This window comes from Gymnoscopelus braueri, assembly GCF_963280865.1.
Source record: "Gymnoscopelus braueri genome assembly, chromosome: 22".
Taxonomy (NCBI): Eukaryota; Metazoa; Chordata; class Actinopteri; order Myctophiformes; family Myctophidae; genus Gymnoscopelus; species Gymnoscopelus braueri.
The window spans coordinates 24483592-24550410 of NC_137624.1; the positions used below are offsets into that span (position 1 = coordinate 24483592).

The 66819-nt window shown below is 40.0% G+C and overlaps 4 protein-coding genes across 4 annotated transcripts in view; 2 read left to right on the forward strand and 2 right to left on the reverse strand.

Annotated features, from left to right (window-relative positions):
* The window catches only part of LOC308078262 (ADP-ribosylation factor-like protein 3), a 3351-nt gene extending 2956 nt beyond the window's left edge, over positions 1-395 (reverse strand). Inside the window, exons 1-2 of the mRNA XM_080419383.1 lie at positions 257-395; positions 1-10 (exon numbers count right to left, since the gene is read on the reverse strand). The exon at positions 1-10 is cut by the window's left edge and continues 107 nt beyond it. Coding sequence (XP_080275509.1) covers positions 1-10; positions 257-385 — 139 coding nt within the window. The 5' untranslated portion in view covers positions 386-395. The remainder of the gene's footprint in view (positions 11-256) is intronic.
* A 3770-nt stretch (positions 396-4165) lies between these two features.
* On the forward strand, positions 4166-15081 carry wbp1 (WW domain binding protein 1). The gene is made up of 4 exons (XM_080419041.1): positions 4166-4429; positions 5649-5751; positions 7114-7281; positions 7850-15081. Exons 1-4 carry the CDS (start codon positions 4367-4369, stop codon positions 8377-8379), a joined length of 864 nt encoding a protein of 287 aa, XP_080275167.1. The 5' UTR covers positions 4166-4366; the 3' UTR covers positions 8380-15081.
* Positions 15082-17917: 2836 nt separating this feature from the next.
* On the reverse strand, positions 17918-26224 carry lman2la (lectin, mannose-binding 2-like a). Its single transcript, XM_080418841.1, has 9 exons — positions 26017-26224; positions 24372-24490; positions 23178-23295; positions 23008-23090; positions 22433-22465; positions 21135-21296; positions 20176-20290; positions 19035-19157; positions 17918-18838 (listed from the first exon to the last, which is right to left on the reverse strand). Exons 1-9 carry the CDS (start codon positions 26138-26140, stop codon positions 18693-18695), a joined length of 1023 nt encoding a protein of 340 aa, XP_080274967.1. The 5' UTR covers positions 26141-26224; the 3' UTR covers positions 17918-18692.
* A 7647-nt stretch (positions 26225-33871) lies between these two features.
* Positions 33872-50461, forward strand: mtfp1 (mitochondrial fission process 1). Its single transcript, XM_080418762.1, has 4 exons — positions 33872-34008; positions 38879-39006; positions 40094-40326; positions 46585-50461. Exons 1-4 carry the CDS (start codon positions 33939-33941, stop codon positions 46649-46651), a joined length of 498 nt encoding a protein of 165 aa, XP_080274888.1. The 5' UTR covers positions 33872-33938; the 3' UTR covers positions 46652-50461.
* The last annotated feature ends 16358 nt before the right edge of the window (positions 50462-66819 follow it).

Consider the following 66819-nt stretch of genomic DNA (forward strand, 5'->3'; position numbering starts at 1 on the left):
TATGGAACCCCTGAGGAGAGGCGACATAGAGCCACAATTATGCAATATCTGGCCTGGAATATGAGTGAGTTATAGTATTCCAAACTATAGTGCCATATGTTGAAGAATAAGCATGAAATTGAAATCATAATTGAGTGTCTGTGTGTGTGTGTGTGTGTGTGTGTGTGTGTGTGTGTGTGTGTGTGTGTGTGTGTGTGTGTGTGTGTGTGTGTGTGTGTGTGTGTGTGTGTGTGTGTGTGTGTGTGTGGCTGTGTACTTGTGTGGGAGAGATATGGCTAATATCTTCGGCTGCCAACTGTTTCAACAGGGTGGTCTTGCCGGCGTTGTCCAGTCCCAGCAACAGTAACCTCACTTCCCGGTCTTTCCGATTCTTCATTCCCCGCATTATAGACAGCAAACCCTGCCAGTGGGACAATGCATAGACAGACATGCATGAACAGTTACAAATACATTTACATATCTGGCCAGGTGTAGATACATGTGGCATGAACACACGGATGATGATGATCAAGTACGTGGACGACGCGACAGTGATAGGTCGGATTGTCAACAATGACGAGACTGCCTATAGAGATGAGATCAACTCACTGGCACTCTGGTGCCGGGAGAACAACCTCAACTGGACTTCAGGAGGCCGCAGAGAGATCATTGATAGCAGTGGAAAGTGGAAAGGGTCAGCATGTTCAAGTTCCTCGGAGTACACATCGAGGAGGAGCTCAAATGGGAGACACACCACACACGTGAGGAAAAAGGCTCAGCAGCGACTGTACTGGCTTTGCCGCCTGAAGAAGTTCGGAGTAGGACCCTGCATCCTCAGGCTGTACTACAACAGCTCAGTTGAAGGCGTTCTATCAGGCAGTTTTACGGCCTGCTATGGAAACTACTGGCCGAGAAAAGAAAAACCTACAGCGAGTGGTGCGGTTGGCTGAGCGCATAATGGGAGGCGAGCTCCCCGCGCTCCAGGAACTGTACAACAAGCGGTGTAGTCAAAGCCCAGTGCGTCATCAAGGACAAGCACCACCCCAGCCACAAACTGTTCAAACCCCTACAGCGACCGTGGGCGGGCAGTATCAAGGGCATCAGGTTCATGAACAGCTTCCACCCGGCTACCGTCAAGACAAGGTGAAAAAGGCATGTCGTCAGGCTGGTCTTATACTTTTGCTCTTCCTCTCGGACCTACCTGAGGATTATACCAGGGACAGTGACTTGGACTCTTTTTTGCTCTTCCTCATGGACCTACCTGCGGATTATACCAGTTACCTTATGTGAACTATGTGGTCGACGTGCGCTGACACTTAGCACCTTAATCCCATTTGCGACTGTTTTTCTTTTCTCGCACCTTAACTAACGTCCATAGCATATCATGTTCACAGTATATATCTGGGGCTATGCTCACGCACCTTATGTCTTACCTCAGGTACTTACCGCACCGGATAGATATCCGGTACTATGTGTAGCTCATTTGTTTTGTTTTTAATTTATCTCTCTTCCCCCTTGCCCCCCCCTTCCCTTTCTCTTATGGAAATGACAAAAACTATGCATGTAGAGTCTACATGTAGAGCTTGCACAAAAACACATTTCACCCACTGTTTTACACCTGTAAACCTGTGATGTGACAAAAAAGCTGATTGTGATGATGATGATGATTATTATTACTACCGTGTTGCTCTCCAGACAACTATGCAGTATACTATGCAGTTAGAGAGAGAGAAAGAGAGAATCCAGTTGTGTAAGCATGCCGTCACCGTGTTTAAACCAAGCCCTAAGCTTTGCCAGCTATTGATTAAATAACCACCTGGAAAGGACCCAGGACAGCTTCCACCAATCACAAGAGACCAGTGTAGGTATTGTAGGGATTGGCAGCTGTGTGCAGGAGGCTAAATGCTTTCCGAGAGCAACAATCACTCAGAGCAGATTTAGCTGTTAGCTGCTTGTCATGGCCTACATACAAAAGGCAAGACCAGTTGCTTGTGTCCAGAGATCATTCATTAGCTTGAAGGGATGTGGTTGGTTGTTCAATTACTGTATTGTTATATACAATTGACTATAAGCTATAAATGTCTTCAAAGGACATTTTAAGTGCATTTTTTAAGGTAAATCTTAAAATGCTTGTGTTAATACAATATGTGCATATGTAATGAAATGGTGAGGTAGCCTACTCTTAAGCCCTTCCAGGGTCTCGCACCTCACCTGCACAATAGGCTACTTTTGTATTAATGCTTTCTTGTGAAAGATGTCATTGTATACAGTATGAACACATCTTATTAGGCAAACAAATCTAAAAAAAAAAAAAAAGATGGTCCATGTTATGATGGGTGAATTATTTCCTTATACTGGTAAATTGCATTGTTCAAACGTGTAATTACTTAACTACTTTAAAGTAGCTGACTGTAGTAAACTAGAAAATATCCACCCAGAGTTTGAATGAAAACAGGCCATGTAATTATCAGGTACATATATCACATATTGTCCTTTGCACAGTAATATAGTTATTTTGACAATTAGTAAACTATTTATGGATCAGTTACCTTACTATTCATTATTTCATCAACAAAGTTTCATCACAATTAGCTCTACTTACCATGTTTTCTTCAGCTAATGTTCTTGCTTTCAAATAGGTCCAGGTTCAAGTGGAATGAAAGGGATTAGCATCTTCCAATCCATGCTCAGGCACGCCCCAGGTCACAACCCCATGACGTCACCATTAGACATGAGGACATGACCACCTGGGCGTTCCTTACAGAGGTGTGTGTGTGTGTGTGTGTGTGTGTGTGTGTGTGTGTGTGTGTGTGTGTGTGTGTGTGTGTGTGTGTGTGTGTGTGTGTGTGTGTGTGTGTGTGTGTCGATAAAAATATATTTAAAAGTGATGAGAAACACTCTATTTGTGTTCATTTTGAAATGTTTTTGTGATGGATTTCAGGCCTTCAATATGTAGTTCTTGGAAATGCAACTATAGAGTAGCCTACACTACAATATTATGGAAAAAAGGAAAGCCATCTACAGTAGACTATATGAAGGTAAAAGCATGTTGCTCAAATCAAATCTACAAGCTAGAAGTCTTTTGAGACTACTACAGACCGTTACACATTTGATTTGACACCTAATTAATTTTGATACATATTTATTCACGTGCAGCATAGCGGTAAGTCGACACAAGGGGGCGCAGTGTGACTTCTCTTCTGGGCAGCAAGTAGTAAAGATACCATAAGATACACAATACTTTGTGCTGTGAATGAGAGAGACACAATCTGCTGTTGGCCTCTATCAGACAAAAAATAGCACATTATACGGTTAGTGCAAAGCATATAACAGTAATCATTAAATATTAAGTATAACAAACAAACACATTTTCTTCCACACCATCTTACTAATTAATAAATTTCAAACTATTTTTTTAAAAATATGTATGTATGTATGTATGTATGTATGTATGTATGTGTGTGTGTGTGTGTGTGTGTGTGTGTGTGTGTGTGTGTGTGTGTGTGTGTGTGTGTGTGTGTGTATGTGTGTGAGTGTGTGTGTGTGTGTGTGTGTAGCTCATTATACACAGAATAGGCCTACACTACATGAAAAAAATCTGATAACATCCAAAAGATAATCATGCTAGTATTTTGGTCTCTATGGTGTGTTACATATATCAATACTTTTATAGAAATAGCCCGTTATAGTGCCTGCTGTCCCTATCGTCTACTAGCTCTGTCGTCTAACAACTTTACAGTGGTTCTCAACCTTTTCAGGCCGTGACCCCCCAAAATAATCATAACTGGGGACTCGGCCCCACCCTGATAAGCACTTGGAAATGTAGGAGTTGAGGCATTCAATTTAGTTTGACTAGGTTCCACAGTTAAATATTGTGAAAATATGGTATAGTTTGTTGATTAGTTTTGATGCAGTAATGTTTTTTTTAGGTGTTAAATTTAAAAAGGTCTTAAAAGTAATTCAACTGTCACTTCACTGTCATCTGGGGACCCCCAAAATCATTGTGGGGACCTCAAAATCACAGCTTGAGAACCACTCTAACATACAAATTACAGTGGTTCTTCTGACTATCAAATTATTGTCTAATTTTACACCTCAATCGTTTTCCTGCCTGCCTGCCATTACCATTCTTACACAATTATAGCGCCCCCCTGCGACTGGTGCAACAACTGACAGACGAACCGAGTCAACCGGGGCTGGAGAGCGAAAACATCCGTGTCTTTAAGAAGATAGAGAGAGACAAAAAAACATGTCGAGGACGTCGCCTACTCTACTGTAACGGTTCAAACTACGAGAGAGGAAACACACCACAACCTGGAGCAAACTGTCATTTCGTCTGCTATATGTTTCCCGTCGTGCTAACGAGCCAAAACAACCCAGGAGGAAGATGCCACAGAAAACACTGGGATCCATTGTAGGGCTGCTGTGCACCGGGACGTGTCTGGTGCAGGTATGAGCGAGGGCCTGATTTATCCGGAAAAAATAGCCGATCTGCAAGCTCACAACGCGCCGCGTCCGCGGCGCCTCGTGCGCTTGTAGATCGGCTATTTTTTTTTTTACCGAGCGAGTGCCGAGCGTCCATGCTTTTAATAGAGCTCGTGGATATCAGTTCAGAAACAGGCCTTCTATTGTGTCCCCGACGAGTCGCTTTCCGACACAAAGGGGCTTCGTTCATAATCGCTTGTTTCATCGCGCGACAAGTGTCGCTCATCAAAAAACAACGCGTTATTCGACCGGTTAAAGTGTCGACGTGAATCACGTCGACACTTTTCAGGGTTGATAACGCGTTGTTTTTTGATGGGCGACACGTTGTCGCGCGACAGAAGTAAAAAATGGTCAAAGGCAAAGAAGGAAACTATAACTGCTGCCCATGATGGTTCACTACTAGCCAAACTTCGTGTGACGTCAATCTCGATTAGACTAAATCCCTATTGATATTATTATTGTATAAAAATATGTATAACTTCCATATTTATTTTTTTTACCTTCAATCAATTAAGGGGCTTTGAAATACTACATCATAACCGGTGTTTGTTATGTAGGCATAGTGAGTGACTAGGCAGGGCAGCTATAACGTTTATTTAGCTTGTTGTCTGACAGAATGAATCGTTAGGCTGATCACTTTTGCCCGGAGGATACTAACTTTATAACTGTGTTTAATGCCGCCATAATAACCACAATATGACTGGACGATGCTCGCCATTGACCTTGCGATCAAGTTAAAAACCCCATAATGCTGACTTGGATCAAATTGAATGGCAACGTTGTCCACATATAGCTATTGTTTATGGTTGTCTGTTCTAATCTAACGGTAACGTTAGTTTAACAATACCGAGGACAGCCGGGATTTGTGTTGCTAAATTCACCGTGAATTTGGAACACAAATAACACTCAAGATATATAGGCTACAATCCCCACAGCAAGTACAAACTAAAACTACAAACAGCACAGGTTGGTTGTCGATGCCATTTCCACTTTGTTCACCCGTGTCAGTGATTCACAACCTTTTTTTTTCTCTCCCAAGCATCCCCAGTTTGATTTGGCTCCATTCGTACACTCCGATCCATATGCTTCCATTTGGTTCCAATATCAATCATTTAGCTGGGGACCCCCTCAACCTGTGACCCATGTGATTGACTGTCAAATATTGTGCATTTTTGTGTGTCCAGGGAAAGGAGTTCTGTTTTGGGGTGAACAATGAGCAGAACCGCTGTGAGATGGGCTACTGTTGTGGGGAGACAGAGTGCTGCACCTACTACTATGAGCTCTGGTGTAAGTCCACTTGTATCTTCCATTTCCAAATACTTAACAGACTAACATTTATTTAAAGGCTGCTGTGCCCAGTATTGTTTTCTTTGACTTTGCTCTTATTAAGTTTATTAAGTTATTAGACACACAGCCCACATATATGACTATTATTTAATTGTCATTAACAGCCTCTGGCATTGCTTACTCAAGCAAACTCTTTAATCATTATAGGACATAAGCCAAACCTTAAAGGCAAAATACACCTGGCCCGGTGCCTGGCCTACAACATATCAGGGTGGACGGTGGTATGTTTTAGTACTGGGATTTAAAGCAATCTTCAAGGAAATTTTACCACTGAATTTCATTTCAGTGTTTCAGGACTGTAGTCACTGTGTTTCCACCGCAGTGGATGCACTGAATTTGGAACATATTCCCAAATTCAGTGGTTAAAGCTACACTATGTAATGATTCTTTTGTGAATGTGAAATGTTATTTTGACCACCTATATTATGAGTATGTTTCAGTTGAAAGACTAGTTGTAACATACGTGATTCATTGCAGGATGAGAAGACTATTTTCATTTCTTAAATACTGCAAACATTTTTAGGCTAAAGAACATAATTTATTACCACAGTGAAACTGACTACTTGAAAGTGTGGTGTAATGCAAAGCTGTGGAAAGTTTAAAGACATATTGCAAACTGCTACATAAAGTGCTAGTGTTGGGGGAAAAAATAAGCCAAGCAGTGGAGACTTTGGTTTATTCTATATGAAGGATTGCAATCCAAACAGGGTAAAGAAAAAAAGAAGTTGGAAAACGGACAGAATTTGACATCTTCTATTGTTTTTTTTCGTGTGTACACTTCCAAAATATGCCTATAGACAACTTGTCAGCCGTCACTGAGGCCATCTTTTGGGATTTTTTTTTCTCATGCAATGGTATGCTCGCATGTAATGCAAATGTATGTGAATGAGACAACCCCTCAGTGCAGTATGTGCACTTGGTGTGAGAATTGGATTTTTGTTCAGGGGATCACTGTGTGGACCAGTGCCACTTGGGACTCCCGCTGTTGTCAAACGGTCCTCAGCCAGGTGTATTTAAGACTTTATTTCAGCGTTTTCCTAACCCTGGGTCGGGACCCATTTGTGTGTTGTGGACCCATTTTTATGGGTTGCGATTAAATATCCTTTTTGTTAGTTTTTTTGTTTACTACATAAAAAAAAAAGAAGTTAGCTTGTAGATCGGCTTTTTTCACTAGTTTGGAGTGCCGGGCAGACATCAAATTTCTCCTTTTTATTTGGGTCCTGAGCTAAAAAGTTTGGGTTTTAATGTGTCAGTTTACAATGTTTGGGCTACAGTGACTTACAGTGACCCCCTTCCCAATAGGGTTCTGGCTGGTGTGGACCCTGATCATCATGTTGAGCTGCTGCTGTGCTTACCGCCACCGGAGGGTCAAGATGCGTCTCCAGCAGGAGCAGCGTCAGCGTGAGATCAGCTTAATGGCCTACCAGGGAGCTTCCAGTTCTTTCATTTCCCCTCCACCGCTCAACCTAAGTGAGTAGTGTCTGTGTATCATTGTATCATCATACTTATATGTACAGTATATATACACAGTATATATGTAACGTGATGCAACCTACAGTTTATATACAGTGGAATATATATGTTGCAGTACATTGTTCAGGATGTTTATTTTCGCCGATCAGTACACTATTAAGCTTGGCCAATCAAATGTTGGATGTTACATTTTGTGACATTGTTTTGTAATAGTGTGTGTATATATATATATATATATATATATATACACACACTATTACAAAACAATGTCACAAAATGTAACATGGAACATATATATGTTCATATATGAACATATATATATATATATATCAGTTTCCTGTCTCTTAACTGTACTATTACTTCAGGCAAAAAGGCAGAAAAAACTTTAAACAGAAAAAGAACTTTACAAATATTAAATCACCACAATCATCTAAAATAACGTGATAAAGATTTGTTAGATGTTAGATGAAGATTTGATGATGGATGTAGATTAGTCATAAAGTTAGCTTTATAGAGGTGATGATAAAAAAAAAAAGGCAAACCATCTGTATTTTCTGACTTGCAGGATTCTGGAATGACTGCAAGCTCCCCGACTATGAAGAGGTGGTTGGCCACCCCCCAACACCTCCTCCACCTTATTCTGAGATCCCGCCCGAGACCACCCCAGTTCTTCCAGCGTCTAGCCAGTCGCAAGTTGCCTTGGTGCTGGAAGCTTCGGTGGAAGAGGAGCCGACGGCAGAGCCTCAGCCGTCTGGATCATCGGCAGACCATGAAGCAATGTCAACACCAACACAGTGTCAGAGGGCAGAGGAGGACCTGAAGGCTTCACTGGCAGCAGCAGAGGAGGAGGAGCTTGTTACTCGTCGCCGGCATGTGACGGGCGACTCAGGGATCGAAGTGTGTGTCTGCACGCTGGATGTGGACGAGGGCTCAGGGCTTGAGGAGGAGAGCGATGAAGAGCAGCAGCAGGTGTGCCAGGGAGCTGGGAGGGACTGCTTTGCCGGACGCCAGCAGCATAACTTCAGGCACAAAGGGTGTACTCAGGAGCACCCCGGCCACACCCCTAACACCAGCACTGGAGACCACTTGGTCTGATCCCTTACCTAGGCTACCAACCCACTAACCAGCCAATTGATCTGGCTAATTGCTGATGCTACTGGCCTCATGCTTTATAGAGTGACATAGGAGAGCTGTTGTCATCATCCACACCACCGCAGCTATTGTCAGGATATTAGATGTCCTCCAAAGACTCCTCAAATTAAGTTGACTGTTTAGCTTCAGCTGTCCTGTAGAGATGAGTGACATTAAAGTGATGGATGATGATAACAAATCCAACAGTTCATATTAGAGGATGATGATCCGCTGTGTGGCTAAGCTGATTGTTAAATTCTTTCCTTTCTGTGGATAGTTCTGTGCTTTTTTGCAATGAGGGGAAACAAGCAAACATAGATTGACCATTTTAGAATGGGAATGGAGAAGTTTTAGGTGAGAGACACACTGGGTGTTTAGGTGAGAGACTAATAAGTGATTGTGACTGAATGCATAATTGACTGTTTCCCTACCTGCTGCTCTCCCTGAGCACTGCTTTTCTATTCACTCTTTGCTTGGTCCGAGCACCTCGGACCAACTGCCCCATCTGACGTTTCTCTTCTGGCTGGAGGGCCAGCTAATAGCATACCAGCACAGTCAACAACAACTCTCCCCTCCCCCGTTCGCTGTGTGTAATCCAGGACACAGCTGCATGGTGATGTCAGCTCTGAGGGTGTCTGGGACTGTTTGCATCCAGAGAGGGAAGAGAGCAGAGCAGTGGAGTGGGAAAGTGAAAGAGGAGATATGTCTTGGTCTCTCCTTTGCTCAGTTTCAGTACTCTCTTGGCCTCCTTCCCCGCTTACTGTTACTCCTTTCAATAGCTCTTATGTGTCCACCCCCAGCTCTGTGGTCAACACTTGGTGGTATTGAAAGACGGGACAGCAATTGTTGCATCCACTCTCTGTGGCAGCAACAAACTGAAGCCCAAAAGCCTGCCGTTACATTATCCCAGGGCTGTGCCTGCAAGTTGATGTCTATAAAAAGACTCCTGGTGGTCATGTGTGAGTGAATGTGTGTATGTATGATTTAATGGGGTAGACAATACTGTGTGGTGGGGTCAGCAGCATTTTGAAGAAATTTCTGCTTCTCATGCTACACATACCCTGTTTTTGGAATGTTCAAAACACGGTCAGAACAGAAGATTGTGTCATCTATTATGAATGATTACTGCTTTAGTGCTTTTCTGATTTAATGCTTTAATAACATTAAAGGACCATACCGGTGGTCTGGCATGTTTAGCCCATTGACTATGTCTCATGGTCTACTTGACATTACTGCCGACCATTTTCCAAAGCATACCGTGATTTGTTAAGATTTGTGAGGAAGCCATTGGATTCCATTCATTTCAGTACAGTATGAAAATCAACTTGCAGAAACTTGAAACTTGCTTGAGATAGGTAATTGAACACAGGGAAATTTATGGCACTGTTATTTTTTTGTCAAAGTTACGTTACCGTTGCATTTTAAAGCGTAGATTGTCTTGAAGTCTATGGCTGTGTCCGAATCATTCACTTTTCACCATAATAGTCCACTATATAATGAGTTTGGCATTTTGTAGAGCTGTCTAAATACATAGTGAGAATTATTATACCCTATTAGTGGACGCATCGTGAAAAGTACAACCGATAGTCTAACCAAGCACTATATACCATAATTAACAGCGACACATGTATTGTCCGGTATATATATATATATATTGAGTAGAGAGCAGTGAATATATAAGTGAATGATTTCGTACACAGCCTAGCAAAAAAATCTTCCCTGGAGAGAATAGTTCTTTACAAATTCAATTCAGATGTCCATGATTTATTTATCACACAACGTTGTTTAGTCAACATTGTAATCAGGCAAGTACAGTAACCTGTAATGACTTGAGAAAATATAAACAAAAAGGAAATCTAAAAATAAAGCCATTAATGGGAAAATGGTTTGTTTGTATGATATGTGACCGAAGCTGTTTATATTAGACATTTCTGTGTACTGGTATGGTCCTTTTTTGATAACAAAGTTCCTGACAAGGGGCGGCTGGAAAGTATACTGGTGTGAACTGATTTTACGACAATATGGAGGAGTATTATTGTCTTTAAAGTGACCTAACTCCTGAGGAATATATACAATCTTAACCAGGCTTTTGACCACTTAATAATGAAATAAAGCACTGACATCTTGCATGAGCATTTGGTAGAAATTGTGACGCGTTGAAATGATGGCAGATTGCTGTTTAATCATTTCCCAAACATGACACAAAGCTGCAGCAGCAACATAACTAAGTTCCTGGGTTTGAGGGCTGGGGGAATGGACTGAAAGATAAGTATAGATGCTGTGACTAGTAGTTTCATCTTATGACTCTGCAAGACATGCTGTGCTGTTAACAAACAGTAGTGTCAGGAAGTGAGCTAGCAGTGTTGTGGCTTGCTGTGGCCCCTGTTGCACTCAACAGTGCCAGAGATATGTGATGGTATTTTCCATTAGCAGTAGGGGGAAGGGTGTGTTTTGGAGTTGAGGTGGGTGGGGGTGGTGGTACTGTGCAGTGCAACACAGCTGCAGTGCAAACTGTTGTGATAACCACATGCTGCTGTGTGAGTGTGACCTGTATTGGTTGCCATTTGCCAAGCATGTGTTTTGTTGTGTGGTAGACAGTGTAGTGCGCGTAACATGTGCTAATCTATTGAACGAGGATAACCAGGACGAGGCCCAACAGCTTTCTGTATATATTGTAAGGTAAAAACATTTTTGTTTTGGAAAGATGTAATCAGACAAGAAGTAACTAAGTGATGAATAGATTGTCATTCAACAAAAAATGTCTTTCCTTAATCAGTTGTGGAGGTGTGTCAAGGTAAACATGGTGTGAAGACTTGGGTCAGGAGTTACTCTGTTAAACTAGTGCCATGACCGCTAGTGTAGACGTGTGCTTACCAATTGTGGACATATTGCAACAGTTGACCACAACACTTGATGGGTGACTTGCATTGGATATAAAATATAACTCTGCATGCCTACTAATTATGCTTGAAAATGAGAAAGCACTGCCAGGAATATTGCTTGGAATTCTGGGCCTCCATACAACACATGACCCTGTACTCGGTAGCCCTATGTTTACCTAGTACACATATCTGTATATGGCCTCACTCGGTGGCCACTGACTGCAATTACGTACATGGTGTGTGTTTCTTGTGGTTATCATCTTCGGCCCACTTTTTGAGCCAAACACATTATTGTGCTACAGGCTTTTGGGGGGAAAACTCCACAAAATATTCCAAGAGGGAAAAATGCTTATTCTGATTATTTAATATTCAACCTGTATATGTTAAATAAATAGGCTTAACCACATTAACCCTAAATATTTGTCATACGATGAAGTATGTAAGTAAAGTCAGTCAAATAGGTTGCTGGACAGCACAGTAGTTAATACACCATGTCCTTGCAATTAGTTCAAGACCTGAAATTATATACATAGGCTTTAAAAGTGACTAATATCCTATAATGTACTACTGTGTAATAATAAAATATCCTTTGTCTGCATGCTCTTGGCAACAATTGAAATTGTATTTGGGGTGATTTTGGACAGTAGGGGGAAAGCTTGGAATCTTGTACTGCACTGCAGGTATTTTATAAACTATTGATATACAAAATGGAGAAACACTTTTCTATGTGTTGTGGAGATCTGTTGCGCTGTGAACTTGATGTCATACCCACTAGAAAACATGAAACATGTTTTTGACAAACAACACAAGCTGCCTTGATAGGTCACTTGAGAACAGATGTGCTGTTGCGCTTCTGTGAGTAAAAAATACTCTGTTAATGCTACTTGTGTGTACGTGTGTAAATGCCTTACAGTAGATACTCTTTGGGTTTATTTGGGATAGGGTTAGCATGTTCTTTATCTCTACTGAATAGGGTTAGCTTGTTCTTTATCACTACTGAAGAGTAATAAGGGACTGTTTGATTTTTCTTTTCTTTTGTGAGCAATCAGTCAAATTTGAGAGACAACTGTCATGATTGCTTAAGTTTAGAGCAATGGAGCATGAGAGTGAGTGGGTTTGTCACGAGAAGTTTGGCTGAATTTGTTAGAAAATCTTGTGGACTTGGAGACAGTGTAAACCTACACAACGTAAACCAAAAGCGACTGACGTCTCCACAGATTCTGAAGTCTTTCTTGAGACTTCACTTTAAATGTTTTGTTGTGTGAGGGAGTGTTGTATGACATTTAAAATGTAGTGTGTGCTAGCAAGCTGTGGCACTGTTTGGATTTGTCCAGAGATTACATTTGTTTTGCACACATTTTCAAATGATTAAGATTTGTTTGAGATGTGAACAGAGTGGAAAACATAAAATTAGTTAGAAAGAAACTTTGCAATTAATTAGCTATTTTATTTAGTATGTGTTTTTTTTGTACTAGTTGTCTTGCGCTGAATGATTGGAGGAAGAAAGGGCACTCCAAAAGAAAATGTTTTATATCCTTTTTGCTAAGGTGCATTTAGGCATATTTGTATGCATATGTAGTCTAATAAAGTTGTTAAAGGGGAGGATAATGGGACATGAATTATTTTTTGAATGAGTGGATGGGAGGCCTGTATTTTTTCCATTGCCAAACAGCGTCTGTCTCTCTGGCTTTCACGCGTTTACCTAGATTAAGGGCTATCTCAGTCAGTTGTGGATAAACATCCATCCATTCATTCATTCATTCAGTGATTCATCTGCAGAGTTGCAGAGATCCTCTAACTGAACATTGTTTTTATTTGGATGTTTTATGTTCCTATCATACTAGTATTTGATAATAGCTGATTGTATATTTTAATAGGCTCATATCTTGACCTTTGTTTCTGTTTAATCTGTTCGATGTTGGCAGAGGTGCGTGATGATTTCCCCTTCGTAATTCCACCCTTAACCTCTACGTTCAAGTCCCCTTGGGAGTGGGATGCCTACAGTTGCTCCATTTGTGATAATTACAGAGCCTTTAGCTTTGCTCTGTTGAATCTCTGTGGACTATGTCTCCACCTCCCTCTTGGACACGAGCTTGGTTACAGAGTACTATCATTTGTTTTTCTAAGTCACATGGGTTATATGCTCATCCTCTGCAAGTGTCACTTTGGAAAGTGGCATGAAGCTGTATAGATGAAATGAAATGGACTTAGTCATCAAAACATTGATATATCGACTCCCAAGCCCATGCTTAGCTGATCATTTATAGGTGAATGGTTGTCAATTTGTTTTCATTTATATTTTGTACCCACTCTCAGGGCAATATTAAGCAAGCAGTGCTGTTATTTTCAATTCCATGTTTATTGTGATGTTTCCCATCTTTTGTCTTTCTTTCTTCATCACGCACTTCTGTAATATATTGTACTGTACCCAAATATGCTATGCAAAAACATAAACCCACTGATATATGCTGCAACCTCTTTCTCACTTTCTGTCATTTGTCTGTGGTCATCAGTACAAGCAATATTATTCTCAGTACTGGCTGTACTGTACTGTACTGTAACCGTCTCGATCGATCTGCATAAAATGCATTTGTTTAAGAAAATGTTTAAAAAGCAAACAAAATCTTCTATGTGTTGCGTATGTATTCAGAAGTATTGTGTCTTTTAACTCAGTAAATGTGAGGGGTCAGAGGAGGGACTTACATTCGGAGGTCGTTCAAGTTCATTTATTTTGTCTATTGTTTAATCCTGACAGTTGCATAGTAGGTGTGAATACAGTTTGCAGGCATTCTAATTTGCTAAGGGTTAATTGTTGACTGACTTATGGATAGATAAACCACACTGTAAGGTTGTTTATGCTGAAGGAGTGTTGAATATATTTCTTTTATTGGATAAATTCCTATTTAATCTGTTGTTTTGTTTTGTTTGCTTCCTGTGGATATGTGAACAGGTCATTTTTCCATCCTGTATTTGTTGCACTAAACTGGTATGTTAGGTGTCTGTATACAGCTCTTTTTTCCGGAGGCATTTTCACTGAGTGAATATTTAACTGTTGCCTTTTAAACCTCAGTAGTCATGAACATCAACTCATAAAAAAAGAGATGACATGAGAATCAAAACACCTGTATATCGAACCTAGTCAGCTTGTATTTAATTGGGCCATTTAGTGTATTTAATTGACAGGATTACTTTGGGTTCACCTCAACAAGCCATGCCCAGATGTTTAAAGATTTGTTGCACTCTGATCTTGAACATCCCTGTTTTGGGTCATAGGTGAAAAAAGAAAAATGGCAGATTTACAGATCTAGTTGCGAAAATGGTCCAGATAATAGTAGAGTTTTGAATTTGTAGATCGGCTATTTTTGAAATCCAACTTAAGTGGTTAACAAATATCCATCACTGATAACACAGTGATACTGCGTTTTCTGTCTTGCAACATGTAATCTACACTTCTCTTGCATTTCCTTTTCTCAGCTATAGATAATGTCAAGCAAATGTTGGTGCCATTGATGATTTGTGCATGGATACATTTTTGTGTTTGTTTGTTTTTTTGCCAAAATGAGATACCGGTATCCATGTTTCAGAAAGAAGCAGGCATCAGCAAATGCAGTCTTTCTATTGTTTTCTTATCACCCAGATCAAGCCAAAAACCGTAGAATGAAAGATCAGAATAATGCACGCAAGTGTGATAGATAAAATGCTTTGGTTTAGTGAAAGAGGTCTGTTGTATGCTCTTGGGTCATTTGTATTTTATTTTTTTAATAAAACAAACATTGGCACTCTGTGTTTCTAGTCGTCTTCCTTGCATTCATCATTCTTGAATTAAAAGCCTTTTTATTTAATCAATTTAACCAGCAGTCTTTCCAGGGAGTCATTGCATCTATCTTTAGATGTTTGTCGATCAGTAAAAGAACCACTACTACACCACTGACTGTGGCATGAGATATTGATCTAGAACAGTAATTCTCAACCCTTTTAACTGCCCAGCTTGATATGCATTAGGCCATGAACCTCTATTTGATACAATTTGTATCTGGGGCCGCAATCTACACTGTAACATTTTTAATTTAACTCAGAGGGTCCATTTGGATACCCTGAGTTACAGACCTGTAAGGGTCCATTTGGTTCCTAGCTATCAATCTGGGGACCCCCTCAAGGACCCCCAGACCCCACGTTGTGAACCAGTTAAACTACAGAATCACCACAAGCTTTAGGGTTAGCATTAAAAATGGCAAACATCTTATATTATGGAGGATATCTCTGATGGTTAGACAAAAGAATATGACCCGCACACCGTCTGGATCTTGCAAAAAAATGTATCTCTTTATTCTTAATCGACGTTTCGGTCGTTAAGACCTTCATCAGGACTCTCTGTCCTGATGAAGGTCTAACGACCGAAACGCAAGATCCATACAGTGTGCGGGTTCTATTCTTTGGTCTCCTCCATAATTTCTACATTTTTGACTTACGCACCTGTCGCCAACCCTTGAGGTGTGCATCGGCCTCCTTCACAAAAACATCCTATATTATTGGCTTAAGGGCGGACCGGCGGGTGGACCTCTGACGACACGCTCATGTCACCATGACTCAGCCGTGAACATATGGAGTTCAAGGAGTTCCCAATGCAGCTGGCCCAAATATGGAGTGTGTTGTCGAACCTCAATGTGTCGTCATGGCATCAGGCGCAAACAAAACTCCAGCTCCATATATGGGCACAAAAGGGGGAATGCCCATATATGGGCATATACTGATGACATCAGGGATATCCATGTATGGGCATAAAACGGGCAAGGACTGACAGATAGAGATCTTAATATATGGGCATATCAGTCGGATCGGCGGTGCCATGTAGGTGTCCGACCTCTAAAACTCTAGAACCTCTAGTTTGTAAAAAGTACATGGGCAAAATCCCGTCCTAAAGTATTGATGTCCTCACAAGTATAGTAATACAAACGTGAGAGAGAGATCAGAGAGTGCATACAAAGGTAGTCTTGGGAGGAAATTATAACCATGCGTAAATAGTTACCCTTTTCAACCTTCAAGTTCTAAAATCTGCACACAATCATATTATCTGCATTATTTGGCAGTAAACATGATAAAAGGAAGGTTTAACCTTTTCATGACTCAAGCAATGTCGATTTCTTTTATCCTAGTTCTTGAAATATTATCCGGAAAAGTGCAAAGGAAGCAATGATCCCAGTTTTGGATTTTTGCTCTTTAATGGGAGCAATGCAAATTCTCACAGGGCAAAATAAGAAATGGACCTGGTAAACAAACTGACATTATATGAGGGTCATTCAGTAGATAAAAGTATGAACACAACTGTATATGTAATGAAATAAAATGACACAATGACAAGGCAGCATATAATGTATGAACGTGATGCCATACAGGACGGAGGGTGTAAAAGTGACCAGCAAATAAATAAAAACAGCAAATACCCCATTTACTGTTGGGAGATAGATTCACCCCCCCCCCCCTAGCCGAGGGGGTAGAGAGGCCGTATGGGAATCTGAAGGGTACCCGTATTACCCCCTGGTTCGCCCCCCCGTTTACTGTATGTGACAAAGTGTCCCTGAGCACACATCCCATATTAATGGCAGCCACTACTCCTAAAAGTTAGGATGGGTAAATGCAGAGGACAAATTCTATGTATGTGCAAATGTACTGTAGCACATACCCCAACAACAGCTAAAAGGGGACACCATTTTTATCATGGAGTACATGATAGTTGAACAGTGGCTTGGAACTATTCCCAGAAGAGGTTGTGGAAAATATGATTGTAAAAACAATAGCAGTCTAGCCAAGATGGACATAAAATGGCAAGCTCACACAAGCTCACAATGCGTGAGCACCACCGTTTGTTGTGAGTTTGTAGACCTATTTTCACTGTTTTGTTAAATCAAATAAGATGTTTCTTTTTTTTAAATGTTTGACATGCCCAAAAGACGGACGCAAGGTTGAAAGGAGTTAAGACCCAAGTCTGAAAAGCTCTGGAAACATGACACAAAGCTAAAACAAAAATGAGGGTTTCTTATGGAATGGAGAAGAACGGTCAATGATGATCAATGGGGAGGTATGACACAATAATTTAAATCATTTCTCCCTCCTCCTCCCCTCAGTTTTCTGTACAAAGTGGCTACAATATATAAATGTATTATCTGTATGTTTCATAAATATATAATACATCCTATTCAATTCTGACATGGTTTCAACAAGAAACCAAATGGTTATAAATAAAGGTGAACATTTGGTAAAAGCAATACAAATATAACAGGCAACAAACAGAAATTAAATATTTACCCATCAGCTCATGCGATAATGGGATAAACAGCCTTTCCTTTCACACAAACATACATTTCTCATAAACAACCTTTTAAAAAATGGATTCAACAGTGCTTGGCTACACAACTCATTTCAAAGTTCATGCATACTACAGTGACTACAGCATATACAGTTTGACACACTGAAGGAGAACCAAGGATGAGCGTGAAACTTGGAAAGGCTTTGAATCAAATTAACCACTATAGTAAGCCCTATTCAAAATGTTTAAAAAAATAAAATAAAAACAAACTTGGAGATCTGCTATTCATGAAAATTCTTTTTTTTAAACTTAGGGCATCAGGTTGAAAGTGGAAACAAAGCAACACTCAAGTATTTCAAATTGTAGTATCCACTGCTGTATACAGGGCAAAGATGCCTTTTCCAACTCAAAGCAATGATGTGCTAATTGGCCAGCATGTAATTAACCACTTGATCCCTTGCATCCCTACGGCATCAAAAATAGCAGATCTACAAGCTCAGCTAGATTGGCTATTTTCGATAAATATATTTGGTGTAGAGGGAAAAAAAGGAGGCAACCAGCCCTTTTTTGTATTTGTCTATAACCAAGTTAAGCTCCTTATCACTAAGAAATGACTGTGCATCTACATGTACAGTACAATAGTGAAAATGGTAAGGCCTGGTTGGTAGGCGTTTCAGACCGGAGCCAAGAACAACTTCTGAAGCCTGATTCACACTTCCGTCGCACGACGGTGGCGCGCACTGTAAATAGCAGACTTACAAGCTCACGACGTGACGCATCTGCGACGCACCGTGAGCTTGCAGGTCTTCTATTTTCGACGTGCGACACCGTCGTGCAACGGAGCATACATTAGGCTTAACTCAAGACCTCTCATTACGATAGTTGGCAAGGCTCACGTGCCTTTTGTAGCACGGTGACGCAGTCACTCCTGTCACTTGGTGGGTGTCCTTGAGAAAACAACCTATTGGGTTACACTGGCTGGCAAAGCATCTCTTTCACCTCAGTCTCATCTCAGTGCGGTTGTGTCCACAGAGTTGCCGCGGCGACGGGGTGGGACGCGGGTGGGCCCCGTCCCTCTATTCCCTTCACTCTCAGTAGAAACGCTTGCGTCGGTTCTCATTCCAGTGACTGTAGGCCACCAGGCCTATTATGATGAGCAGGAAACAGCCCAGCATGGTGAAGAGCACGGCGAAGAAGATGGCTATACCACTCATCCCTTCTTCACCCAGTAGACCCGCTGGAATAGAAGGGGGAGGCAGTTAGAGGGGGAAGAAGAGTTGGAAGGAAAGACGGCGAGCGATGCTCTTCCAGAAAGAAGCATTGTGAGCTTGTAGAGCATTCTTTTTCCCCCTATAATGATTGACCAGATTGAAAGTGGTTAAAAAGAACAAAACAAAAAATGGGGGGGATTTAACTGTGCATGTGTGTTTTACCTCTTAGCAGCTCCAGGTTATCAACACTGGGTATAGTGATTTCTTCTTCTTCCTCCTCTTCCTCCTTTTTACTCCGCAGCACAGTCAGCTGGTAGAGTTTCAGTGAAATAATATCATGGATATCTGTCAGAAGACAACAATGTCACATGGGAAAAGGTGTGAGTAAGTAGCATGGTAATATTACCGAATCATCTCATTATGTGTTCATAGCACAAAATAATCGGAATATACTTTATTTATTTTTCAACTTTGGGCACAGGTAAATATTTAAGAGAATCCACCATTTACCTACACACATTACACAATTTCAGTGTCAATGTGGAAATGTATTTACATGTTACACAAACATCTAATATAGATATATATGCTTTCAAAGCACTGTTATACTATCCTCAGCTAGCCTAAGCCTTGTTATGTTATGTGGACATCTATCCAACTCTAATTTGGCTTAAACTAAATCCCTATTTGTTCACCATCATGCTAGAACCATTAGCACTCAGCGTTAGACAGAATTTAAAAATAACTCCCATAGAGGTACAGGGAAGTCAACAGCAAATGTATTTATACACAGACAATATAATTTTTTCAAAAAAGCAGTCATAAGCAGTCCCTATTGCTGTATATGTAGAATGTTCACTATTACTGTTGAAGTCTGGATATTTTGCAATTGTGAACCTACTCGCCCTAGCCCTATTCTGTTCCTATTAAAAGTATTTTTTAAATTGTGGCTATGAGATGTGCGACTACATCCTTTAAATTTAGATCAGCATCCCTGCAACATTAGAGTGTGCTCCTTTCCTTTGTTTGTTAACCTAAACCCATTACATCTAATGACCTTGTTATAACCCTCAGAAGAGTTTAGATACCATAAAACATCCTAACACTCTTATTTAGCAATTTGCATAATTGCTCTCATTCACACTTTATAGATGGCGTTAAGATTAAAAAAAGGCTAAACCAACTTTTTCTAAACATGTCGACCAGTAGACCTTATTTGTCCACTCCAAATATGAATATGCCATTTCTTGTGTGTATGCAGGATGCCCATTGTGGTCAGTCAGTAAGAGCACCAGCCACATAATTGCAGTGGTTCAATTCCCATGCAACATAAGCTGCTGTTAAAATAGAGGGTCCTTCTCACCTGAGAGGTCTCCAGTGACGGCCGTAGCTCCAAAGTAGAATCCCAAGGGCAGTTTCACCCCAGGAATGTCCAGGCAGTCCCTCCATTCATGCTGCCCGTCGATGTCTATCATGATCTGAATGACATGAACAACATATTTTCACTCTGCATTTATTTGAACTCTGTACACTAGTCAGCTCAACTCAAATGTGTTTGTATAGCACAAAATAACTGTTACAGTCTTTTACAAGCCCACGTTTAAAATGGAACAAACAACACCCCCCCGCCCCTGTAGTAGTTAGACCAGTATTGGACAAGGAAAACCCCTTGAGAGGAAGAGATCTTGGGAAGAATCACAAAAGTTCGGAACCCCTTTACTTCAGGGGAAGACAGGTGCGATAGGTACACACTGAGTGGGCAAGATCCAAATCCAAAACAAACAAAAGGGTAAAACTGTTAGAAGTCTAACGCTATAGGCCCCACTGAATCCAGAATGGTTTGAAAACCTAAATACATCATGAGGAATTATTAGTACGTACAGCACAGACATATACATGTTAAAACTTATTTTAATTAATACAATACAATATAAATAGTACATCTGCAGCAATCTGGGAACCCATTCCCAGATTGGTAAAACAGGAGCTCGGTTTGGCTCCTCCCCTTTCTTAGTCCACTTCCTCCCGGGTGCTTCTGCATTTATTCCTACAAATAACATTACATGTTCAAGGCAGTGGTGCTGAGCAGAATCTGTCTTGAGAGATCTGCAGGTGGTCTCCCTGCCCTTCTACTGAGAAACACAACTGGTTGACAAGTGGCATTGCCTGAAGCTTAAAACGCAGTATGTCCATTGGGTGTTTTGTCTTAGTTCCGAGCTAGAAATCTTGTCTCGCATGCAGGAGACCTGGGATCGAATCCCAGGGAGGACATAAATCTTACAGATTGTAGCTTTAAGATCTAACCAAGTGCACGTTTCTTACCGTGAGCCTACGGCGGACATATCTGATGAATAGGAACGTGTCGTGATTGAGGTTCCGCACCATGGCATTACAGCCACCCAACTCCGAAGGCCGGCCATCACGCTCGTGGTCGTAACTGATGCTGCCATTCCCCACCATGGACAGCACAAAGGGGAAGATCCTCTTGTGATTAAAAGGAAGCAGAAAGATAGAGCCTGGATTAAAACTAGGCTTTAGCATTTAAGCTCCCAGCAGCACTGACCGAAAAGGATGCTTTTGAACTCGACCAAGAAGTCTTTCAATTCTCATTGTATCATTTAGACCTCGATTCTATTTTTCGAATCTCATACTGGGGGCAGGTAGTGAGTTCCATTAGCTGTTTAGATACCCTAACACACCAGGAACATCCTGACACTCTTGTGTACTGACAAGCAGTTTATCAATCAAATACACGCCTCAAGCATCAAAAAGACACCCTGATCAACCGACTCAACACTGCAACCTTGCAGAAACACGGTCAAGAATGTTATAGTGGTTTTATGGTGAAACTGCATTAACACAAAACTAACTTCTTATGGATTTAATGAATAATAATAAACATGTCCCTGATCTATGTTGTTAAAATGCATGAATCAACACCGGATGGTGGCCTGGTTTTTAGTAAAGGTACAACTAGTTACCCCAAAGCCTAGACTAAAAACTAAATTAAATTAACCAGAAAGACTCTACTCATTAATACTTCAAGAGATTGTCCTTTAGTGTGATATAAGTCTCTGTTCAATTTTTGCACAATCAAAAGTATTGAAATTGTTATTACAATATTGATGAGTGCCATCACATTAAAATAAATAAACATAATATTATGCAATGTAGGATACATGTAAGTAAATAATGGTTAAGTCATACATTGTATGTGCTCAGAATTTTTAAGTAACCAAACAAACAGCAGACAATATTGTATGTATGTATGTATGTATGTATGTATGTATGTATGTATGTATGTATGTATGTATGTATGTATGTATGTATGTATGTATGTGTGTATGTGTGTGTGTGTGTGTGTGTGTGTGTGTGTGTGTGTGTGTGTGTGTGTGTGTGTGTGTGTGTGTGTGTGTGTGTGTGTATATATATATATATATATATATATATATATATTTATATATATATATATATAAAAGTCAGGATTAAGACAGTAATGTTGAAGGCTTAAGGTGAAGTGTGGAGTGAAGGGGGATCAGGGCAGCATGCAGGATTAATAGAAAATGTACAAGCAGGGTCAACGTGGGGTAAACACTATGTGTGTTCTAATGATAGGATACCTGTGTACGGGGAGTATATCTCTTCTGCTGCGCCTGTCTCCGTAGGATTGCACAAAAGAAAAACAAACACAGGCTCTTTAAACATCTCTGCAAGAACGCTTGCGCCCACTGGTGTTCTAAGAGAGCATCTCAGGAACAATCAAATTATTTTGTGTGCTTCTTCACATCTGTACATGAGTGGCTTTTATAGAACACACTGCTCTATTGGCTCAGAACTAGTTAAGAGAATGAAAAGTCACTTATAAACATAACCACATAACTCCGACTACAAGGTACCAATGAGGTACCGTAGCTTGTTATAAAAGAACATGATAAAAGAATCTTCATGAACTGAGGTATGATAAAGGAGCTGCTATTGTAAATAATGCATTTATATACAGTAAGTACATGTACAACCTCTAATGTCTATCGCTGTTGGTAAGGAAGACTATTGTCAAAACGTTGGTTTCCTGTACCCTTTAAATAATTTTTTTCATCATGCCTAAGAGTTGTGCGGCCTCATCCTTCTCAACGTGAATTTGCGCATAACCTTACTTCCACTAAAAAGATGTCTGAGTTGTCTTAGAGCTGCATACCTCTAGGTGCTTCTCTTCATTGGGATATGTGTCCACAAACACACCCAAGCCAGTGAAATTGTCCTTATTACCAAATACAGGGCCTGCAATGACATATTCAGATATTATGTATTGGAAAAATAATATCATATTGTTCATATTTTGGGAAATCCTTGTCACATTGTAATGACCTTTTTGCATGCGTTCCTTGGTATACCAAATGGCCAATCCATCTCCATTGAGGTTCTTTTTGCCTCGGCCATGAATCTTAAAGTGAACCTGCATCTCCCAGTCCCTAAGGTTGCAGGGCTGGACACAGAAATGGTTAAATATAGACACTGTGTTAGAAAGAGAAAGTAACATATAGACACACACTGTGATAGAAAGAATAATCAGTGCAATTATTCTCTAAATTCATACAGGTTAAAAATGAAGAGCTTGATGGGCTGTAGTCCAGTAGCACCCACTGTGTGCCAACTAGAGCCCCCAACACCAAGTGTTGGAAAGCGTATGTGGCCGAAAATCTGTTGTAGTATATAGGCGGTGTGTAGACGGTCATGACAGGTTGCCAGTTGTAGGGAGCTGTCGCTTGCCGACCGAGCCAGCTCAGTCGGTTGTCAGACGATGATAGCAGTGGGGTGGCAGAGAGGGGGCAGAGAGGGAGTAGAGCTCTCTGGTTGGCTGTTTAGCCTTAAAGGAGGGGTGGAGGCCCTTTCACAAAAGCAATGGAGGTGGTACTCATGGTAAATTTATTTTGTCTGCATACATCGCATAGATGATGGTATATTGCATGCGCTGCCTTTTTGCTCAAAATGCACTCATAGTAAAGTGTGTGTGTGTCTGTGGGTGTGCGCTTGTGTATGGCTCTTATTCAAACACCAGAAGATGTAAAGAACGTATGATGCATGTGCATTATTACTGTGTAATGTATTCATTTTATCACCCGTCAGCTTTTCTCTAAAAGCAAATATAAATGAACACTACATATATGCGTTATATGCTGTATATTATTAGCTATATCACAAACACTTTCTTCTGCTTTTCTCTAAGGTGAAGTCCATTATAAAAGGTCTGTAAAATCCAACAGTTGCAACAGGTGATATTCTAATATAGGTTTCACAATTATTTTCACTATTGTAAGCCTGAGTGCTCATTCTCCTGCTAAATAATGGGACAATGGATAATGTTTTTATTTTATTTTATTTTATGTAATAACACAATATGCTAAAAAGATGCTATTGTGCCACCTGGAAACTCCTTAGTTGGTAGCTACAAGCAACACATTTCTGCTGTGTTTGGCTGTGGATAATAAGTCAACTCAAAGTGTGGTGTCAGAACCTTTTAAAGGTCTTTCAGAAACTGTTCACACAGTACAGTATACTCACAAGACGGCTCCACACCGCCCCCTGCCGGCTTTGCATGTCCTGCGTCAGGCGCACTTGTTCGGTAGTTAACATAGCATCCCCCATCAGCTCCCAATGAGACGAGCCTGAGGATCCCACACCTACACAAACACCATCATCATCATGACAAAGAAACAGGTGGAAAAAGCACTCACATTTTATACTTAAGTAAAAGTATCAATACTGCAATATAGAAACACTCTGTTACAAGTAAAAGTCCAGAATTCTAAATTTACTTGAGTAAAAAAAGTACAAAAGTCTTGGTATCAAAATGTACTTAAAGTACCAAATGTAGAAAGTACTCATTATGCAGATTAATGTCCCATTTCACAGGTTTTAAATGTATGAAATGTATTCAAATAGTTTGAAAATAGCAGATCTACAAGCTCACAACGCCTCGCACACGCTTGTAGATCGGATGTTTTCCAGCCAAAGTTTAAATAGGGCTGAAGTGGTTAATGTATGTTTTGTAGTAATAATCCAAATATACAAAGTAACTAGTAACTACAGTTTTCAAATAATTGTAGTGGAGTAAAAAGTACAATATTTGACTCTGAGATGTAGTGGAGTAGAAGTCAAAGTACTGAAATTTGGAAATACTCCGGTAAAGTAAAAGTACCTCAAAATTGTACTTAAGTACAGTACTTGAGTAAATGTACTTCGTTACTTTACACCACTGAAAACCATCATCAACCATCACAAAGAAAGACCTATTCATCAGGACACAGAAGTTAAACGAGCTTACCATCACAATGGAATACTGAACACGCCTTTTTATTGATGTATTTGAACACACATTCGAAGCGAACAATGTATGAGTTAGTCTTCATTAGAATATATTCATTTTACAGGTCAATGGGGTAAACAAAGAGAAAACAACCGAACTATTTATCCAAGTCATTGTATTATTCTTCTGTGGTAACAGCTGAGGGCTGTTGGGAGCTGGTGTGAGAAATCGATCTGTAGCCCCTATTTGTGAATTTATTTTGTGGTGTATGTTTATGTAGGCTGCTCGTGTTTTTCTTTTCATTGCTGTTATTTTGGTAGGCCTGTTTGTGCATTATAGCCGGACGGTCGGACCCTCTCAAAAAGAGAGATGCTGCATCTGAATGGGCTATGTATGTATCCTTTTTATACATCCTGAGGCAATCTGAGCCCATTCTGAGAACAAATAACCAGTGTTGCCAGCTTTTGCGAGAGAAACAAGCACGCGGGACTAAGGAAACAAGCCCAAAATATGTCCAGGTGGGGGGTCCGCAGACAAATACATATTAATTTGAGGGTCCTTGACTTGAATTTTTTTTGAGAACCACAGGTTTCGACCATAATAAAACCCCATTGGAAACAGGCCCAAATAAACAACTACACTTTAGAAACAAGCCCTCAAAAACCGCAACCACCTTTACAAGCAACTTCACAGAAAAATAAGCCAGATTTGTCTTACAATAAGCGGACATGGCAACCCTGATCTCAATGGGCTATCACTATCAATACACTAGTCTGAGAACAAATAACGCATCATGTACATCGCAAAATGTATCTTCCTCAAACACATACCCTGTCCGATCGCTCACCTCGGTGTGTCCCTAAAATAGCAGGTTATTATAATGGTCATATCATATCATACCTTGATAAGGCTTCGACAGCGAATATTCCCTCTTCAGGAATTCTTCCATTTCATGATGATCATCGTTGGAAAAACATGGAACAAAAGCACAAACGAGAAACACTAACGTCCGATAGGATTCCATTCTCAGACTCGTTCAGATATAAAAGGAGATAGTAGTAATAGTATCCCCTGCTATCCGCAGCCTATACTCCTAATAATGTGTGTCTATTGCCTGGCGGCGGCCATCGTACAGTAAAACTCCTCCTACAAAATCTTCAGCGTTGCCCTATTGGCTTAATGGACTGTTTCCCAAACAGTGGGTCGGGACCTATGGTCGGGACCCTATTTTTAACTCTATGGTCGGGACCCATTTGTGGGTTCCGTTGCGGATCCATTTTCATGGGTTGCAAGTGAATATCCCTTTATTTTTTTGTTTCCTAAAATGTTGAATTCATTAATATTTTAAAAGATTTTCTAAAGATTTCCACACAAATTCACACATTTTCATGAGTTGATAACAAATCCAAACATTTTTCAAAAATAATTTCATGAATAAAATAAACATACCCTAATCAGAGACATTCCTTAAATTAGAAAATAAATGTTTAAGAAGTAGTGAAAATAGCAGATTTTCAAGCTAATGCAGCGCGAAGCAATGCATTGCTAGCTTGTAGATCTGCTATTTTCACTATAGTTTGGGTCCTAGGCAAACATCCAATTTGTCTTTTGGGTCTTGAGCTAAAAAGTTTGGGAACCACTCAATTGAAAAAAACTCTTTGAATTGAAATTTAATTGGTTAATGTAGACCTATTGCATTGCATGCAGGGTTGGGTCAGGTTATTTTGAAACAGTTTAATTCTGAAATCTGAACACAAATGACATGACTTTTTATGCTTTTGGACTAGGCTAGTGCAAAATCAAATATTGAAAATATTTCACTTTATACTTTATACAAAAAAGGGTAACCCAGTGACAACTGGAAAAATGCGCTCCTCTGAGTGCAGATCTCCGCCAGGCTGAGTTGTCTATTCAGGCAGCCCCTTCTGTCAGAGGGTGAGTACTCTGACACCAGCAGGCTGTGAAAAAGAGGGAGCTATATGCTATCAGCAAATAGCCTACCCTCAATTGCAACCCCCTGCCCCATATAACCCTATACATTTCAAATGTTATATTGTATATTGCATATTTTCCTTTGTTGTTGTTTTTTTTTACATAATGTTGCTCTAGTACAAACAGGCTCTAAACACAGCTTGTGCAGATAAGTGAAGAACTTGACTGAAACTGACTTTTGATTATTCATTAATTATGAACCCACAATGTATATAAAATGTATATTTTTATACTCTCTATACTCACATAGTGGGGATGGATATTTGATGTTATTGTCCTGTTATTTGAAAATGTCCTTTGTTTTTTGCTCTAATAAAAACAGGCTCTAAACACAGCTTGTGCCCTTCCCTCCACCATGGTTTGTCTGGCTGACTGTCGCCCAATAGTCTCTCAAGCCAGACAACTTCCACAATCATCAAATGAGTCTAAAATTGTGTCTCACCAACCGTGTACAAGAATATATTCAAATATCCTTCAAAATTATATTCTTTCTGCTCAACAGAAAGGTAGACAAATGTAATTTACTTATTTACATGACTGCAAGGGAGAAACGGAAGTGGGGGGAGGGGCACCCGCTTTAATTTCTTCCCAATTTCAGTGCTTCCGATGTACAGACTGTAAGGCGGAAGCATTTGAAAATTGTATGAGCCAACAATCTGTCTCGAGAGACTATTATCTGAAGGTCTGCAGCTTCTGCTTTGTAAGCCTTTTGTTCTGTTTCTTTATCTACTTTTCTGCACTTCTGACATTTGTGCTGTTAGAGTTAATGCACTTGCGCATTCATTCTTGCAGTAATGGAACAATATGCTTTACACACAACAGTTATAACTTATTATGTGACACTATAATGGACGTTAGTCATCTCCAAACCTGGGTATGGTTTCAGCCCAATCCAAGACCCATTATAAAGTAAAATATTTGCTTTATAATGGAGTACAGTACTTACGCAAATACATATTTGAGTGTAGTTACTGTACAAAGTTAGCCTACTGGCAGTGTGCACAAGAAATTTGGCATTAATCGGTCCAGTGGTTTACAAGATTAGCTCAGCCTCCGGACAAACGAACAAACAGACATGCACACACACACACACACACGCACACACACACACGCACACACACACACAGAAAGCCTTGGGAACCAACAGTTCCCGAGCTATGTGGCCCACAGGGTAGGCTCCCATCTCCTGCTTCTGTAGCGTGAGTCGGCTTGATGTACAAGTACATCCCCCAGCCATGATGTACAAGTACACCCCTGGACATGATGTCACAGCGACTTACCCCCAATCCAACCCTTGATGCTGAGTGCCAAGCAGGGAGGCATTGGGTCCCATTTTAGAGTCTTTGGTACCCCGGCCTCCGAATCTCAGGGCGAACACTCTACCCACAAGGCCAGCTTGTGAAAATGCAGTAATGATCTTAAACCCATTCACATTACCACGGTATTCACTCACTCTGGCCGGCAGAACAACACGACATAGGTGTGAGGGCCACAAAGTGGCCCGAACTCTAGATGTGAGGGCTGAGTATAGCAGCCCGAAACCTCTTGTTAAAAAAAAGGACCTTGGAAAAAGGACGGAGTCTAATAATGGCGTGGCTACATGTGGATCTCTGTCTTCATGTGGCCAGTCTGTGACTTCAGTCATTTATGATGTATATGATATATTTGGGCAAGGCTTCAGCCCGAAACAACTGCCATTATGAAATTCAAGTTACATTTCATGAATGATGGCAGTGCAATGGTAGCAAATTAAGTGCTAAATTAAGTATTGCACCAAAAAGTCTAATAAACATGCAGCTTTACAAAGCAATGTCCTGTGGTACTAAATGGTGTTCTTCTGATTGTATATAGCAACATACTTGATATGTGTGAAGCCTGCAGGCTTCACACATATCAAGTACAAGGCATCTACACATAAAAATAATGAATAAAGTTATCTTCTTACATTATTTATCAATAAAGGCATCATGTTGAATTTGCATATTTTATAAGATGTGTTAGCACCTTGATCATGACAGTTGTCCTATTATGAAGACCAATACTGTTTATCAACAAATGCAACCGAAAGTTCAGCCATAGAAAGAGAGGAGGAAGAGAGATAGATGGCTGCAGACTTGCTCACTAATAGCTATACAACAGGTTTTCTTTTCCCTCTCTTTTCTATTATCTCACTTGCCATCTCTACATTTTCCTTGGTGATCATATTGGGAACCCCCTTTCTGGTAGGGCTGTCACTCTTCACTAAGTCTTGCAGGGAGGCTCAGGTGCTCATCCAATTTGCTCCAGGATCTCCAGTATGGTCTGCACGTGACGGACTCCATCACCCCTCGCCTGATATACATCCACATGTCCCTCTGGGTCTATGGAGTCCAGCACTAAAAGCTCTTCGGTTAACAGTTCCTCCAATTTTAAGTATTTCTTATCATTCTTCTTCCCATCAAAACATTTCACCTCCTGCTCCAGTTTGGCAACACTTTCTAAAATGTCCTGCACTTTTGCCAAGCCTGGGTGAGTTGGGCACTGAGCCTCTGGTTCACCTTCGACCGTACCAGGTGGGACCTCTGGTGGAACAGTTGCTGAGTCCTGGGTCTCTGTTTTAGGAGGCATTTGGACCGTGATATCCACTGATTGGTGCTGCTGCTGTGATTGCTGGAACTCTTGTTGATGCGTCTTTTCACATTGCTGGGGCTGCTGCAAGTGTTGTTGCAGTGGGGACCCTGGCCGATGGAATGATTGTTCCTGTTGGTGTTGGAATAACTTGTTTTGCCTTGGGTCTTTCCAGGTTGTTGTGCAATTATTATGATCTACAAAGTACGGCCATCCTGACCAAGGGTCAATTTTTATTTCCCAACCAGAGGGTAGAGGGTTGTTATTATTTTCCGTTTCCTTCAGTGACTTATACCGATACTGATAGTGACTATTCATTGTACCTGTTAATAAGTCTGCATTACCAGGAGAAGGCAGGTGAGCACACTTATAGGGGGTTGTGAGCAATGTCATTATGATGTGATGCCCACAACCCCATATAAGGGAATATCACTTTATAGTAATAGATTAAACCGGCAACACCATACCACCATAGTCACATCCCTTATCGAGAGTTAGTATAGGGCAATGATTTCCATCCGCCGATTTTAAACGCCACGTACCCCCTGAGACCCTCTACATCCTGCTGTGTAGGCTACCCCAACACCACAAGGGAAGAATTTAAAAAAAGGAAAAAAAACACCCTTCGGGTATTTGGCCTCTTTAGTAAAGTGGATAGGCTCTCATATCCATAGCAAATTGTGCACATTCTGAGAAAAGCATAATGTTAAAAACATTTAAGGTGTAATTTCTAAATAAAAAGTTTGGGATGCCCATTTATTTGGTGATACTGATGAGATCACCAGAATTTGAGAACATGTGTTCAGATCAAGGTCAAGGAAAGATATAAGCAATCTGTTGAAATTGGCAAAGGAAGTGGTGTCCCTGTGTTAAATTGAGTTAATTAGCTCAATGTGCTTGTGATGTGCAGTTATTTATTGTGTACAGTACAATACAATATAATATACAATAGATATTGTCAAAATTTGAAAATGCTGTAAAAATACAGTAACATACTGTTTTGTAGTAATACAGCATTGTGCTATATGCTGTAAACTTACAGTCGTTTATTGTAAATACGAAATACAGCAACTTACTGGCCACCGAGCTGCCAGTAACTTACTGTAAATATACAAGACGGTCGCTTAGAGTGTAGACATCACTGTATACGGTCAAACTGGAGAAACTTGATTTGACTGTAGAGGATTCACACCACCAGCCTGAAAAATCTACTATCTACTTTCTACTCCTGCTCTGACTCTGAAGGCACATTCACTTTGAGAAGGACATTGGACCAGCCCTCATGATGGTCATCATGAAAGTGACGTATCACTGTCAAGCGAGCAGAGGACCCCACTTGTTGCATCCTTTCCCTCTGCCAGAGGAAGATGAACAGCTTTGCCTGACAGAAAAGAAAACAAATAGATTTTCTCATCATATCAAAGGATGTCCTCCTTCTAGTTCTTTGGCATCACAGTAGAAGGAGCCACCCTTTTCCTGGTACCCTTTCCCCTCTGGTTGAGGCTGGCTGGCATACATCCCAGACATTGTCAATGTGGCTGCTTTTCTCAAGTTGAGCAGAGACATATGGTTCAAACACTCTTTCTCCATACTCTTGAAATGCTCTTGATGTTGGCAATTGCCATTCACTCTGTGTGAGTGGCTGAACCAATGGACTTTCTTAACAAGAGCATACAGTGGTTGGTCATCATCAAGGACATGCATCTGATCAGGGTTCAGGACTGCTTTCTTGACGATCTCCATGGAGTTGCATTTCATTGCCACTGAGTGTGCCTTGTCAAGAAACAGAGGCAATAGTGCATGCGTTCATTGCTGCAAGTGGGGAATACAGCTTGGTGCATGTCATTGAGGTAGGTATAGACCACGATATCCTGCCATCCCTGGTGTACTTTTCAACTGCTGTCTTGACTTGACAGCTGTCTGCAGCAGACAAGAGGTTGGATGTCTCATGGAACTTTATACAGCCGGCACACTGAAGTCCTTTGGCTTGAGGGCATGCTGGTGGCACAATTGTGTAGGCTGATGGCAGAGGTGTCACTGACTCGAAGGAGAAACTGCAGAGTCAGAGATCTCTTTGTTCACAACCTTGTGCTGCTCACATTAAGTGCATGGCATCACTGTCATGTTGACAGGCTATTATGAGGGCTGATTCACTCTTCCCTGTGGTGCCCTCAGACCGAGGAATTTATTTAATAAGGAATAGACGCCGACGTCATTTTCTCTATCCTGCAATTCCAGCCAGCAGATTTGTCACACTGGGTGGCACACTCACACCGGAAGTTTAGTGAAATTACATTGGCGTCTATTATATGAGAGCCGGCTGGACAGCTTATGAACAAACACTATTTCTGAACGATTGAAACCTTTATAAAATACTCGGCCCAGGAAAATAAAAGAAGTCATCGATGTCATGTGTACACTGTATTCTTCACAATCAAAGTGGGTGTGTTATCACAAGAAAAGAGGAAATCACCTACCTACTGTAGGTTGAGTAGGTTCCATTTTAGAGGCATAAAAAAAAGTCAACCAAAGAACACGTTTTTTTGTATAGGATTTCCTCTCTAGTCAGTAAGAATACCTTGAGGATTCTAACAGGGGCCCTCATCGGTCACGTCGACTATGCATGCACCTCATGGTACCACAACACCACTCAGGCCTTAAAAACAAAGCTCCAGACATCCCAAAACAAACTGGTAAGGCTACTCCTTGGCCTTTCACCTACAACTCATCTAACCCCTGCTCACTTTGCAAGGGTCGGATGGCTCAAGGTAGATCCCCATGTACCTGTCAAAGTACTTCAAAAACGTTTTTTTTCCAATTCTAAGCTGTTTATATGATGTTCTGCATAGTAGTGTATATCTGTCTGTAATTTAATGTCACTATGAATTGAGTACAAAAGGACCCCATTTGAAACGAGCCGTTTCAAATGGATGAAACGGCTTTCATGGGATTTTTAATCCTATTTAGTTTGACCTTGTATTTAAACTGCAAACTTCTAAATAATGTATTCAATCAATCAATCAATCAACCAATTTACTTTGCCAGTTTACAATATCCGGTCTAGAGAGAAACAGCGGATACAGAAACGGGAGTAGGTGGGCTCTAGACCGGATGGCACTGATTAAAACAGAATGGAAACCGGCTGCACTTCACCCTGAATAAGAACACTCGCCCCAAAACACGCTCACGGGTCAAATTTGGCAATCTCGGAACGGTCACCACCAGGTATTCCTAAACAAACGTAACAAACGTAACCTAATATTCTGCCTAAACAACCTAACCTTATTCCTAAACGTAACCTCAGCAAAACTCTGCCTAAACCTAACCTTATTCCCAAACGTTACATCAGTCTAAGCCACTTCTTTTGGGTTTGTTTTCATAGACCTGTGCTTATTTCTCTCGCAAAATATGGCAACACTGATTGCAACAGGTCCGTTGTGCACTTTCTCAATGATCAATAAAGGATAATTCATTTTAACAGGACCTTGCGGGCTTGTTTCCAATGAGGGCCTGTGAGCAATTAGGGGTTAAGAGTCTTGCTCAGGGACAAATCTCATTTCATCGACACATATGCTGGCGCGGCCTGGAATCGTGCCTGGGGCAACCATGGCCTCCGGCTCTCTAGGCGGGCTCACTAACCACTCAGCTATGGCCGCCCCTAATGAACAACATAAAATTAATAATAATACTTCGCTATAATAACATTATAAATATATATATAAATAATCAGTACTCAAGATGACTATATTTTATTTCGGTCACACAACTAAGCAACAAAACGTTGTTCTTTTCAGGTAAAATGAATGATTGTGACTGACTGGGCACTGTCATTACATCTGGTCTAGGGCACAGATGTAATGACTTTTTTCCAGGTAGCATGCCTGCGTTCATCTTCTCTCTGTATGGTATCTCTCTGTCACGCATTGCCCGGTCCATCTTCTGTCCTTTACCAATAAATTCGCTGTAGTTCAGGACACGTCGTGACTCGTGGGTAACTGTCAATGTTGTTGATACGAGCTGTTGTTATGGAGCCCCTATAACAAATAAAAGAACACAAGAAACCACTGGGGGAACAACATGGGGGCGACTGTGTTTTGGGGCGAGTTTTCTGGTTACAGTCACCCTGACAGACTCCGCCCCCTGCTGAAACTCGGCACAGAAGCAAGCAGCAGCAGCAGCAGCTGAGATGTGGTGACTGACTGACTGACTGACTGACGACAAGCATGGATCCCACTGAAGAGAAACCGAGCCAAGCTGTGGACTTTTATCGCGACACATGGGTTCGCTATTTAGGTACGTTACTGAGGTTATTTTAACATAATGTGCCTCCCAGGTTTACATACCAGAGCTCAGGTGCTTGCTAGCCAGTTAGCATAGTTTGGAAACCCAGTCCAAAACACCATTATACAAAGACAAGACAGCTGCTGGGCTGTTGTTCAAGGACACCTTTTGATCTCTTTTAGAATATCACGCACAATATGACAAGTTGCAGCAGGACTCAGGAACGATAACATCGTCAATCGTGCTCTGTATCGGTTGACAGTAAGCTAGCTATGGGGTTAAATAAGGCAAGGAAGTTCAGTAAGAGCGTGTTTGTTCCGGGGTTAGGGTTATGATGATTTATTTAGCGTGAGTCATTCAATCGCAAAGAAACGCCCGTGTTCATACACATACCCATAAGTGTCTGCATTTATAATATACACATACCCGTGTTCATATGCATACCAATCTTACTGATTGCGTGATTGGTAATGTGCACTTTGGTCTGCCAACGTCTGTACTGTACTCTTGAGCTAATGTTAGAGGACTTCAGTCAAACCAATTGATAGGCTTGTTTTAAGTATATTCACTTGGATTGTGCTGAGACTGCTGACTGAGTACCATTTACACACAATCGATAGGTGACATGCTGACTGACTGCAGTAATGATCAGATTGAAAATAATTTCACACACTTATTTACACCTGTGAACTTTTGATGTGACAAGCCATTTGTTCTGGATGTTCTCACAAGTTTAGGTCAATGTAGCCTTGTGTTGCACCAGAAAAACTCTCAGACTGTTTTGATTACATTAGTGGATGATGTTGTTAGGTACAGTGAGTAAGTGTATTGGAGTTTTGGGGTGGGGAGATAAAATTGCATGATATTGTTGTAGGCTATGCTTGCTTGTTTAAAGTGCGTTGAGATTTTCTATAAAGAGATGTGATGGTCCACTGGAAAAGTACCGTGGTCTATTAGGTCCAGGGTCATTTTCACAAACTGCAGTTGTTGTGCCTAAATATAGAGCTGGTCTACTGTAAAAATAGATGACAGAGCTGTCAATGTTTGCCCCATAACCCTCCACCTGCTGTCTGGCCTTCATCCTGAGACCTGAGGGTCCACACCTCACTGAGAGCAGGGCACAGAGCAGGATTTGAATACAGATACGTAATAATGTATTGCATGAATTTGCCTCACTGGAGGATAATCTTGTATTTATTATTTTAGCCACATTATAGGATATCATACCAGTATCAGTCATGCAGTTTAACATGCACCTGAACTGTTGATTAGGATCATGTGAATACAGCATTAACTAGAAAATGTGCTCCTCGGAGCACAAGTCTCCGCCAGCAGACTATAGCAATTATATTATCATAGCAATAACTAATGAGATACAGTAGAGTAAAAGATATATACTGTAGTTAAATAAAAAGGTGTATGTTAAAGAAATATTTATTTTAAAAAAAATGATTTAAAAATCATATTTTGTCTTCTAATGTTTAAAAATATGTTTAAATTTTTTTTTTTTTAAATGTTTAAAAAAAGATTTAAGGGAACAACCTCCGCAGTTTCAGGAAGTCTTGGCAATAATTTGATAATAGTGTCTAGGTTAGATGGCACATTGAATGCATTACCATGGATTGCCTTTTGTCTGCCTCTTGGCAAGCCAACAAGTTTCATGAAGGCAATACGTTGACTTATCAACCTTTCTTCTAACGGGTGCAAGTCCTGCAGTTCTCGGGGTATTGGGTCGAGTAATAAGTTGTTAGCCCAAGCCTGTGTAGGGAGTTTCCCAAGTTTAATGGCCCGATGACACGTGTGGCACATCCAAGTGTTGTTTTGCTTGATTGCAGTTGGGTTTTTGCCTAGGAGACTTACAATATCTATCGTTCCTGTATAATTTCCAGGTTTAAACTCTGCCACTGATTCTCTGTAGAGAATTCGTTCACAGGAACCACAGACATAATTGGGTCCACTTTCGGACATCTTCTTTAAGAATGCGAGAGCAGCTTCATTAACTTCTAATTCTTGTGATCTGTATCGTTTCTTCTTACTCGTGTTATGTGCTTGTTGATGTTGTCTTTCATTATTTAAATACTCTGACCAGTTCCTTTTTTTCCTTTCGATGTTCTCTTCAGACTCTTCTACTTTTTCTTCCAGAGATTGTAGCAATCTTTGCTGTGTCATATTGTAAGCATTCATGGCTAGTCTTCGTCTTTTGTCATTTAGCGATTTTTTGTCTCTGATTAATTTCATTCTTTCTTTATGATTCTTAGCTCTGTTTAATTGACGCAATGCTCTGTTTACATTGAAGCAATCTATCATATGGGAGTCGTCATAATTGACTGGTTTGTTCAAATACTTGTCTGTCTTCTTCATCTTCATTGTCTTGAACAGTTTCAGCAGTTGATTGGTGTGTTTGATCAGCTTTGGCCTTCTGCGCCTTTGTTTGACCAATGTTAGGTGTTCTCAGAGGGACACACACACGCACGGACGGGTGATTTGGACTAGAAGATACTGTTCCAATCAAGACTGATTGATCCTGTCTTACCTCGCTTCAAAAACGTAAACGGTTTTTTGAAGTGACACACCTATTTATAGAATTGTATTTCGTCATGCATTCCTCTAGCCAATCAAAGGCATTGGTGTCAACATATTAATACGTATTAAGATTTCGGTCTTGTTGTGGGATCAATTCAACTCTAGTCCTCTTCTGTGTTACTGTTGTAGATGAGTATGCTTTCTTAGCTTTGGCCTTCTGCGCCTTTGCTTGACCAATGTCAGGTGTTCTCAAAGGGACACACACACGCACGGACGGGTGATTTGGACTAGAAGATACTGTTCCAATCAAGACTGATTGATCCTGTCTTACCTCGCTTCAAAAACGTAAACGTCTTTTTGAAGTGACACACCTTTTTATTATAGGATTGTATTTCGTCATGCGTCCCTCTAGCCAATCAGAGACATTGATGTCAACATATTGACACGTATTAAGAGTTCGGCTTTGTTGTGGGATCATTTCAACTCTAGTCCTCTTCTACGTTACAATTGTAGATGAGTATGCTTTCTTAGCTTTGGCCTTCTGCGCCTTTGCTTGACCAATGTTAGGTGTTCTCAGAGGGAAACACACACGCACAGACGGGTGACTTGGACTTACTGAAGGTACTGTTCCAATCAAGTCTGATTGATCCTGTTTTACCTCACTTCAAAAAGTAGAGGCTTTTTGAAGTGACACACCTATTTATAGAATTTTATTTCGTCACGCGTCCCTCTAGCCAATCAGAGGCATTGGTGTCAACAAATTGACACGTGTCACGTGGAGCTTGCCCAATGTTAGCTTGGCTAACAATGTTTGCTCACACAAAGCGAAAACATATTCTCCACCTTCGGCGGAGACAATTAACTTGGGCCAGAGGACTTAGCTTAACAATTCATGTACAGGCTTTATGACAGACAACCCATGGTCTTTGGCAGTCATTTTTCAATTAGCCTAACCAAAATAATACAACTGAGTTCATTTGACCATCATTCATGATTTATTAATTATTTACGTACTTTGATGCGTGGCCACATGGGGCACTAGTCACTAGTGACTAGTGGCTCCTGAAATGCTTTAATGACAGACCAAGGGCATGTTAGTCATTCAACCCTGATGGAATGGGCAGTGCATATTTATCTGCCAGGCCAGCCACAGTTTTTTTTTATTAGTAGAAGTGGAGGTCAACTTTATCACGTGTCAGGACAATATATGCACTATACAAAATAGTGCTAGACTAAAAAAAATAAAAGTACTCGATAGAATAAAGGCAATGATTTGGCCTCTTTTTTTGTATAGTGCAAATAAGTCCTGCCTTCATAAGATCATTGTTGATGTTTGTGTTAAGCAGCATTTTTTTCAAATACATCCCAGCTCATTTTCTTAATTTCCGGGTCATTAATCTGAGCGTTAGACAAGACATGCTTCTTAATTATGAATAATTCAAAAGCTTCTTTTAAATACTTGCAACTAATTTAGTTAATTGTCTGCATTTATAATAGCACCTTTCAAGCATTTTACAAGATCTGCATTGCATTCATACATTCACTCTGATGGCAGAGGCAGCCATTCAAGGCATGACGTTACCATCAGTATCTTACTCAAGGACACTTTGACCGGTGCAGACAAACACTGCACCTCTAGAGCCACTGCAGCCCATGTATGCAGACCTAAATATCAGTTTCAATATATTTTTTGATCTGTAGATTGTAGAACACAGGTTGCATCTTCCAATCTCGCACTGTATGAAATTCACATTTTCTGTTCTGAAATAATTAAAACCAAAACAAATTTGACAAATACAATATTTTGTCAGGGTCACATCATGTGATCCTTAGGGTAACCGAAGGCGATTTCTGTCAGATATTTGCTGTTGAGCTGGAGGTGTGTCGCTTCATTCTTGTACTGTGCTTTAATTTAAAGATACATTCTGTAAGATTTATGTCCTACCCTGGATTCGTACTTGGGTGGATCTCCCGTATGAGGACTGAAATTTCTACTGCCGAGCTAAGACGGAACGCTCCTTGGCCAGGGGAGATATTGCGCTTTGATCTTCAGGCAATTCCACTTGTCAACCAGTGGTGTTCCTAACACAGGGTCTAAATATTTCAATGTAGAGCAGGGAGACCACCTCCACCCACTGCAGTTTTATTGTATAAACGTAATCTACCATACATATTGATCAAAATAACACTTTATTCACTAGAAAAAGTTCTGAACTAGAATTGCAGCTCCAAGTAAATGAAACGAGAAAATCAATAGTAGTAGTTACACTCAAGAACGTAGGCTGGATATATATGCAGGTGTGTCTTAAAAATGAATGAATTATCTATTGTATGTGGATGTACATGTACCCACACACAGGATATGCCAACGAGGTGGGGGAGGCGTTCCGTGCCCTGGTACCACCTAGCATGGTATGGGCCAGCTATGCTGTGGCCACTGTCTATGTTACAGCTGATGCTGTGGACAAAGGGAAGAAAGCCGCTGTGGTAAGACATTAGACATTTTTATTTACATAGATCTGTAAAGTAAAGTGTGACTAACATGTTAATCTTTAGAATGAAATTGCCAAAACAATTGTACTGAACATGAGGCATAGATTGAGGAATTGTGTTAGACAAAGCTAGACTTAAGGCAACAAACGACAAAGTGGAACTGAACTTGTTAGAATAGTAGAGGCTCTGAATAGGATGGTTGGAGGCTGGAAACAGAACAAAGCAATAGTTGAGTTACAATATGGCAACAAGGCACAGACAAGACGAACAGTAAGATTTATCTGCCTGCCTGAGCTCTGGCAGGCACAGCCTAAAGCCCAATATAACTCAAGTTTTTTGTGTGCTGAAAATCAGTTATTTCCATAGAGTGACACAGTCATACGACTAAGTCTAAATTAGGCTTAAGCATGTTAAACGCGTGCACATCCTCAGCTGATGCAACATTGCAGGCACGTCACTGGTTTCCTAAAACCTGGGGAGAAGCCCAGGACTAGCAGCTGAAGTTTGAGGCAGCTTAGATTTCCACCAACAAATATTGCTGTATATGTCAGACATTGCGATGATGCTACATCAAGACATGGGGTCAGGCTTCAGCTGGGACGGAGGGAGAAGGGCAATGAGGATGCTGGTGGTGATGCAGTGTGCAGGGGCCTTGTAGGTTGTCGTCTTTGAGCTGTTCACTCTTCACACTCATGGGTGATGTAGGTAAAGGAACCAACAAAACCATTCTAGGTGGTGCAGAGAAGGGAAGAATGTCGCAGTCTGAAAGACCTTGAATGACTAGTCAGCCCAGGTTAATTCACTGATGTGTCATGATGCATCTGAAGAGTTTCTTCAGCGTGTTATACAGTCGGCAATAAAGACAAAAATAAATGAGCAATAATACTACTACTACTATGCTCAAAAGTCAGTAAGTAGATCAAAAGTTAAAGTTTGTATAACATAAGTGCTGTAAGTCTTGTGGTATGTCTGTCTGTATGATATTGCTGTTGCACCAACAAGAAAGAAAATATTATTTTGTTTGTTGAAAGAGAAGCTTCTATATTTGGACACTTGACTCTGACGACCCCTCTGCCCCCAGGCTCATGGTGATAACCCAGGGAAGACAACACGGGTAGCAGCAGCAGTGGTGGACACATTTGTGTGGCAGGCTCTGGCCTCTGTAGCCATTCCTGGCTTCACAATCAACCGTGTGTGTGCTGCCTCGCTGTACCTCCTGGGCAGAACTACCCGGTGGCCACTGCCTGTTCGCAAGTGGACGACGACGGCTATAGGCCTCAGCACTATCCCCTTCATCATCTCTCCCATAGACAGGTATGAATGAGTGATTATGTGGATTTCTACCTGCTGGATGGTGCTCGTCTTGCAAACAACTACATTTTGGGGTGCTGTGTTAGTGTGTTTGGATCAAATTTGTGCTCAGAACAGCAGCTCTGTGCATACACAGATTACACACAGTAATACATGTCTCAAACCATCAATAGACATACACCTGCTGTGCTGTAACTAACCTATTTTAACAAGTAAGACGCGCGAACGCGGGAAGCGAACGCAAAAAAAAGAAAAAAAAGAATGAAAAAACATATATATCATTTTTTTTTTAAATCTGCGTTAAAAGGAGCATCTTAGAAAAATACAAATTCACAAAAAAAAAACTTGGAATGTTTTTGAACAATTCAACAAAGTGTTTGAAGTGCCTGTTTCACCCACTTCCGGGGGGCGGAGCCAAAATCCGAGCCCGAAGTATTTGTTCGTAGACCCCCACTTAGGGGGGGTAGAAAAAGTTTCGGAGCGATTCGGGCACTTTTCATTTAACATGGGGTTTCAATGGGGAGTTTTTAGGAGCCTTCTCCGGGGCGTGGCTTCCGGGGGAAGGGGCGGGCTTAAACGCAACCTTGACAGGTGTGTTCAGTTTTCAAAGACCTTTCATTTGATGTATGGTACGTCTATATTGGACATTAACTTATCTCAGAGGAGCTGCACAAAGGCAGTGCACACAGAGACACAGACAGAGACACAGTGCACACAGAGACACAGAGACACAGAGAGACAGAGACACAACCCAAGCAGGGTTACATAGTAAGCTCCACTTGGTCGGAGGCGCGGCTTCGCCGCGCCTCCTCCCGCGTTCGCAATTACGGTTTACAATTGTATTAGAAGATATTGTATTACAACTGTATTACAATTATTTAGTGACTTTCAAAAGTGTAAGGTTAGAGTATGTTCAATGAACATTTGTCAAACGGGACCCTAATGAATTGCTTAAACGCACAAATACACTGTTCTTCAAAACTTCTATCAGTGTGGCTGGAATAATTTGGTTTTCAATCAACAATGTATACAACTTTGAGCTGCGATATGAGTGCACCTGAAGATAACCCCTTGGCTTTATCGCAGTGCTCCTTAATTGTTGTTTGCTGTTAAATTAAATTAACTGATGTGATGGGATCATTTATGGCTCCCCGTTTCATGTTGGTCGTGTCCTTGATAATCCTATTGATCTTGCGTGACAAAGGCCGTTGTGAGATTGTTGCAGTTGTGTATTGCAGGAGGGTTTTAGTAGTCTATGTATTCAGGAAACCCCGCACTTTAAAGGCATATTCACTGACATTTTAATTGTTATACACACTATCATATTGTATATTGTATTATCTTTGTTTATTTAATAGACTAATAAGAATAATAAAAAAACAAACAAATGTTTTGGTTATCTGCCTAGATGCCATCAATATTTATATTTAACAGCCATCTGAAATTCTAGTCGGCCAATGGTCAGTAAATACCAGCCAACTTAAGCAGAAACATAGGTCTAGGTGCAGATGCGCTGGATGTGAGGCTGACAGTAGTTTGGCAGCAGGCTGAGCTTCTCTTATATATGCCTGAAGCAGTATAATAAAGTAGTGAAATAACAAATCGGTGAAGTAATGTAATGGGATCAAGTAGACTAGAGACTAGTATTTATTTTGGCACATTTAGTGATCAACATTTTTAATGCTCACTGCTCAGACACTGCCAAGTATTATTTTCTTTTCTTTTTAAGATTGATGTTGATGTCTGTTCTAACATACAGTATTTGGTAGTGATGGGTGTTTGAGATTGTAGTAATTGGCATCTCATTCATCACAATGAATGAATGAATAATTGATTGAAAGAAAGTAAATAATAGCGGCGAATAGTGTCACATTATGTAGGCTGTCTTGAACACAGTTAGACAAACAGCAATACTTAGACATATCCTGACTGAATGCAAACTCAACTTTTGGTGGCATAAGAGCTAAAGTCCTTGGTAGGATGAAGGAATTGAGGGTGATGGAGTATACATGAATTCATTATGCATCATGGAAAATTACCGTATGCTGTATAAACCTTGTGTGTGCGTTTTACGCCTTTATCCCAATTTAGTCGTTATGCCAATTCATTCCTCCCCACACACATTTGTGTGTTGTCACTGCTGTTGTGTCTACTGACTCACCTGCCAGTGCTACTCCTCCCACCCAACACTCCCTGCAGACAGGTGCCGCCCCAGCCCGTAGGATTACGTGCAGTGATATTGAAAGAATTGAAAGAAATACCTTTTCTTTTGCCCTTTTCTTTTCTTGGGCTAGTGAAAGTTATAGGTATGGTGTCTGTGATATCAAATGTGAGCTTACTACCATAATCACACTAATCCTTTCTTTTGAAAATCTTTGAATATTATTATTATTTATGTTTTTATTTGTCCAAAATAAGGACACACGGGTTAATGTGGTTAGAAATCCACCTCAGACCTCAAAAGCAACTTCTGAATCTTTTGAACAACCAGCCAGGGTTTATTGTGTATTATAAAATAGGTAGCTCAAATCATCAATCAATCATCTGATTGCTGTGGTACTGTATAATAACCATAAACCACTGCTATGATTCGACGAATGCCTCTGTGAGATAAGCTGTTTTTATTACATACATTTTTAAATTTTATGTTATACAATGTCATTGTGTAATGTTTTGTTATTTAAATCGGTTTTATTTATTATAGCTATGACTGCCAGTCTGCCACACACGTGGGTTGTGAGAGGAAAATAATAGAAACTAGAAAATGTGCTCCTCGGAGCACAGGTCTCCGCCAGGTCAGGTACGTTATTCTGGCCTCCTGGTGGCGCTATAATAGGCCAATGTGAAAAGGGTGCCATTTGTTCTTAGGTCTTTCACGGCAATCGGACACTGCATTCATGATTTGAGGCATTTTGTTCCAAAAATGTGTTTTGCTAAATTAGACCTGCTGGTGGCGCTATAACAGGCCAATGTGGCATTTCTTCCTCTGCCTAGTGGGAATGTGCGTGTGAAAATTCACGGAAATCGCAAGCTGCGTGCATAGTTTGAGGCTTTTTGTTCAAAACGGACCAATCCTGCAAACTTTGGAAGCCAACCATAGGCAATGAGGATGGAATATGGGAAATCGGACAGATTCGTGTTGATCACATGACTATAGAGATACTGTGTACCGATTTGCATGACGTTTGGATAAAATCTGTAGGAGTAATGTAAAAAAATGGGTTTTGCACAAATCGGCCTCCTGGTGGCGCTATAACAGGCCTATGTGAAAAAACTGGGGCAGAGGTTCTGAATTGGCATCCAGGGAGTGTGTGTGCACAGTTTCGGAGCGACCGGGCCAACGGTGCCGGAGATTAGCTGCTAACACACAGACAGGACGGACGGACACACGGACGGACGGACGGACAGGGGGTAAAACATACTCTCTCGCCATGCCTTTCGGCCTGGCGGAGACAATAAGTCCTGGACGTTATTGTGTTTTATTTATCCAGTTAAAACTAAAGCCTTTGTACAGCTCTTTGCCACTCTGCTGCAAAGAAGAAACATTTTAAACTCAGGATTCCCACAGTCATGAAATTCCTGGAAATATTTGGAAATTAGAAAAACAGTTTTCCAGGCCTGGAAAAGGTTTGGAATTAATACATTGTTTTGGAAAATGTTTGGATATACAGTACATTGTTTTTGTCTAACATTACGTGAAATATGTAACATGGTAAAATGTAGTGCTGCGCTGCATGAGTTGCGTGAGTGTGGCCTAATGTATACAGGACGTCACGTGACGAAAAGAATAGATCTACAAGTTAACAACATGTTGCACTGTGATATTTTGGTAGCTTGTAGATCTGTTCTTTATTGTCACGTGACACCTTCGCTCGAGTCTGTCTTGGGGCATTGATATCACACTGACTGTAGTAAGAGACTCATTATTGCACGATATTATTGCTATAGGCCTGGAAATAGGGTAAAATATTTTGGATTTCAGCGTTAATGTGGTTACGTACCCTGTGACAAAGATACGTTCATATGATGGCATAGCTTGGGCAGCAGAAATAGGTACTGGTAGCCATTTGTCACCTGTAGTTCTTGATATTGTTTTAGACGTTCAAGTCTCTTATTTGCTGATATACAGTTCTGTTTGAATTGCTGAGTTGACTGTTTCAAGTGAAGCAGTCAGCCATCCTATTAGTCTGTTGCTGAGATCAACAGTAAGTAAGAACAATCTGTGACGTGTATGTAAGCTTAAATGGAGACTTACAGTACTGTCAGGGTGATATCGCTATAGTTGAGCATACCGTAGGTTCAATCAAGGTTTAAAGTCTCTGGTGGTTTAACCACTTAAACCCTATATACTTAGTTGACCGTAGTCCCCCAGGGCTCTATACAAGGCCCCCTCCTAGTTTTGCTGTGGGTGGCTGCGGTGGTGTTACAGATTTTGGATAACGGCTCTGTATGTTCTCATATCTTCTTCTTTCGTGTATCATCATCAGATGTCCAGCTTAGTGTCGTGTAGCCATGCCCTCGTCTCAGGTCCACATCAAAGGAGGCCGGCCTCCGATGGTGGTCTATACAGGGGACAGGTGGTCTTTACGTGTCTGCCGAACGTCGTTTTTTTTAATGTAAACTTGGTTGACTTGTGTTAATCATCTAGATCCGAGGAGTTTGTGTGTGGTTGTGTGAGTGTGGGGCATTCAGTGGTCATTCACCCCATACATTTGAATTAGCTGTGTCTCTAGTTGAGCATGTTTTCACAAAAGTGTCCCAACCCCCAACACTTTTATTGGTTGAGATCTGCACCCATTCCTGGAATACAGTGATTATGATTAAAACATGGACGAGGAGAGCTAAACTAACTGCTAACGTGGAAGTGGCCCATGCGGTTCAGATGTGTTTTTTCTATTCCTCCTGCCATTTCAATTGCACAATGATTCACAGTTCCACAATACCATGCCTACGTTTCAGTCCAAAAACAATGTTGCAATTCACAACTTTGCAATCGCCAAAACCACTTTGGAATCTTCCAGATGCGCTCATAAAAATATGCACATAATGTGGAGCTGGCTAGAAAGGAGGAAGCTGACTTTTATGGAAATTATAAAAGATCTTTGGAGAGCTTTATTTTCATTTGTGCATTTATGTTTGGCATTGTACTGTATGCAATGCTCTCCTAGAACAGATTTCCTAACCATAACCTCTAAAACCAAACGTGAACATGGGCGGAGTGTTATGATAAATGGTTCAGTGGAGAAGGAAACACGACTGTACAATATACTGTTACTAAAATCATTTAAGTAGAATTTTCAGAACGATCAGAACATAGGAGGGAATGCACTTGCATCACGCCTCCAGACTTCCCACCTGAACCAACAGTATTGCTCCAATCTTCCCTCGCTTCCTCCCTGTACTACATAGTGTGATAGTTAGCTCTGATGTTAACTCAGGGCGTTTTATGTTGTAAAACAATGTTAACTTGTTTGAGGTGCTTGTTTATAGCAGTTTGAGGACTTGTACAGCTTTGTTCCACTCCTTTCATGTGTCCTTTATCTTAGCATACACGGGAGGTAGTGCAGACAGCTTGGGTTTTATTTTGTTCCTTTCAGCTGATGGCAGCTGTAGTGAGTTAGTGGGGAGCTGCTGGTTTAGGTAGCGAGTTTTGTTTTGTTTGTTGATTTAGCGCCACCCACGCAGACCTTTTCCTTCATTCTTATTTTTTTATCTCAGTGGTTTACCTCCATTCTCATTTTATGTTGGCTACTTTCATATTTAATTATTGACCAGAGAGTGCCTCACTTTTCTGTTTGGTTATATTTGTACTTATTGATCAGAGATATTTGTCGTTGAGCAGAAAGCCATTTCAGTTGTTTTCAGTCGTTTTGTGTTTAACTGTTGAGCTGACAGCTTGTAATTTCTGTTAAATCGGCTGCTAAGCAATGAACGGCAGTGATTGCCTGAATCCATCGACAGCTGGTTGCTTCCCTTATTACTAGACACCTGCAGGGTTGTAACAATGTGTTGGAAGATTGTGTTTTTGGATCATCAGAATTCACAGTGGAACCTGTTATTGGAGGAGACTTTCAATTGATGACACAACCCAATAACAAAGCCTTTTCACATTCCTGTCTTTCCGTAAAATTACCCAAATGGATTGTTGTTATTGTATTTGCACAATTATTTCAATGATCCATTGTTGTTTCTGAGACTCTGTTTTTAGCTTTGAAACAAGGAAATAAGGAAAACATTTTTTTCCCTCTCTGTTTTCTATAGGTCAGTGGATTACCTGCTGGACTCAAGCCTTAGGAAAGTCTATGGTGGGGAAGAGAAGAACGATTAAGAAGGGACCATCCATTAGAGGTCTGTTGTTCCCAGGAAGGGATCCCATCCCAGTTCCCCTGGAACTGAGCTTATTAATCACCACCGTGAAGCACAATGATATATAGCAGAGGTGTATTTCACTAAGCAGGGTTGTTCTTAATTAACTGCTAAGAAATGTACTCCAATACTGTCTCCAAGGAACATCTTGCAGTCATGGAGTTTTATTTTGTAAGAACAAAGACTCATAGTTTTGCTATGACAATATTTCAAAAGTTAAGTGTGAAATTCTGCTTCTTGAAATAATCTCAGGGGAACAGAACCTCTGGTCAGGGCAACCTGGGTTTGCTTTAAGAAAATAATTTATATAGAAGGTAAATATATTTAAAATGTAGAAGTATAGAACATAGAATATTCCACTACAACTGGTGGAAATGGCCAAACAATTTCAACTACAGTAAATGACATTGTCGGGCATTGAACGCTTTAAATACACGTATTTTCTTTGAGATGATGGAGATTCAAGAGATTTTATTGTCACTCATCGTCGCTGTTGGGCAGGAACCTCGCATCTCAATATTTCAACTTTAGTTTTTTCATAAATGAATGCTGTACTTCGTAATACTACAGTCAGTGTCACCCAAAAATAGCAAAAATAGCCGATCTACAAGCACACAATGTGAAAGTGGTTAATTGTATCTGTGGGTTTTAGAAATACTTAACCAATGAAAAGTATTTACAAGACCTTGTGACTAAGTAGGAACTACATTGAATTCAATGGGACACAGATTATATTTTTTCAATTTCCTGGGAATTACCGGTAAGTAAGCTTCAAACATACAAGGTTTCTGCCCGACAGCGACGATATCTAACACATTATGATATGCATATTCTGTAAGGAACATGCCTTCAATGGTTGCTCTCATTGGCATGTCAACCAGTTTGCTGACCTGTAGAGCCTCACCTTGAGCCTGACTCAAGTAGCAGTTCTACAAGCTTGTAGATCAGCTATTTTTGGCGCACAACAAGTATAAATCAGGCTTTATGCGCATACCTCCACCAGACAGATTCAGTGCAACTCACACTTGCTGTGTTCCTTGGCAATATACTGAGGTGCTGTAATGATAGGTTAAAGTTGAGCAATATACTGGGGTGCTGTAATGATAAGTTAAAGTTGAGCATACACTCAATCCAACCTACTTTATTTTTTACCTGGTTCATATTGTTGTTTCATTTCTATTTTTTACCTCGTTCATATTGTTGTTTCATTTCTGCCTCCAAATAATGTGTCACTTTTGGACCAGAGGATTTAAGAGGATCCTCTGATACACTTTTGCATTGTTTTGTTCTAGGTTTTTGTTGGTGTTGTGGGGTTGGAAAATGTTCAGTCAATTTCCAGCAAATTTCTAAGGGAAGTTAAGCTCGGGTATTTGGGAAATGTACACAATTTCATAAGAATCGTACCTTTTATTAATGAGCATACTGTGTGTGTGTGTCTGTGTGTGTGTGTGTGTGTGTGTGTGTGTGTGTGTGTGTCGGGACATCAGCAGTACTAGGTCTTATGGTATTTGTTTTGGTTGAAAGTATGCCTATTTATTTGAATTATAACGATGCACAGCATTCAGCAGCTCACTCTACCATCACATGTACTGATAATTTGCCAGCATTCGCATTAAATAGGAATTCAGTAAAATTACATCCCTCTGCATCCCAGTGCATTCTGCTATCACGTGTGCAGCCCACACTACTGCCAACAATAGGTCACTGTCTGAGCCAGCATTGTCTGAGCCAAAGGACTACATTCTTTTAGGAACGTTTTATTTATATTACTAGAGTATATATATTTTATAGTTATTATGATAGTTAACCAGCAGATAGTAGCCAAAAGCGAAGTACGCAGTTTATAACTTGTTGACACCTGCTAGTTTTTGCTAGCTAGCTGGTACCATGTGGGATGCAGCTTGATTGAGCATGCTAATTGAGGAGTTTTAATTCATCCGTTTTCATCCATTCTTTATTATAGAACATTTCTTATTTTAGTTCAATCAACATTAGTTCAATTGCTGGCTCGATAACTCGCCACATTTCACATTGTATGTGTTTGACAAATGGTTCAATTAATGAATGGACTGCAGATGACATGTTAAATACAACCTCAACAAAGCCCTATATTTCCATTTTATTCCCATTATTTCCTGTTAATTCCCGATAATTCCCATGGAAAGTTTTCGCATTGAATATTCCCGAAACTTTGCAACCTTTTTTGATTGAGGTCTGCATTATTGCATGGCACTTAATTACTAATATTGTACAGTAAGGTGAACAATAGTTTAATGTTGAAAGTGAATGTTACATTAGTACTATTATCATAACATTGATTATTATTTTACACTGAGCTCCAAAGTATTTGGGTATTGTCTCTGTGTGTCAGATGTTTTCACTCCACAATATGTGGTAATATTACAGTTAAATTTCAGCGTGCAACTGTGCATGCTTTGCTCAGTTGAACAATGATCACCAAGTGTTTGGACTAATTAACTGATTTGGGCATGTAATTATAGGCCAAAATAAAATAAAAAAAAATAGCCGATCTACAAGCTTGTAGATGGTCTATTTCTGAAACTGGGCTAAAGTACTACTGTTCCGTATAGAAATCTTATAGTTTGTTTGTTAGCATTACCAGACTTTTTCTTCTGTAAGAAGTCTTGACACTGTATTTTTATTGTGACTGGTACAGTAACTACTAGCTAGAACGCTTACAGGAGCACAGTGCAAGATAGACACCGAAGGGATTTCATATCAAGCCAGCTCAGGGTACATGTGTGTCTTAACCTCCACAGAATTAATGGGCACAAATACTAGACCATCTTTGAAAGATCTCTTTGTACATTTCAGTGCATCTCTAAATCTAACTGTGAAACTATTTAGATTTGTATTTCCAATTTATCAAAACAGTGTAATGTAATGCAAAATGTATCGCTTGATATTTGTAGGGCAGGATTAACATAAGAATCAAAAAGGTGAGAATCTCCTTTTTACCACTTTGCTTCAAAATAAAAGGGCATCAATGAAATGAAAACAAAAATAGCCAAAGTAGTCTCATCACATCAGTTAACACTTGCTGCTGCCCAAATACTTTTGGAGCTCATTGAATATTGCCTGTGCAGAGAATCTTTGAATGATATTTGACTGTTCTTGATGAGGCTATAATTGGAGCATTAAGTACTGTACATTATACTGTATATGTTTTACTGCACTATGCAAAGGAGACGAGTCATATTTTACACAAGCCAGACCTGCAAATTAAAGGGATCCACCAATGTGTTCACATACTGTAAAAGCAGGTCTAAAGGGAAATCTTACTTTTTAGGCAAATTGTCCTTTTAACTCAAGTAGCATGAGTTAGGAACTATTGATATTGCCAATACTTGTTGGTTACTTACTACACAATTTTTCATAACTGTTGTTTTCAAGTAATCTTTTGTTTATTAAACGCTGCTGGATAAGGTTTACTTTTTACTAATGCAAAGGATTGTAACATTTCAGGTTTTCCATTGCCTGCATGCTGGAAAGGAGAATTTTGTTGTTTTGTTACAAAGCATATTATTAGTGCGTTACGTTTTCTGCCATAACTTTCAAAAACACCTTAATGTTTTTAGTTCCCTGAATGGGACTAGAACTTACTTTGAAATGTGAACCTGATATGCCGTGGGAACTTAAAGCTGTAATGTAATGGGAAGCTATTGTTCAGCTACCCTCCTCTTCTGAAACGTTTGTAAAACAGTTACACTGTCAAAAAATATCTGATTGAAATAAAGAATGGTAACAGTTACTGCTTGGCATTTCCAATCCTTTACACAGTATTATTTATTTCAGAGTAGAAACATTTTATTATTACATTTTTTCTTTTTGTTTTACTAAGCCTACCATATACTATAGTACCGTGATGAGACCCTATTTACAGTATGTTTAGCCATGCATTATTTGTGCTACAGTGATTACTCATGGGTAACATGGATTGTTGTCATAAGACACACATTGGCAACAAGTGGCACAGAACGTGGCCAGCCTGTCTTCTTCGCAGTTCACTATCCCATAAAGACCTGAGGCCAATTCTACAAATGCCTGTCTTTTCCAAGATTTTTCAAAAATGTTCAAAAATAAGCTCGCAGCGCGGCATGAAGTGATGCGCTGTGAGCGTGTATATCTGCTATTTTTGAATAGCCAACGCAAAAATCTAAAATAACACTGATGCTTTCCCGGTTTTTATATAAAATATAGACTGGTGGATGCTTCGCGTTGCAAACCTTAGCTACATTTCACCTTGTTTTCATTAATAATGCTGTGTGTATCGCTCTCTCGTGGTAAAGTGTGTCTGTGAAACGTTGCAGCGCTTTCGGTGCGATCTTTCCGTCAAGTTGACAATCTAGACTACGGCTACAACAGAGGCTGTTTGCGGACTGGAAGCTGAGCATTGTGAATGAGTGTGTGGGACTACAATTGATGACCCCCCCCCCCCAGTACAAATTACTCAAGTAATGTGTACTTAAGTAATTTATTAACTCTTAATTGAGTAGATTTATCAAATGGTACTTTTTACTCATACTTGAGTAATTGTTTATGGAGTAATTGTACTTTTACAGATTTCCAGTACTCTCCCCACACACACACACACGCACACGCACACAAGAGTGCACGCTCACTGAAAAGTGTGTTGCTTGCTCTTTGAGCAGGCCCAGCATTTATTTTCTGAACAATCCACTTTCCAGTTCAGGGAGAGGAGATATCACTTTAGCAGAATGGATATCTAGTGGAAAGCCAGTCGTCAAAGCCAATTAGATTGAAGAGATTAGAGAGTCAAGTGGCAGTAATTAATCTTGATTCAGTTTTAGGGTTATATCATATGGCTGACACCAATTCTATTGATGAAGTGCATTAGCCTACATAAACTAAGCATATGTTGAATGTATGCTCTGTCATGACACATGAGCTTGAAGATTGGCTATTTTCCATGTGTGACACCATTGTACGGCAAAGTATAAACCAGGCTTTAGTAATCATGTTTGTCTTCTGTTTAGTCATCATGGCTACATCTATTGCTCTGTTAGATAAGAAGTAATACAAACAGCTCTTTCTCGTAGTAGTAGGAACTAGAAGAAGAAAAAAAACGTTTGAACAAGATAGGGGCAAGACTGATTTGAAAATGTAATGGCTCTTTTATTCATTTATTCTTTGCCAAATCATACATTTGTACACAAATCATACACACCATCAGTATCAATAAATTTAGGCCACATACTCTGTAACTGTTAAGTTTCTCAACCCATTTTTGATGCTGTTTTTATAACTTTTAAAGTTCCATTTTTGCACAAGGAATTAATGTGGAAGATTAGAAAATAACATTATTTTAAGATAATATTCAGACCTACCAAGCATCTCATGAAGGTCCTGCAGTCAGTTGCATGTCATCGCCACTAGAGGTCTGCACTAGCATTAATGTTGGCTTAGTAAAATGATGCTTTTAAATTTCCAACTTGATATTGAACCATAATGACTCGTATTATATAATGATGTGGCTTTTGGCCAGTAATTTTTGGAGAGCTTTCATACCTTCACTGGATGGGGGCAAATTTAGAGAATAAATACTACAGTTAAATGGATTCTATGTTAATCTAGTAGGAGCATTGCTGACATTCTGGGACCTACTTATGCCCACACTTTATTGTTGTAAAATTGTATTTCTGTTTACAGGGCCAGTACTGTTAAAGCTACTATTGGAATGAAAATGCAAATAAGACAAGAACTTGCCTTTGCCAGGAAAAGTCTTCAGGACCTGTATTTTCCCCTGTAACTGCCAACCCCATTCTATCACTAAACCTCTCGCTTTCGAAACCACTGTTTATGTTCTTGTTCTTTGCCTTCAGCAAAGATTTGCGTCTCATAGGAATTAATCTTGATTGGAATTATGCCACAATTGGCAAGCAAGTTGGGAAGACCTGTATACTTCTAAAGAATAATGTTTTAATTCATTGTCAAGATGAGCAAGCCAGCTGATTAAATCCACAAACATACTGTAAGTCTGCCTTGAGTAATATATCAGCTGGCATTAAGCCTGATATACACTTACTGAAAAATAACCGATATACAAGCTCACAACGAGTCACATCAGCGACGCGTTCTGAACTTGTATATCGGCTATTTTCAGTGAGCGACACTGTTGTACGATGGAGCGTAAATTAAGCATTAGGGGGCCCAAGGAGACAAAGAGCTGATGAATTGAATTAATCTCCCCTCCCGTGATGGATGGGCCTGTTCACAGGGGGTGGGAAAATGGGAGCATTGTTCATCTGTCACTCTGATTGCCACGTCCCTCTTTGATTTGTGCCCGGGTTCTGAAGGCCACAAGTGGTCAAAAGACCTCCCTCCTCTCCCTCTGTCTTTTCCAAGAATTTTCAGCCCATCTATAGCTTGCATTCCCATAACCCCCAATCACAACAACCAAATGTTGCTAAAAAACAGTCCTTCGCTTAGACCAGGAGGCACATAACAATTTTCACTGTTCGTTTTGATTAATTAATTTAATTGTTTAATTGTGATCAAATATAAATATCAAACGTATGAGACAGTCGACATTTCCCAAGAGGAAATGTGTGTATGTAATTCAGACGCAGGGATAAAACATACCCCCACTGGTGAGGAATATCAAAATCAAAGGCATGAATCCCCACCCCATCCCCTCCAGCAAATCGAACCCTGACTATTTGTCACACAATATTTCTACACCTTGTGCTACATCTTTCATTGCATGTATTTACAATTGAATGCAGTGTATCAGTGTGCAGTCATAACAGCATCTTAGATTTTAACCTCTGAATTCTCAAGTTCTATGAATAAAAGAGAAAAAAAAGCAATTTAGATGGTGCAGAAAGCAATACCGCATTTCAATGAAAATGCTTTAGTCAGTTTAGTAGAAAATTGGTTTTGTGGAAAGTGTGAGCTTTTCTCTTTACGAATGGAAACTTGTGTCCCTTGCACCCAAAATGACTAGATGCACAGAATTATATTTAAAAGGTAATTATATTTACAATAAAATGTCTATGGTGTAGTAAAGTAAAGTGAGGCACATGCTCCTCTAATAAGTAATGAGTACAAATGTATTTAAACTGGTGAGCTTTGAGTGAACTCGAGTGGCTTTAGTCGCCATGTGATGCGTTGTGAGCTTGTAGATCGGCTATTTTGGCATGGGACACCAACTTATGTTTTCTTGGTTCTGAGTAGAGTACTACAAGGAAAATTCCCTTGACCAAATGCAATGACCAATGCAAAACTTCCTACAAATTGATGCTACCCAAATCCCTCAGGGTACTTTTTAGTCTCATGGCTTTCAGTGCATCAGTGTATGAAAGCTTCTTCCTTTCATTACATATGTTAAAAGAAAATAGCAGATACAATCTTACAACACGACACAGATCTATTTTTATCAGGCTATGCCTCATTTACTGTGCCTTCTCATGGAACGGTGAGCTCAGTATAATAAACAGATCACTAAATATGAGACCATAATATCTGGCCAGGCCCAGAAGTTCGGTTTGTGCTGAATATCTCTGACAGGACTATTAGTGGCCCATTGTCTACCAGTTCCTGGCCTCCCCTAGCTCATGGAATCAATTCCATGCTAATTCTTTCCTGACTTGTTCAATGTAACAAAGCCAATTTGATTCGTAGGTTTTTCTTATCTTTTACTCTAACTTGCTGCTGCCAAGGGAATCAGCATTTCTATCAGATGTATCTGTCTTGACTGTTTTCTGGACAGAATGTCAGTGTCTGTGTGCAGAGGGAAGGGGGTTTTCCACTGTCTGAATTTTAGATTGATAATCTTTATCTTGTTAAATTAAATGTAGACAAAGATTATCCATCTTTTGATATATAGGATACATTATTTAACGTTTTGTAATATCATGTCAACATCTATTTTTACATGCCCTAATAGATGTTTGAACAGGCAGAGATGTTAATAGTTATTCCTCTATCATCGCCAGAGTTTACTCATTTGCTCTGCTGAAAGTCAGCCATCTGGGGCTGCAAGTATCAATTGTTTTCTTAGCAATTATTCTATCGATAACTTTTTTGATCAATTGAATAATCCAGAAGCAGGTTTAATATCAACAAATCAATCAATTATCCATTTAAGCCCTATTTTATACTTTGTCGCACAGCGGTGTTCCCTTGGGAAGATACTGCGGCTGACCAATTACTATAGCTTTTTCATCTTTAATAACCCCCCTCACTCAGGGCAAATAAAGGCTGGATATGTGTCTGTCTGTCTCTCTCTCTCTTGTGCTGACATGTTCAGTGCATAGTGCCGTATTATCCCAAATTTTATATGGCTCACTTTTTAGCACCCTTCCAATCAGGGAAAATAGAGGCTTAATAGTGGACACATATACTGTATAGGCACATACTGTGTGTGTGTGTGTGTGTGTGTGTGTGTGTGTGTGTGTGTGTGTGTGTGTGTGTGTGTGTGTGTGTGTGTGTGTGTGTGTGTGTGTGTGTGTGCGCGCGCTCAACAACTACTCTTCATCCACAGATATAGTTGTGCCTATATCTGACATACTGTAAAATACAGTACAAATACAATTATCTAAATCTGCTCTCTGGTGTTAGTGAATAAAATAATGTATTCACATTTATCAGGGAAAAAAACATACTGTACATTTCGTTACTGAAAGGGTTTTGTAAAATTGCATTGTTTAATTGCAGCATGAACCCTTCTTTAAAAAAAATCAGATATAGCAATCAGAAATAATGTTAAAAAGGTAGAACCCGCACTCCAACTATAGTAATCTTTACTAAGAATCTTCTTCAGTTTGAAGAACCCTTTGAAGAAGATCCACACTGGATCAAAACATTGTCAACTCAAATAGAGATGTCTTTACTGTAGTTGGCGTGTGGGTTCTAACTTTTAACGTTAGTACTTTTTAGCCCTGCAACCATTGTCGAGGTGCATATAGTTAGGTCCACCTCGAAGTCAAATTAACTTAACATTGAAAGTGGGTATTCTCGGTATTGTGCCTTACTTTATGTATCTTATTATTTTACAATGCACAAGTTTAGCACTACTGTTTACCACTTTGCACAGCTCAATGTTCTGTATATTGCATAGGCACTAGCATTTTACACTGTACTGTGTGTTTATTACTGAATATACTAGACCACAGGTTCTCAACCTGGTGTCCAGGGACCCTCCCCCCAGGGGTTCTTAAAGGACGACTTCACAGATTTTCAACCTATCTTCATATAATTGGTACTCACTAATACTCGTGATAAAATGGTACCATTTTTTTCTACTTGGTCTGTGTCTCATAGGAGGGCTGTGGACAGTCCAGAAACCCGTCTACCAGTGACATCATCGTTAGGCATGATTTTTTTTTCCAACAAGATTTCGCATTTTTTATTTAGATTTTTATTAACACGAGAACAATGGCTTCTTTTATTGCATTGCAACTTTCCAGGAATAGAAAGCCTGCAGTTTCTATTAGCTTGGATTCCCCATTGATGATGTCACTGGTAGACGGGACTCTGAACTGTCCACAGCCCTCCTCTGAGACACAGACCGAGTAGATTTTTTTTTTACCATTTTAGTATTAGTGAGGACCAATTATATGAAGATAGGTTGAAAATCTGTGAAGTCGTCCTTTAAGGGGGTTCCAGGGGTCCACAGCTACATTATTGATGGTTATAGGAACTGAATGGAGCAATGGACCCTTAACAGGTCTGTAACTTTGACAGTGTACAAATGGGTCCATTTGGTTCCATTTGGACACAGGGTTAAATTAGCACTATTTCACAGTGTCGATTGGGGACCCAGAGATGAAAATTTGTATCTGTGGCCTAATGCATATAAATCTCGGGGTCCAATTAAAAAGGTTGAGAATCACTGCACTAGACCACTACTGGATGGATATATTTACATGGTATACATTCACGAATGCACTACTATACATTACTGATTATGCTGCATGGATACTGGATACCGTAAGTACTATACACATTAGAGGGCATAATTCTGAATAGTTGCATTGACTGTACCCTGTGTTTGATAGTTTCATGTATCCACTTTTACGATACATATCATAAATCATCATCAGTTGTAACTTGTAACTGCTGCTATAATAACTGAATTTCCCTCTGCTGGATCAAATAATGCCATGTTAAATACACAATCTTTGTTATCACAGTCTGTTGTTTATAAAACATCAATTTAAATCGTGTTTTCATGATACATTATATGCATAGAGATTATTAACTAAATAACGGATTTTTATCGCATTGTTTGCAGTGTCATTACAGTCATACAATATCTGGAGTTGTTTATGTGTTGCTTGCAGCACATGTTCTGTACTCTCTTCTCTCTCTTTTTCCATCGCTGTCTTTGTCTAAATATATACACTTGACTTTTATTCTCCACGTCTTGACCTGCACTTAACAAGAACACACATACACACACACACACACACACACACACACACACACACACACACACACACACACACACACACACACACACACACACAGACAGCCCTCTTTATAAAAGACTGAGTTTGTAGATGGGTCACATTAGGGGCAATAATTGAGGTGTTTTACGCTTGCTGGTCGATTTATTGAGGTCAGCTAAAGGCTACATTTTGGGGAAACGGGGAAGGCTGTTTAGATTGATTTTCATGAGTGATTTTCTCTGGCAGCAAAAGTGAAAACAAAAGAGGAACATGATACATCAAATCACAACCACAAAAGTAATAGTGACGGTGGTGAAAATCAAAGCACAACTTTGTCACTGATCATTCAGCTAAAATACTTAAATTTCTTGCTCTGGAATAGAGACCTGACATGATAAAACAAAGCAAAAATAAATGAACACAGAAAAATTGAAATGGAAAGGTTAAAATAAACACTACGGTAGATCTATCCATACTGCAAGCATACAGCCATTTTCTGGAGCTGGGCTACACTGCTCAAAGACTCCAGTGTATTTAAGATGAAAATGGATTGCATTATTAACTATCCTGAAACATATGCTACATGAAGGACCTAAATATAGACAAAGTGCTACTGGTAATAATTCAGATACACGTGGATCGATATATGTTAGCCTAATACATGTCCTTAGAGGTTACTGGAAAATAACTGAAGGGGAACAAGTCAATACATGGTTTTCTGTTGATGGTTTACCATACAAGTACAACCATTTCCATTAAGGAGAAACTGTAACCCAGTGGCTTTCAGCAGTGCAGTGACAGTGTTGATTCTTGATTTGACCGTGAACAGTGTGATAGAAGCTGTGTGCTCTGTATGCTGCCAGTGCTCTCTCTTTGTGAAATGAGTTAGCTGAACATGAAAACTGAGCAGACCATCAGCAATACATTATGTATGAAGAGCTAGGAGGCTTCTGCTGAATTCTGTTCAGGTGGCACCAGAGGGTGCAGCCAACTGGAAATGCCGCCTGGTCACTTAAGGCACACTATAGCAGGATTTATACTTAGTTGTGCGCCGGTGTCGAGCATCGGAAATATCTGATCTACAAGCTCACATCGCTTTGTGGTGCGACGCGTTGTGAGCTTGTAGATCGGCTATTTTTGGACCACAACACCACGTGCACAAAGTATATCAAGCCCTTATCTGTGATAATCTTATCTTTCTACAGTACATGAAAGCGCCTCGCTCAATGCGGGCTTTATCATTGTACCTCCTGGTTTGAAATAGCTGCTTGGGCTGTTCATGTATGTTGATATGATGGAATGCAATTCAAACCATATTTTCAGTGTCCAATATGCTGGTGGCTGCTGTGACACAGGATCGAAACATGAACAAAAAAGAACATACATACAACGTACACTACGTGTTCAGACAAAACATAATGACTTTCTCGATATGAATTCATAGAGAAAACATGTTTGGCTCAATGGCAACGCCCATCTACATTTCTTTTTGAAGTCTGGCAAACATTTATCCAGTAAACAGGCCTTAAATTTCTCATTTGGGTTCAGAATTTTAAAGACCTCCACCTAGCCTGGGGAGACTAATTAAGACATTTAGGAACATATTTCAGAACGTGGCCTGCTGCCTGTCTAACAAGGATTAAAGGGAACAATATGGAGTAACACTGATGAAGTTGTCTAATCTTAGTCAATATTAAAAGGCTGGGAGCCCTCAGCCCTCCCAAGTAGCACATTATACGTACATACTGTACTGTACATACTGAACAGGTACGAGCCTGAACTGATGTCATGATGAGTTTAATGTTGCGTTGGTGAAACAGAAGATGTAGAACACAATGGAGTTCCCACATTCAATGTCAAATGTGTAGCTTATTAAGTGAATAAATAAAAATCTGTTCTTTAATTGTTGCAATCTGTCACCTCCTTAAGATTCTCATTTAACCACTAAAGCTCTATTTGAAAATAATACTGGAAAATAGATGATCTACAAGCTCACATTGTGTCACATCGCATTCTTTAAAAAATAATTGCCTTTGAAACAGTTTTTTTCCCCAAATGCCCAGAATACAGACACCAGGGTAAAAGTGGTTAAGGATGATGGTGGCAGGGATGACTATCATTGATCCAAGTAACCTTGCTGACTATACTTTTTTCTAGAAAGTTGTCTAAGGGCTTTGGTCAGACACCTGCATGGTTCATACTGGATTCATCCAGTATTTATAGGAGCACTATGGACAGCTCCAACCTGAGTTATTGAAAGTAGCTGAACTCATCAAACACAAGTGAGCCTTAACTCCCAAGTCTGGACTGATTGGAGTGAACCTATCCCTTCAATGACTACACCGATGTAATTGTATTATTCACATCTTTGCCCATATATTGTACATTAATATAGACCATATCCTGTTAATAGTTTTATATTTATATTTTGTATTTGTTTACATTTTCTCCAAAATGTTACTGAACTTACCTGAATAATTTGGTGGCTAAACCAAATGTTCTGGTTAAAGCAGCACTATGTAACTTTCCTCTTCTACCCCGGATTTGAACCCGGTTTCCTGCCCAAGTGCTGATTCTTTTTTTACAGGAAGAGCAGTCAGACTAAATACAACCACCCCAATTGTATAAATGATATTGTATTAACATACTCTACCATACAGATTGGACACATTTTCATTTGATCATTTTTATTGTATTCTCAAGGAATTACTTTCAGCTAGACAAATCAAGTAGGGGATTATTGTATGTTTGTTTATGTATATTTCTTATTTTTTTATATATAAAAACACCTGCTCTTTACAGTATGGCATGGCCATTCCAATTCCAATAGTTGATCATCAATCTTGAATAGAATATGTAAAATCTTCAGTGTCTTTCAATCTGTCTTTAGATGCTGTTTATTTTGCTATATTAAGTACATTTTGTTGTATGTGTAAAAGAGTCGGTGGAATTATTTTTGTACAAAACATGTTTTGCAGTTAAAAACATGTCAAAAATAATTCATAGAGAAAGAAACAAGACATATCACAGATATCACAGGCTGTTGTGCAAGTAGAGAAAGTAAATCAAGTCATCATGGGAAATGCCTGGTACATGAATAGTGCACCCTGCAATTATACCAATTTTGAGTTGTCCTCAGTTCCTGGTACTACATTATATCATATCCTACAGTACATTTGTCTAACTTTATTTATACAGGCAGGCAGGCTTTGCTGAGCATGCATGATCTTTTTCAGCAACACCCTGTTTCGTACTCCTACACAATGAAATCCTTTGTGTTAAGTTAAGGATAGATTTTTGAAGATAGTAATTTGCAAAGGTCTTCAAAATATGCATTTTGTAATCTATCAAGTGTATCACTTGTAGCTTGTGTCTGTAACTTAGTATATGTTGTAACAACTTAGTAATAATATACAGTAACAATTCTTGTCTGACAATGCAACAGGATAAACTCAGCACAGTGCTGTAAGTGGATCAGTGATTTTCACAGCTAAGCCCTGATAACATCTGATTTCTAATCCTGTGTTGTTATGAGATCAGATCTCATTTCTAATCATCTCTTGCCATTCAAGTCATGTTATAAAGACATCCGTTTATCATGAAATCAATAAAGAAAGATTCTGAATACCATGATAAATGACAGCTTCTTCACAGCACCTCAGCGTATCATGCCAAGGCACAGATGAGCATGCTTTATCAACAACATAGAGAGAGAGACACACACACACACACACACACACACACACACACACACACACACACACACACACACACATTGTCATCTTCTTACCATGTTGAAACCATCCAAACATGGGGTTGACTGTAAAATCCATAACACTTTAACAAAAGCCCTCTCTAAATCACAGAAGGAGTAATTCTATTTTATATAATTAAATTGTGTTTCAGTGCCCAGAGACAAAGCTCGTTGCTGTCTGGAAAGCACATAAAATCATGTAAGGCAGACCTACCATATGCTGTAAAATAATGCCAGATCAGGATGACTTATATTGGGCACAATGGGCCCATACCAAGGGGAAAGAGGACCTTGGCTGGTTGAGTACATTATTTACTAACACAGGGACATGCATCACGCTAATTAGTAGCAGTGCCACAGTGCAAAGATGCAACAGCTCTAGGCTCACGAAAGGAGGACAGGCAAAACAAATGAACAAAATGTAGGGTATAGCCTATTATCATCTTGGGCTGTCGAGTGGGTTTTAAGCACTGATCTACAAAAAAACTCGGCTACAAAAAAAACTATGGCTAATGCAATAGCAGAATGTACACTAAGTTTGGAGCCTCTTTGTGGCTATATTGGTATGCCTATGCTCTAAAAACTGACTGAAACTATAGATGCACACAATTATTTGTAAAAAGGATTTTGTAAACATTATATTGGTATTGTAATGGCAAGAACAAATTTGGTCTTGTTTTTATTGGAGGGAGGTGTGTGGGAATATTTTTAGAGCTGACATTGGTTCGGTATTTCAGGGAGAGGGACTAGGTTTTTAGAGAAGGAAAATGCAGGAAGAGTTATTTTAGTGCCGTGCTCCTCAAAGGACTGAGTTTTTGTTGTTTTGGAAGAGATGGTGCACACCATCATGCCTCCATTAGACTTTTCCAACAGGGATTAAAAAGAGCAAATAGAATTCATTTCTGTCTAGAGTTATTCTCCTTAAATGTTAGACCATGTTCACCATTCAGGATAGTTATCTGTTAATAACAGCTGGTATTGATCTAAATGATCTGTTGCTAAACAATCCAGAGTAGTAGTGAGTTAATAGCTGTTTAGCTAAGTGATGATCTGAATCAAATAAATTATGATAGATAAAATATATAATAGGGCTAGAGATTATACATTTAAAGATCAAATGTTAGGGAAAAAAGACTAATAACGGCATGGCTTTGTGCAAATCAAAATAATTTCAGACACTTAACTGCCTTAAACCCCCCTGCATATAATAACCTACATCTTAAAATGTCAATTGAAAACATTTCTTAAGTCTTACTGTAGTGGTGGAATTGCATTCCTTCATCCTTTCACATTGGGCTATACTGATATGCATACAGTATTGTCTTTAACAATGCCTTCACATCACCAATGACCACTGAGCGTTGATAATGTTGTGTAAAGAGAGCTGTGGCGTAGCAGCGTTAGCTGAGCTGTCTGGTTCGCTGTATGCTCATGACAGCGTGAGCAGAGCTGCGATTGGTCTACTTATGTGGGGACAGAGATACAGACAAACCCTGTTCTAGAGGGCTGGCCCCCTCGGCGCCACGCCGTAAAAGAAATCACTGTGTGTCGTGCACTTGCCAAGAATGATCGTTGCAGGACACTTTCACACTGAAGCGTAAATATGGCTTTAGCCGGCAGTCGGATTACAGAATATGAGAACAGAAAGACAAACAAGTAGACAGAAATGAAAAACAACACAGATAAGCAGATGGATAGATAGTCTGTCAAGAAGACATACTGTATACATTAGCATATGAAGGACAGAGTTACAGACAAGTACAGGCGCACATACAGGTATAAACAATCATGTATTGATAGACTGGCTGAGAGATGGGCAGAAAGTCAAACTGATAAGAGAAATAGGTACTGTAGGCATGTAATATGAGAGATATACAGGCAAGCACAGAGAGCAAACACACAGACAAATAGAGTGGGAGACATACAGCACGCAGGTGGACAGGCGGACCGACCGACAGAAGAAACATCCCCAATACACATGGATAGAACAGCATAGAAAGACAGAAAGAGAGAGAGAGCCTGACAAATAGACAATAGCCCAAGTGCCAACCCACTGCTGCACTATGCAGGTCTTCCTATGTAATATACGACAAAACAATGAGTCGACGACAGTCTGAGAAAAGCCAGAAACCTGTAGCCTCTCTGGTGCTTTAGTAGAGTGTCTCTCTCTCTCTCTCTCTCTCTCTCTCTCTCTCTCTCTCTCCCTCCCTCCCTGTTTTTCTCTCTATACCCCCCTCTCTCTCTCTCTCTCTCTCTCTCTCTCTCTCTCTCTCTCTCTCTCATTCTCTCTCTCTCATTCTCTCTCTCTCTCTCTCTCTCTCTCTCTCTCTCTCTCTCTCTCTCTCTCTCTCTCTCTCATTCTCTCTCTCTCATTCTCTCTCTCTCTCTCTCTCTCTCTCTCTCTCTCTCTCTCTCTCTCTCTCTCTCTCTCTCTCTCTCTCTCTCTCTCTCTCTCTCTCTCTCTCTCTCTCTCTCTCTCTCTCTCTCTCTCTCTCAGTGTGTCTAGCTCTGGTTAGCCCTGCTATAATTTTCCTGGGTGGAATGATGGATGAGGCGGTGTCAGCCCGTGTTCATTATAATGCAGACCATCTATTCTTCTCAGCCAGACGCCCTGCGCTCCAGGAAATGCCAGAGAGGTATTGCAGCCATGAGGAGAGGAGAAACTCTCATCTGGTCTTATGGAGAGAATTTGCTGCTATAGGTGTGTGTTAACTCACTACACAGTGATCCATCAATCACTAATGAAGATACCGCGAGGCTACTGTTCCCAAAAGTCTGTCTCCCAAAAGAAATACATTCCTCTGGGCATGAATGATAAACACCTATCAATGTCTCTGAATAAGTAGCTGTGATCTTTTCAATAATGCTTATCATCATATCATAGTTAATTAACACTCACATTTGAGATGTATAAAACATTCATAAAACCTTTAAGGCATAAAGCTGACAGAAGGTTAATTTAATAAAGGCATTTGAAGCCCACAAGAAATCAACTGAATTCCACCTACACTATAAATAAAAGTTTGTTTTTACTATTTTATACTGATTACTCTTACTACTTACTGATTCTGATTCTATTTTTATACTGCGCCACATACACAAAACATGTCTAAATGGGTTAATTTATCCATTTGTAACCCTGAGAGTGTATTTGGTCACATTTGTACACTCCCTGAGTTAAATGAACACTGAGGATTTACTGTGTGTGTGCATGCGTGTGTCTGTACAGTAGTCTGTCTTTATAATACTGTGTGGGTGCATTGCTTCTTACATTATGTGCTTTTGTGAGCATGTTTATGTACCTTAGCAGGTGTGGGCAACCTTTTCAGGTACATGATCACTTCACTGTTTTCCAAAGCTGGCATGATCACCCAGTGCCAGACAGTGAAAACCATGCTTTTGTGTCTTATAATAGGCTGCTGATTAGAATAATACAATGATATAATAAGCCAATCATTTAATAATAAAACATTAGTCAATAATTGAATATGAATAATAAAGGTCAGATCAGTTCTGACTATCTCGGGAAAAAGGTTTTATGCACGTTAAACAATAATGGCTAATAATGGTTGTTTTTGTTCCACTCAATCGATCACCTCAATAGCCCTGATCACCAGGTAAATCAAAAAGGGTGGTTCCCCCCCATCTAAATTATATGAATGGAGACTGAATGGTGCACCCACGCAATCACATAAATATGGTACTGTCACCCACTCCAAACAACACACACACACACACACACACACACACACACACACACACACACACACACACACACACACACACACACACACACACACACACACACACACACATACATACACACACACACACATGTGTGTGCATACATGCACGCAGCATGTTCACTCCCCCATAGGACACATGCACGCACACGCACACACACTCCAACCCTAACAAGCATAAACAGATAGTCTAGACAAAGGCATTAGCTTTAATCATTACAGTAATGCATCTTTCTCTTCTCATATAGATCAAACCAACTAAATCCCATTGAGGGGGAATGTGTGGCATGTTGAAATAGATTTATTTAAGTGGATAGTACTTCAGTCTATCAACCCTGTTGCTTTGCACCACAGAAGTGTACACAATAAAATTGTTAGTGTAAAAGTTTTCCTTTCGTTTTTTTTAACCATGCAGTACCCAAACAGGGTTACTGAAATGATGAATAGCATTATGAATAACAGTGTGAAATTCAGTATATCTCCAAATACAGATTGTGTGAGTCATGAGATTGACGGTGCTGAGAACTGTTATTAGTGTGGCCTGCTAGTGAGTGGATTTAGTTTCCCCTAACCTTAACAGTTTTTAGTTTTTTCATACCTGAACGCAAAAAAACAAGAACAAAGCAACAACCACAATATTGCAAACAAAGACCTGAGCTAGCCGAGAGGATGTCGGCAGACAACGAAGTGTCACACCAGGAGAACGCTGCCCCAGGTTTGCAGACAGGTGCCAGCAAAGCCATGAGAAGCTGGTAGGTTGCTCATCTCCACATTATATCTGTATTTGGAAATGCCATATGAATATGTTTGTGTACAACTGAAGTGATAGAATTAGGAATAATACAATGATTCAGAAGGTTGTAGCATGAACACGTTTACAGTCAAATCAAAACTCCCAGAAGTTTTAGACGAGAGAGAGCCAACCTACGGTTCTGAATTGACATTTGATTTGATTTTGGTAAAAGAAATACAAGTAATTACAATATAACTTAAACCCAGGATATACACAGAAAAGCGTTATAAAACACTTATTTCCTATGTGGTCCTGCAACATAATGGTATGTATGGATCTCTGACACATCACATCTATCTGTCTGTCTGTCTGTCTGTCTGTCTGTCTGTCTGTCTGTCTGTCTGTCTGTCTGTCTAGCTACCTTCGTTCCTAGCAACACTTCGATCTGCCTCCTGAGACATGGCCGCCCACATAATATTTACTGCTATTTGCATTATGTGTATACTTTAGTCATCCTTCTGCTGCATGAATGTATATTCTATATATCCCGGTTGCTAATTTATTCACCCACTGTATATTATATATTCTGTATATTTTGCTCCGGCTGCAACATACTGTAGTTCTGGAAAAGGTCACCTAAGGATTGAAGGAGTATGCACTATATGCACACAATTAGATTTAGCCATTACGTTGCACTCATTCAGGTGTTAGGAATGCATATGAAGTTATCTGCTGGATTGGCACTGATCAACCCTGGCAGCTGATCTAATACATATAGGCTTCAATATTGTTTCCCCCCAGAGTTATTGCTATTCATGCATTAATAGCTAAGTGACAATCTTTGTAGACTAGCATGTGGTTGTAGACTGTGACATCTGTGACAATCATTGCTTTTTATTTCAACTCTTATATTGTCTATCTATACCTAATGAAAAACCCTTGCGCTACAGTCAACACTCAAGAGAAATAGTGAGATTCAGAGATATAGCTATTCTTAACAATGACAATCATTTGTTTGCAATGTTTATGAAGTAAAGACCAACTCACGATTTCACCCCATGTGTTTCAAGTTGACAGATGGAGATGGAATCCAGGACATCATCATTCTGATATTCAGGGCAAATTTAGGCAGCATAAGCAACTAATTATGGCATCCTCTTCTCCTTGAGGGTGTCACAACATCTGTGTGCACAATAATAACATTAACCATCTGAACCCTAGTGTCCCTTTTCTGGGCATGTCATAATAGTCAAACATTCTGCAAAAATACCTGATCTACAAGCTTGCGAGGCGTCACTTGTAGATGGACTATTTTCGACCAAGAACAGACCCCTGGGGTTCCCGTATCAATGAATATATAGGGTTAAAGTGGTTAACAACCTTGAGCAACTAGTCTGTATTTTGGGCTTGTCATTATAGACTGTCTTAGGTAAACATCTTATGTAAACTTGTCTGCCCTATAAA

Bases quoted from the DNA above. Each gene is read 5' to 3' on its own strand.
- wbp1 (XM_080419041.1), top strand. From the start codon at position 4,367: ATGCCACAGAAAACACTGGGATCCATTGTAGGGCTGCTGTGCACCGGG. The intron at 4,430-5,648 runs GTATGAGCGAGG...TTGTGTGTCCAG, and splicing joins CCGGGACGTGTCTGGTGCAG to GGAAAGGAGTTCTGTTTTGG. The intron at 5,752-7,113 runs GTAAGTCCACTT...CCTTCCCAATAG, and splicing joins CTACTACTATGAGCTCTGGT to GGTTCTGGCTGGTGTGGACC.
- lman2la (XM_080418841.1), bottom strand. From the start codon at position 26,140: ATGGAATCCTATCGGACGTTAGTGTTTCTCGTTTGTGCTTTTGTTCCA. The intron at 23,091-23,177 runs GTCATTACAATG...ATGTCATTGCAG, and splicing joins CAAGGAACGCATGCAAAAAG to GCCCTGTATTTGGTAATAAG. The intron at 22,466-23,007 runs GTATGCAGCTCT...CTACGGAGACAG, and splicing joins ATGAAGAGAAGCACCTAGAG to GCGCAGCAGAAGAGATATAC.
- mtfp1 (XM_080418762.1), top strand. From the start codon at position 33,939: ATGGATCCCACTGAAGAGAAACCGAGCCAAGCTGTGGACTTTTATCGC. The intron at 39,007-40,093 runs GTAAGACATTAG...CTCTGCCCCCAG, and splicing joins AAGGGAAGAAAGCCGCTGTG to GCTCATGGTGATAACCCAGG. The intron at 40,327-46,584 runs GTATGAATGAGT...TGTTTTCTATAG, and splicing joins ATCATCTCTCCCATAGACAG to GTCAGTGGATTACCTGCTGG.